The sequence below is a fragment of the Oncorhynchus nerka genome, linkage group LG26, assembly GCF_034236695.1.
Source record: "Oncorhynchus nerka isolate Pitt River linkage group LG26, Oner_Uvic_2.0, whole genome shotgun sequence".
Taxonomy (NCBI): Eukaryota; Metazoa; Chordata; class Actinopteri; order Salmoniformes; family Salmonidae; genus Oncorhynchus; species Oncorhynchus nerka.
Genome location: NC_088421.1, coordinates 15,972,562 through 16,044,161, shown reverse-complemented (window position 1 = coordinate 16,044,161; position 71,600 = coordinate 15,972,562). Strand labels below are relative to the sequence as shown.

Below are 71,600 nucleotides of genomic sequence, written 5' to 3'. Positions count from 1 at the left end.
ATTAGAGCAGTAAAAATTAATGTTTTGTCATACCCGTGGTATACGGTCTCAATCAAAACAGAAAATTCCTTGAGAGTTGGAATATGCCAGACCTATTGGGACAAAATCAATTATGGCCTATTGTATAGATAATAAAACAACAATTAAGGAATATTTTAAGAGGTCAGATTTTTTGTTTAAAAGTACTTTGCTACGGTGACACACTTAATTAGCTATCCACCTCATTCCTTTCTTTTAGCATATGCATGTAGTAAGTAGCCTACACCATCATGCTTTCGGGAAATGTGTATTTTCAGATTCCACAATGATTCTTTAGTTGTGGACACTACATCACCACACTCCCTCTCTTGCTCTTAGTCCTCATCTTTGTAAGTCACCTTGATTTTGCACCTGTGTGTTTCTTTATTAAAATATTTAGGGAACTCCATGACAGTAGCTAAAGCAAGGGGTTATAGCAGCACCCAAGTAGACTACAGTGCCTTGCGAAAGTATTCGGCCCCCTTGAACTTTGCGACCTTTTGCCACATTTCAGGCTTCAAACATAAAGATATAAAACTGTATTTTTTTGTGAAGAATCAACAACAAGTGGGACACAATCATGAAGTGGAACGGCATTTATTGGATATTTCAAACTTTTTTAACAAATCAAAAACTGAAAAATTGGGCGTGCAAAATTATTCAGCCCCATAAAGTTAATACTTTGTAGCGCCACCTTTTGCTGCGATTACAGCTGTAAGTCGCTTGGGGTATGTCTCTATCAGTTTTGCACATCGAGAGACTGAAATTCTTTCCCATTCCTCCTTGCAAAACAGCTCGAGCTCAGTGAGGTTGGATGGAGAGCATTTGTGAACAGCAGTTTTCAGTTCTTTCCACAGATTCTCGATTGGATTCAGGTCTGGACTTTGACTTGGCCATTCTAACACCTGGATATGTTTATTTTTGAACCATTCCATTGTAGATTTTGCTTTATGTTTGGGATCATTGTCTTGTTGGAAGACAAATCTCCGTCCCAGTCTCAGGTCTTTTGCAGACTCCATCAGGTTTTCTTCCAGAATGGTCCTGTATTTGGCTCCATCCATCTTCCCATAAATTTGAACCATCTTCCCTGTCCCTGCTGAAGAAAAGCAGGCCCAAACAATGATGCTGCCACCACCATGTTTGACAGTGGGGATGGTGTGTTCAGGGTGATGAGCTGTGTTGCTTTTACGCCAAACATAACGCTTTGCATTGTTGCCAAAAAGTTCAATTTTGGTTTCATCTGACCAGAGCACCTTCTTCCACATGTTTGGTGTGTCTCCCAGGTGGCTTGTGGCAAATTTTAAACAACACTTTTTATGGATATCTTTAAGAAATGGCTTTCTTCTTGCCACTCTTCCATAAAGGCCAGATTTGTGCAATATACAACTGATTGTTGTCCTATGGACAGAGTCTCCCACCTCAGCTGTAGATCTCTGCAGTTCATCCAGAGTGATCATGGGCCTCTTGGCTGCATCTCTGATCAGTCTTCTCCTTGTATGAGCTGAAAGTTTAGAGGGACGGCCAGGTCTTGGTAGATTTGCAGTGGTCTGATACTCCTTCCATTTCAATATTATCGCTTGCACAGTGCTCCTTGGGATGTTTAAAGCTTGGGAAATCTTTTTGTATCCAAATCCGGCTTTAAACTTCTTCACAATAGTATCTCGGACCTGCCTGGTGTGTTCCTTGTTCTTCATGATGCTCTCTGCGCTTTTAACGGACCTCTGAGACTATCACAGTGCAGGTGCATTTATACGGAGACTTGATTACACACAGGTGGATTGTATTTATCATCATTAGTCATTTAGGTCAACATTGGATCATTCAGAGATCCTCACTGAACTTCTGGAGAGAGTTTGCTGCACTGAAAGTAAAGGGGCTGAATAATTTTGCACGCCCAATTTTTCAGTTTTTGATTTGTTAAAAAAGTTTGAAATATCCAATAAATGTCGTTCCACTTCATGATTGTGTCCCACTTGTTGTTGATTCTTCACAAAAAAATACAGTTTTATATCTTTATGTTTGAAGCCTGAAATGTGGCAAAAGGTCGCAAAGTTCAAGTGGGCCGAATACTTTCGCAAGGCACTGTACAAATGCATGCTGGGCCGGGCATGCCCCGAGCTCGTGAAGTGAGCTCTACTGGAGCGGGAGCGAAGGCCGAAGCTACAGCCTTTGGGAATCTTGCTCCAGTCAAATTGGGCACGCTACACTCGCCGCTCTGTTCCAACCTTTCTGCTCACATACTCCGCTTCAGGGGTCCTTCTGCCTGCATCAGTCCTCTCCTCTCCCAAATGGTGGAGTGAATGACGTCGGTGACATATCTAACCGTTCCTCTTTTCCCCTCCTTCTTTCTCCTCACAGGGAATTAAGCCGGACAGCTTCTTCAAAGTAAAAGTCCCTGAGTTGAAAGAGATCATAGAGGGATGCATCCGCATAAATACAGACCACAGGTAGAGTAATCAGATAGGAATTCTCTTTACTCACCTAACTTCAGACATCCGCTTTCAGTCTGGCACTGCGGGGGGGTATCAAATGTTGGATAGATTCTAGGTTGAAGTGTGTGTGTGTGTGTATTCTTAATGTGTGCAAACATTAGACAGACAGATTTGTTCCTCCTAGACAAAGGATATTATACCTGTCAGGCTAGTTTGTCTAGACCCTTTGTCGCTCTCTCTCCAACATTAATCTAAGGGCACTGACATTGGAACAAAATGAATTGTATCAGTCTCAGCCAACAACTGTGTAAATGCCCTGACGAAAACAGTTTTATGATTAAATGAGCTTTTCTAATTTCTCATTCTCTTTCAAAGCATTGATCAAATGATGTTGAGCTAAAAATAACAGTGAGAAACAACTTCAGACATACATAATTCAAATGTTGCCACATTACTATGGCGAGGGAACTGGGTGACACACATCGACCATCGTTAATGGTGTCAGGTTTCAGGCCTCATGGGCTTCCAATGAGATGACACCTGACCTGCTGTTAAATAGGGGCACATTACATTACACACCTATCCATCTCTCTCCTTTGGCTGTGTGTCAATAGTCTAAAGTGGCACAGAGTCTGACTCACCACATCCACCCACCTATAGTAAAATACTGTTGTTTTTATGTTTAGTTAATGACTATAAAAAGAACAGACTGAGAAAATACAGTAATATTCAATTCAATGGATTATAGAACTAAGAAAACAGTGGCCTCTCCAGGTACACCATCCAAGACCTGCTGGAACACACCTTCTTCAAGGAGAACAATGGCGTCCATGTTGAGCTGGCGGAGGAGGACGACACGGTGAAGTCTGGCCTGAAGCTGTGGCTGCGTATGGATGACACCAAGAAGCTGCATGGGAAGTACAAGGACAACAACGCCATCGAGTTCCTGTTTGAACTCTACAAGGATGTACCCGAGGAGGTGGCCCAGGAGATGGTGGGTTGTTGATGGATTTCCGTACCCCTTTCACATTTTGTGGATCTCAAGTGTCAAGTTCACTGATTGCTCTCACCCTCCCCCCTCCCTCTTCCTAATCTTCTCCCTCACCACCCCCTTTCCTTCCCTCTCCCTCATCCTCTCCCCCCTCCCCCTAGGTGGTGCTGGGCTTCGTCTGTGAGGCAGACTACAAGCTGGTGGCCAAAGCCATCCGGGACCGCGCTACCGCCATCAAGCGGCAGCGGGAGAAGCAGCGCCGGATAGCCGAGGAGGCCTTGCGCCAACAACAGGAAACTGTCATTGAGGAAGAACCAGAGTCGGCCCCCGAGCCAGAACCGCCCACCCCCAAACCTCAAATAGCCCTTCCCATCAAACCGCCCAACCCCGCCCCTGTCTCGTCAGCCCCTGACCAGTCTCCGCCCACTCCCACCGTGTCGAGGCCGGTGATGTCCGTGGCTAACAGCTCGGTGGATTCGGGGATAAACGCCAGCTTCACAGCAGAGACGGAGGAGCAGGAGGCAGACCAGCGTCTGCACTACAACATCAGACACGCCAGCTACTCCTCTGCCACATGTGAGGATACACTCACTATACCAGTGGTACTCAAACCTCTCCTTCGGGGACCCTCGGACATGAACTAGCTCAACTGATTCATCTATTCAAGGGCTTGATGATTCGTTAACAAGTTGAATCAGGTGTGCTAGCTCTGGAGTGGCTGGGGGTATCCAAGGAGAGGTTTGAGATCCGCTGCACTATAGTGCAATCACATGGTTATATATAGCAGAGACATTTATCCCAACCTTGTGTCGCTTCGTAGCTGAGCTCCTGAAGCTACACATTTGCCCACAGACAGCATGTGCAGTCGAGCCTTCTCATGTCTTGGCAACATGCAAAGTGCATTGGCCTGGCCTATAAGCATGACACAGATAGATAAGCATGGTCCACAAGTTTACCGTAAACAAGATATAGAACACAGATACCCTATTCACACAACCTTCAAGATATAGAACACAGATACCCTATTCACACAACCTTCAAGATATAGAACACAGATACCCTATTCACACAACCTTCAATATATAGAACACAGATACCCTATTCACACAACCTTTAAGATTAGTACCTGAGGCACATACTCACTGATATATGTGGAAGGTTTAGCCAAAACATGCTTCAAACATTCATTGCTCACATGCTCATGCCCTGGATTCTGTATTACAGTATCACAGTTGCACTGTGTGTGTATGTGTGTGCATGGGCCCACACGTTTCCTTATATCTGTACAGCTAAAGGGGTATCAGTGGAGTGTGTACTGGAAACTGTTGGCTCAACAGACTTTGCCTAGGGCACGTGCAACATAGCCCTGTGTAGATCCCATGTGTGTGCATGGGCCCACGTGTTTCCTTATATCTGTACAGGGGTATCAGTGGAGTGTGTACTGGAAACTGTTGGCTCAACAGACTTTGCCTAGGGCACGTGCAACATAGCCCTGTGTAGATCCCATGTGTGTGCATGGGCCCACGTGTTTCCTTATATCTGTACAGGGGTATCAGTGGAGTGTGTACTGGAAACTGTTGGCTCAACAGACTTTGCCTAGGGCACGTGCAACATAGCCCTGTGTAGATCCCATGTGTGTGCATGGGCCCACGTGTTTCCTTATATCTGTACAGGGGTATCTGTGGAGTGTGTACTGGAAACTGTTGGCTCAACAGACTTTGCCTAGGGCACATGCAACATAGCCCTGTATTAGATCCCATGTGTGTTTTAAAATATATCTCTTAAGTAGGCTAATCTTTTGCAGTTGTGCCTCTGTCCATTTGTTGTGGTTACCCTCGAGCCCTGCTAATCCATGTAGCCGTCCCTCACGGTGCCTGTTAGTGGAGCCCAAAAAGGACCCCTCCCTCAGGCCATGTTAGGATTTTTCTTTCCTTAACAAATAAAAAGAAACATTGAGTATACATTATTTCCAGACAAGACATATCCTTTACAGTATATGTTGAACACAGTCAGGGGTACATGACATAAAGAAGAGATTGATAACATGTTAACGCCTGTCTGTCTCTTCCCTCCCACTTCCCTTCCTTTAACCATGATGTCTCCATGGCAGCCGACTGCGAGATGGACGGCTACCTGAGCTCTTCTGGCTTCCAGGATCCCGGGGATTCCCCTCTCCAGCCTCCTATTAACTCCGCCCCTTCCTCCATCACTCCTGTTCCGTTGCCCCTGGAGATCCCTCATATCGAGGCCCTGGCCATCAAGGCTCCTACCCCTGACGCTCCACCAATCCCGGCTCTCCGCTTCCCCTCGGTAGGTAGCCTGTATGAAGGTCTTGAGGTTTATATTTCTATGGATGTAGAGCTCAACAGTCCAAATATTAATTATCATGACTTCTTATAACTGTTATATTTAAGCAATAAGGCCTGGGGGGTGTGGTATATGGCCAATATACCACGGCTAAGGGCTGTTTTTATGCACAACGCAACGTGGAGTGCCTGGACACCGCCCTTAGCCATAGTATATTGGCCATATATCACAAACCACCGAGGTGCCTTATTGCTATTATAAACTGGTTACCAATGTAATTAAAGCAGTATAAAATAAATGTTTTGTCATACCCATGGTATACGGTCTGATATACCATGGCTGTCAGCCAATCAGCATTCACGGCTCGTGCCAGCCAGTTTATAAAATGTGTGTTAGGACTCTTACACAACACATTTCAGTTTCTGGGCCCTACTAGTTATCTAGCGGGGATATGTGTTTATGATTAGAGTGATGAGTGGATAAGCCATTAAAACCCAGAATAGCCATGAGTGTGTAATTTTAGCACCCTACCTCAACAGACTATTCTGACCCTCTGTCCCTCCCCCAGAGTATCGCTGTATCCAACACTATCATGCCCCAGTCAGGAAACGCCAGTGGTTTCTCTTCTCCTGTCGACAGGTAACCCAAACACATGTAGAACCCCTCTTCCATGATGAGGGTATAAAGAAAGGCAAAGGCCTGCAACACACACCTTATGGCCAGTATCTAAATATAATGTGATGTGTGTATGGCAGTGTTGCATTCAAGACAACAAAGGCCCAACAAAGGAACAAACATTTCAAATGTTCTATAGAAGTATACAACCACTATACAAGCACTTTGCTGCTTTTATCTAGTTAAATAAAGGTTCAATTAAATAAATAAATAAAACTAAAATGGACTTCTTCTCTGTCTAATGGGTGGATATCCGTGCAGTTAACACACAATTATGGTAGTATCCATTAAAACAGGACAGGTGTGTGTGAACTTGAAGGCGATCTTTTATAGAGCCTGTGTGTGGTTCTCTATCCCCAGCGAGTCTGACGTGGCGAACAACACTTTGATGAATGATGCCATGTGAATGTCTGTTTAAAGAGCTCCATTGGAGTGTGCTTCCCTTTATCCTGTGTGACTCACCTAACACACACACACACACTCTCTCTCTCTCCCCCATCCTCCCCCTGCCCTCGTCCCCCAATCACTCCATTTCCTGTGTGCAATTAGAACGAGAGTTGAGCAAGAGGCATCAGAGCACTTCCTTCCCTTCAGGTGCCTTTCTGACTGTAATGGTCTCGGGGGAGAAGGTCAATGGTCTTAATAGGCTTTTCCTTCGGGGAGCTGGGTGGGATGGAAATAACCTTTTAAATAGGAGTTAGAAGACTCTCAGGGGTTTGTTTGGTCATACACTGCAGCCTCATTAATAATAACCAGTTCATTATTAGTTGTGTAGTATAAATAAGATTAGAAGTAGACATCTCCTGGTCAGTTGTCATAACCCACTTCCTGATTATCCCCACAGCTATGCCTCTGATGTGACGTCAGGCTTGAGTGATGGCAATGAGGGCCTATCAGAAAAGAGTGCCAACAAACGTACCGGTACCAAGCTCTTCAGGAGGAGAGCCCGCTCACGCTTACGAATCACTGGGGTATGGAATGTCTGTCTGTCTATTTCTCTGTCTCTCTGTCTCTCTGTCTGTCTGTCTGTCTGTCTGTCTGTCTGTCTGTCTGTCTGTCTGTCTGTCTGTCTGTCTGTCTGTCTGTCTGTCTGTCTGTCTGTCTGTCTGTTAGCAGTTGTAATGAATTAATCACATACAAAGAGGATTGCAATCCAAGTCATCCTTGGTCTTGTCAAGTGGCTACGTGTTCTGAGTGGATAAACACTTGTTTTTCTCCTGTCCTTCCAGTTGTCTGACAAAGTGGACCGGGTCGTGGAGTGTCAGCTCCAGACTCACAACAGTAAGATGGTGACCTTTAAGTTTGATCTGGACGGAGACAATCCAGAGGACATTGCTGCTGTCATGGTGAGTGCACTGTGTGTGTGTGCATGCATGCGCGTATCTTCAACTCAACCAATTCTTATCCACTGAGCTACTGTAATCTCATCCAGTGTTACAAAACATTGGCCGATTTTCAAGCAGAACCATAACTTCCCAGAGAACACAGAAGAACACTGTGCTTGCTCCTTGAGAATATAACATCTAATTATCCAATCAATGAAATAGTGTTTACTGTGTAAGAAAGTGAAACTGACCATGGATTCCAGCAAGATCTCTCACAGTTTTGGAAAGAATGTTGTTTGGCCTTGGCCCTGGGAACGCATGGTTAACGGTTTTGATTGAATATGCCCCAGTTATGGGGGAACATTTCCCTAGTTCTTAAAACTTCATAGCAGTTGCTCACATCATGGAGTTGATGGGATTAAAACAAGCTGAAAAAGACTGCAGAGAACAATTTTGCATTGGTGCAATGCAAAAAGTGAAATCTAAACAAGCTGAAATATCTTATATTGAGTGATAATTCATACCAAGGGAAATTATCTAACATCATTGGCAGATTGCATATTTTAACCTATAAAAGGCTTAATACAAGTAATTTATCTTATTTGAAGATATTTTCCAAGATATTTTACCTTAATATGAAATAATATAACATCTCTTGAAAAATGTCTTGAAACGAGATAAATTACTTGTATTATACCTTTTTTTGGTTCCATAAGCAAAATTAACTGCCCAAATAATGGAAACACTTCAAATGAGGGATACAAAGTATACTAAAATTAGGTGCTTCCACACAGGTGTGGGTCTTGAGTTAATTAAGCAATTAACATCCCATCATGCTTAAGGTCATGTACAAAAATGCTGGGCAGGCCATTATTTTGGCTAGCATGGCTATGCCCCATAGGATGACAATGCCCCCATCCACAGGGCACGAGTGGTCACTGAATGGTTTGATGAGCATGAAAACACTGTAAACCATATGCCATGGCTGTCTCATTCACCAGATCTCATGTCACGACTTACGCCGAGGTCGGGTCCTTTCCTTGTTCGGGCGGTGCTCGGCGGTCGGCGTCGCCGGTCTTCTAGCCATCATCGATCCACTTTTCATTTTCCATGTGTTTTGTCTTGTTTTTCCTCACACCTGGTTTCAATTACCTCAATTACTTGTTGTATATTTAACCCTCTCTTCCCCCCAAGTCTTTATGTGGGATTGTGTATTGTAAGTGCATGTGCATGTTTTCTCAGGTGCACGTTTTCTCTAGTGCGCGACGGGTCTTGTACCCATTTGTTTGTTTTTCTGGTTTCCGGTGGTTTTATGAATAAAACTTCTCCGTTGATTACCCAGTTTTGCTCTCCTGCGCCTGACTTCCCTGCCACCAGTTACGCACTCCCTTACATCTCAACCCAATTGAACACTTATGGGAGATTCTGGAGCGGTGTCCGAGTGTGTTTTCCACTACCATCAACAAAACACCAAATGATTCAATTTCTTATGGCAGAATGGTGGCGCAACACCCTATTAAGACACTTTATGTTGATGTTCCACTTTATTTTGGCAGTTACCTGTACAATGCACTTGGAATTTTAAGACCTGCGAAACTAGTTTCAAAACTAGTGTGTATGAAAGCTATCGACTCACTGCTCCAATAGCCATCTGCCTAAGTTGTTGCCCTGACACATGGCTATAGACTCCTATAGCGGCTAGGAGTCTACAGCCATGTTTCAGGGCTAGCTAAGTGGGTGTCTGTTATGAAATCCTGTCAACAACAAGCGAAGATGATTGTTGACTCACGTTCAAAATCTTCCTCTCTTTCTTCCCTAACTTTGTCCATCTGTGTCCGTGTTTGTCTCAATCGTCAAATCTGTCACATCTAACTGTTCCCTCACTCATATCTGTTTTATTGATTGAATGACTCATTTACTGATTGATTGACTGATTGATTTAACTCCCACAGGTCCACAATGAGTTCATCCTTCCCTCCGAGCAGGAGGGCTTCATCTACCGCATGCGTGACATCATCAAGCGTGCAGAGGCCCTGATGAGGAGGGGCGAGCCCCTGAGTCTGGGGGACGCTGCCCACCAGCTCTACCCCTACCTCAGCGAAGTGGGCACCCTGTCCGCCTCGCAGGTGAGTGCCATAGAAATATACATCAGTGGTCAGTGCCACGATGCCAGGTTTTTTATTTTTTTATTTCACCTTTATTTAACCAAGATAAAGTAAAGCAGTGCGACACAAACAACAACACAGAGTATACATGGAATAAACAAACGTACAGTCAATAACACAATAGAAAAAGTCTATATACAGTGTGTGCAAATGGCGTGAGGAGGTAAGGCAATAAATAGTCCATAGTAGCGAAGTAATTACAATTTTAGCAAATTAATACTGGAGTGATAGATGTGCATATGATGATGTGCAAGTAGAAATACTGTTAATATGCTGCCCATTGTTGGCATGGTTACAAAACCAATAGTTACAAAATAGTTACATAACCAACCATCTATACTGAACAAAACCATAAATGCAACATGAATGCAACAATTTCTAAGATTTTACTGAGTTTGGGTTCATATAAGGAAATCAGTCACTAGAAATAAATTCATTAGGACTTAATCTATTGATTTCACATGACTGGGCAGGGGTGAGCCTGGGAGGGCATAGGGCCACCCACTTGGGAGCCGGTCCCAGCCAATCAGAATGACTTTTTCCCAACAAAAGGGCTTTGTTACAGACAGGAATAGTCCTCAGCACCACCCCTCCCCCTCCTCAGATGATCCCACAGGTGAAGAAGCCAGATGTGGCAGTCCTGAGCTGGTGTGCTTACTTATGGTCTGGTTGTGAGGCCGGTTGGATGTACAGCCAAATTCACTAAAACAACATTGGAGAGGCGGCTTATGGTAGAGAAATGAACATGAAATTCTCTGGCAACAGCTCTGTTGGACATTCCTGCAGTCAGCATGCCAACTGCATGCTCCCTCAAAACTTGAGACATCTGTGGCATTGTGTTGTGTGACCAAACTGCACATTTTAGAGTGGCCTTTTAATGTCCCCAGCACAAGGTGCACCTGTGTAATGATCATGTTGTTTAATCAGCTTCTTGATACGCCACACCTGTCAGGTGGATGGATTATCTTGGCAAAGGAGAAATGCTCACTAACAGGGAAATTAACAAATTTGTGCACAACATTTTAGAGAAAAAGCTTTTTGTGCATATGAAACATTTCTGGGATCTTTTATTTCAGCTCATGAAACATGGGACCAACACTTTACATGTTGCATTTATATTTTTGTTCAGTGTATATACAGTGTGGAGAACAAGTATTTGATACACTGCTGATTTTGCAGGTTTTCCTACTTACAAAGCATGTAGAGGTCTGTAATTTTTATCATAGGTACACTTCAACTGTGAGAGACGGAATCTAAAACAAAAATCCATAAAATCACATTGTATGATTTTTAAGTAATTAATTAGCATTTTATTGCATGACATAAGTATTTGATCACCTACCAACCAGTAAGAATTCCGGCTCTCACAGACCTGTTAGTTTTTCTTTAAGAATCCCACCTGTTCTCCACTCATTACCTGTATTAACTGCACCTGTTTGAATTCGTTACCTGGCTGGGATGGGCTACAGGACAATAGGCAAGCAGGTTGGTGAAAAGGCAACAACTGTTGGCGCAATTATTAGAAAATGGAAGAAGGTCAAGATGACAGTCAATCACCCTCGTTCTGGGGCTCCATGCAAGATCTCACCTCGTGGGGCATCAATGATCATGAGGAAGATGAGGGATCAGCCCAGAACTACACGGCAGGACCTGGTCAATGACCTGAAGAGAGCTGGGACCACAGTCTCAAAGAAAACCATTAGTAACACACTATGCCGCCATGGATTAAAATCCTGCAGCGCACGCAAGGTCCCCCTGCTCAAGCCAGCGCATGTCCAGGCCCGTCTGAAGTTTGCCAATGACCATCTGGATGATCCAGAGGAGGAATGGGAGAATGTCATGTGGTCTGATGAGACAAAAATAGAGCTTTTTGGTCTAAACTCCACTCGCCATGTTTGGAGGAAGAAAAAGGATGAGTACAACCCCAAGAACACCATCCCAACCGTGAAGCATGTAGGTGGAAACATCATTCTTTTGGGATGCTTTTCTGCAAAGGGGACAGGACGACTGCACCGTATTGAGGAGAGGATGGATGGGGCCATGTATCAAGGGATCTTGGACAACAACCTCCTGCCCTCAGTAAGAGCATTGAAGATGGGTCGTGGCTGGGTCTTCCAGCATGACAATGACCCGAAACACACAGCCAGGGCAACTAAGGAGTGGCTCCGTAAGAAGCGTCTCAACGTCCTGGAGTAGCCTAGCCAGTCTCCAGACCTGAACCCAATCGAAAGTCTTTGGAGGAAGCTGAAAGTCTGCATTGCCCAGCGACAGCCCCGAAACCTAAAGGATCTGGAGACGGTCTGTATGGAGGACTGGACCAAAATCCCTGCTGCAGTGTGTGCAAACCTGGTCAAGAACTACAGGAAACGTATGATCTCTGTAATTGCAAACAACGGTTTCTGTACCAAATATTAAGTTCTGCTTTTCTGATGTATTAAATACTTATGTCATGCAATAAAATGCAAATGAATTACTTAAAAATCATACAATGTGATTTTCTGGATTTTTGTTTTAGATTCCGTCTCTCACAGTTGAAGTGTACCCATGATAAAAATTACAGACCTCTACATGCTTTGTAAGTAGGAAACACTGCCGATTTTGCAGGTTATCAAATACTTGTTCTCCCCACTGTAAGTGGTGCACACCTCCAGTCCTTGAGGGCCACAGTCCTGATTTTCGTCTTGAATTTAACAATGGGATTGATTTCTATCTGGGAAAGGAGGTATTTGCACTCTCCAGCCAGTCAGTAACATCAATCAACTGCCTGGTGAAAAATCTAATCAGCACGACTGGAGAACTCAAAGACCAGAGATATGCACCCCTGAGACAGATGGTTGGTTTTGTCTGTTGTTGTTTTGTAAGTTGTGCACTTGTTGGTCCCACTTACAATGAACAACAACTTTAAGGCCCTGGGTTATTTGCCCCTGATCTTAAGAACAACTTAACAACAAAAGCAAGTGCATGGCAATCCTCTGCAGCAAGACAGCATATGACATGGAGTGATTTTAACAGTTGATTGGTTGACTTGCTTTGTGATTGTATTTCAGCCGAACTTACATGCGCATGGACTCGAACGCACACATTCCTCTTCATCTTTGCCCGGTAAGGAAGATTCCCTGTGTGCATGTGCAATATATATATATATAGATGTATGTTTCTATAGTGCCTATAGAAAGTTCTGCACCCCCTTGAACTTCTTTCACATTTTGTTGCGTTACAAGGTGGGATTGAAATAGATTTAATTGTATGTTTTTGTCATTGATCTACACAAAATACTCTAATGTCAAAAGCAAAAAGAAAATTCTACACATTTTTACAAATTAGTAAAAGTTTAATAACTAAAATGTAGTCGTTGCATAAGTATTTACCCCCTTCCTCTGTCCCCCATACATACAACATCTGTAAGGTCCCTCAGTCAGGTATTGAATTTCAACCACAGATTCAACTACAAAGACCAGGGAGCTTTTCGAACGCCTCATAAAGAAGGGCAGTGATTGGTAGATGGGTAAAAATAACAAATCAGACGTTGATGATTTTACAGCGACGACTACAGTTCAATGGCTGTGTTGGGAGTAAACTGAAGATGGATCAACAACATTGTAGTGACTCTACAATAATGACCTAAATGACAGAGTGAAAAGAAGAATACAAATATACAGAATACAAATATTCCAAAACATGCAGATGTATGCAGCATGCCACTAAAGTAATACTGCAAAGAAACCACAACACAGGGATACAATTTTTGGCCTAAATGCAAAGCCTTATGTTTGGGGCATATCCAACACAACACATCACTGAGTAACTGCCTCCTTATTTTCAAGCATGGTGGTGGCTGCATCATCGTATGGGTATGCTTGACATCGGCAAAGACTGGGGAGTTTTTCAGGATGAATAAAATGGGATGGAGCTAAGCATAGGAAAACCTGCTTTACGGGACAATAACCTACAATACAAAAAAAATCTGCACTGGAGTTGCTTACAAAGAAGACAGTGAATGTTCCTGAGTGGCCAAGTTACAGTTTTGACTTAAATCTGCTTGAAAATCTATGGCAAAACTTGAACATTGCTGTCTAGTCATGATCCCCAACACCCTTGACAGAGCTTGAAGAATTTTGAAAATAATAATTGGAAAATATTTCACAATACATGTGTGCAAAGCTCATATGAGACTTACCTATGAAGACTCACAGCTGTAATCATTGCCAAATGTGTTTCTAACATGTAGCAACATTCAGGGGAGTGAATACTAATCAAGGTACAGTGGGGCAAAAAAGTATTTAGTCAGCCACCAATTGTGCAAGTTCTCCCACTTAAAAATATGAGAGAGGCCTGTAATTTTCATCATAGGTACACTTCAACTATGACAGACAAAATTAGAAAAAAAAAAAATTCAGAACATCACATTGAAGGATTTTTAAATTAATTTATTTGCAAATTATGGTGGAAAATAAGTATTTGGTCAATAACAAAAGTTTATCTCAACACTTTGTTATATACCCTTTGTTGGCAATGACAGAGGTCAAACGTTTTCTGTAAGTCTTCACAAGGTTTTCACACGCTGTTGCTGGTATTTTGGCCCATTCCTCCATGCAGATCTCCTCTAGAGCAGTGATGTTTTGGGGCTGTTGCTGGGCAACACGGACTTTCAACTCCCTCCAAAGATTTTCTATGGGGTTGAGATCTGGAGACTGGCTAGACCACTCCAGGACCTTGAAATGCTCCTTACGAAGCCACTCCTTCGTTGCCTGGTCGGTGTGTTTGGGATCATTGTCATGCTGAAAGACCCAGCCACGTTTCATCTTCAATGCCCTTGCTGATGGAAGGAGGTTTTCACTCAAAATCTCGCGATACATGGCCCCATTCATTCTTTCCTTTACACGGATCAGTCGTCCTGGTCCATTTGCAGAAAAACAGCCCCAAAGCATGATGTTTCCACCCCCATGCTTCACAGTAGGTATGGTGTTTTTTGGATGCAACTCAGCATTCTTTGTCCTCCAAACACGACGAGTTGAGTTTTTACCAAAAAGTTATATTTTGGTTTCATCTGACCATATGACATTCTCCCAATCTTCTTCTGGGTCATCCAAATGCTCTCTAGCAAACTTCAGACGGGCCTGGACATGTACTGGCTTAAGCAGGGGGACACGTCTGGCACTGCAGGATTTGAGTCCCTGGTGGCGTAGTGTGTTACTGACGGTAGGCTTTGTTACTTTGGTCCCAGCTCTCTGCAGGTCATTCACTAGGTCCCCACGTGTGGTTCTGGGATTTTTGCTCACCATTCTTGTGATCATTTTGACCCCACAAGGTGAGATCTTGCGTGGAGCCCCAGATCGAGGGAGATTATCAGTGGTCTTGTATGTCTTCCATTTCCTAATAATTGCTTCCACAGTTGATTTCTTCAAACCAAGCTGCTTACCTATTGCAGATTCAGTCTTCTCAGCCTGGTGCAGGTCTACAATTTTGTTTCTGGTGTCCTTTGACAGCTCTTTGGTCTTGGCCATAGTGGAGTTTGGAGTGTGACTGTTTAAGGTTGTGGACAGGTGTCTTTTATACTGATAACAAGTTCAAACAGGTGCCATTAATACAGGTAACGAGTGGAGAACAAAGGAGCCTCTTAAAAAAGAAGTTACAGGTCTGTGAGAGCCAGAAATCTTGCTTGTTTGTAGGTGACCAAAAACTTATTTTCCACCATAATTTGCAAATAAATTCATTAAAAATCCTACAATGTGATTTTCTGGATTTTTTTTTCTAATTATGTGTGTCATAGTTGAAGTGTACCTATGATGAAAATTGCAGGCCTCTCACATCTTTTTAAGTGGGAGAACTTGCACAATTGGTGGCTGACTAAATACTTTTTTGCCCCACTGTATATGAGTGTTTTATATTTCATTAATCTTGACAAATGTTAGAATTTGTCTTCCACTTTGACATTACAGAGTATTTTGTGTAGATCGTTGACAACAAATGACAATAAAATCCATTTTAATCCCACTTTGTTACACAATAGAATGTGAAGAAATCCAGGGGGATGTAGAATTTCTATAGGCACTGTATGTCTGTAACTATGTTTTTGCACATTGTACCTTAGGGGCCATAATGGAAATAATTATCTGATTTTATTGCACTATCCCTGTCACGTTTGTAAATGTATGTACTGTGTGTATATGTACTTTTTTAACCTGGTAATAAAATCAATCAATCAATCAACTGAGTTGAATTGGTAACCTAAGCAGCACAGTGACGTCCATCACATATAGATTTGTCATCAGTCCCCACAAACACATCGATACGGTATGATCAATGTCACTTTGGTGTATCTGCGCATGTTTAAGGGTTTATTTGTCTCTGTGGGCCAGACTTTGCTGAGGGCAGCGTTGCTCAGCTCCGAGGTTCGTCTCCTGTGGCGCCTGTTGGAGACTTCTACATCGACCCAAAGGCGGTCCCTTCTGTTCGTCCCCTCCGCTCTCAGTCCTTCCAGACCACGTCAAGTACGTACCACACTCCAACCCCAGAAACACTGGCTGGCTGCTCACCATCAACCACAGTAACAAAAACCTTTCATTTATAGCTGGAATCCTTAATTAGGTGAAACTGACACGTCTGTTTGGGATGTTACAATAACAAAAAAGTTACTGCAAACAACAAACACTGTTTTTTTCCCCCTCAGACATCAGACTTTGAGTCTTAGACTTTGAATGCTTATTACAGTAGTAGTTTGAGCAGTGGTTTTGATATACTTTGATATTGCCAAAGTATATATATGTTTACCAATCGGGCATTGAGATATGCAGAATAAGAAGGAAAGAAGATTTCCATTAGAAACAATAGGCCGTCTGGCAATTGGAGTCAAAACATGTGATACTCTATATGGGCATAAGGTTATTCGAAGAACTGGTATCCCCACTCAGACACACCCACTCACCTCTAGTGTTCAGGTTTACTGTAGAGCAGAGTGCTATCAGCCAGCACTGTGTGTCACTTCCTCCTCTCAGGCACCTCACAGTCTGAGTTCGCCCCACAGCAGGGTCCCCTGGGTATTTACCTCAACCACCCAGAGGGGGGACGGTTCAGGCCTGAATGCCCTCTCTTAATCTCTCATTCTCTCTCTCTCTCTCCTACCCCCCTCCAGTTGCTATCTCATAATGTTTACTGACCGATACAGTGGGGATTTTCCCTCTCTGTCTCAGCTCTACCTAGAGTTGCCATTCAGTCTCTTTTAACATGTGTGAGGTTTATATGCAGCTGCAATGTGAAAGACGAGTTAAGTGAGTTACATAATCCATCCATCATTGACACATTTGAGCTTTTGTTTATTTGTGTTTTCTTTAATTACTTTTGACACTCTGGGCGAGTCAAATTTCCTTTTGACTGCCATGATTTCATGGGAACCTGTGCTTAACTGAGCTGAAGTTGTGCTGCAGAATTATATCTCTGTCCATTGGTAAGATTGAAAAAGGAAGGAAGTATCTACATTTGTGAGAGGAAAAGCGAATGTAACCAATACTGTGTCACTGTATCTGTATCTGAGTGAAAATAGGTCTTCCCTCATGTGGTCCAGTTTGATTTATGTTGTAAATAACTGATTGGTTACTTTAGATGTGGTGCTAGGCAGAAGGGAATGCTGTCTACGTAACATAAACTCTTTAGAACAGGTCTTTATTCTGTTTGTGGATGGAACCCATTCAACCAGTCATAAGTCAGATTGTTGCCCTACTTATGAGTCTAACCCCAATATTCCTTATGTGTCTTCCAGGTTCTTCCCAGACCTTCCACCCGCCTGCTTCCCATTACCCCCAGTATTCCCACCCCGAGGCCGTGCCTCCCGTGATGCCCCTCAATCAGCTGCCTCCCCTGCCCCAGCAGTACCCCAAGCACCCCTATGTCCACAACACCCACTTCCCCTTCCCTTACCCTGTCACCCAGAACTCCTCAATGCCCGCCAGCGCCCCCTTCACCCCCGAGACCCTCCACCGGGTCCTAAGCAACTCCAACCTCTCCTCCTCTTCCCCATCCCCTTCCTCCTCCCCGGCCAAGCCGGCCACCCCAGGGCAGCAGCAGAGGGGTGAAATGTTACCTCTGAGCGGTGAGGTAGTGGGCAGTACCCCCCAGCCTACCCCTCCAGCTCAACAGCAGCAGAACCCAGGCATGTGGCCCCCAAACAGCCACAACCAGCCCCTCTTTTCCCTGGCCAACGTGTTGTCCCTGGCAATGAGCGTGGCCCAGTCCTTCATGCCCCCCACCTCCATGCCCAGCGGTCTGAACCCAGCCCAGTCTGGCTCCTACCACCCCTCCATGTTTTGCCCTCCCCAGCTGATGCCAGGGGAGAGCCCCTACCAACCCCAGGGCAAAATAACAGCAGGCCAGTATCTGGACATGTACCAGCAGTATGCAGACACCCAGGCTCTGCACCAACAGAGCCTGTTGAAAACCAACGTAGCCCCAGGGTCACCCCAGCCTGGCGGGCTAGTGGATGGGACTGCATTCAGGCAATCTGGCTCCAGCCTCTCTCCTCCAGGATCCAGGGCGAGTCCCCAGATGTATTGCCAGCTGGGGCCCAGGGTGGGGTTCCAGGAGCAGACAGACAGCTCAGCCTCCACCTCTATCACCAGCTCCCCCTCCTCCTCAGCTCCAGACAGCCCACAGAGCACCGTGAGTCACTTAATAAATATGTGCTCATATACATGAAGAAGTGTATACTGTAGGATATGAATTTGCTTCAACCTGTGTTGCCTTACCTTTAAAACCTCAAACCTGTTCCTCTACAGTGTTGTATAGATTAGACACGCCTGTAACATGTTTTGGCATAGTGTATTATTACAGTACTGAGCTGGTAAAGCTGAAAAAATGTTGTTATTTTACCCTGCAGGTGTCTTCACCCAGGCTAAGAACTTCTTCCACCCTGGTGGTGTCAGAGTCGGGAGCAAACGCTGCCAAAAACAGACTGTCACCTATCTCTGAGGGTAAGCTCTCTCTCCATGCCATACACCTTTTCATTGTGTATGCATTTGGAATGATGAGCTAATAATAGTCAATCACGTCAATTCATTTTTAATTCATGTACATTTTTAAAGCACTGTCTGTTTCCAAGGTAGCCGATATGTCAGGAAAAACCACATTGTATTTTTGCACCTACTGTGTCCATGGCAACTTAATATACGATACTGTGGATCACTAATTTATCAATTCACTTTTTACTGTGTACTTGTATGACCCCAAGGTACTCTCTCAAGCAACATGACTTAAATCATTGTACAGTTAAGTCTGCCCCCCAAGTGCCCAACCTGTAGTATGAACTTTGATGAGAAATACTTTGTTGTGTAGATGAGTAGGCTGGCTTAATGTCAATGACTTTCTAGACACCATTATAATACGTAATGTGAAATAACTCTCACTCTCCCCCGCTCTCTTCTTCTCTCTCTCTCTCTCCCTCCAACAGAGAAAAAGCCTACAGTTACCGTCGGCCGTTTCCAAGTCACACCCAGCAGAGAGATCCCTGCAGCCTCCGCTAGCCCAGCCCAGGATCCTCCCCAAACCCACCCACAACACCAAACCCCGCCCACTGTCACCGTTAGCATCAGCCCTTCCTCCCGGGACAGTGAATCTGATACCAGCACCGAGGAGCAGGGGGGCGAATCAGAAAGCAGCATTAGCACTGTAACCGTGTCCCCTCCCCAGCGATCCCCCGGCGGGCCCCTGTGTAACCTAGACATCGCCCACTCCTTGCCTGGAGGCCCTAAGCAGACAGAGCAGGAGGACCAGCAGGAGAGTGAGGAGGAGCCCGACAAGGAGCCCGACAAGGAGCCAGACAAGGAGCAAAAGGAGGGAGGAGGAGGAGGAGCTGAGGAGAAGGGGGGGCCGGAGGCTGAGCCTGAGCCTGTGGGAGGGTACAGCGGGGAGCCCCCAGTTTAGCGGGAGCAACCTAAACCAGCCCTGGATGAGCTACACACGCAGCGCCTCGTATGTCAGCAGTGACGAGACAGAGAGCGAGAACGAGGATATGTGCGAGGAGCTACAGGAACTCAGGGACAGGTGAGTGGAGGAGAGGAGGCGCACCATTTCTGTTTTTGAAGTTAAGTCTCTGAGGTTGTGAACAAACACACAGTCAAAGTACAAAACGTTAGTCCACCAATCAAGGTCACCGGTTCCTCCACAGTCCTCCAAAACAAAACAAACGAGTTATGGCCACACTGTTGATAGGAAGTAGAGGTGTGTCTTTATCACTCTAGTTGAATTAAAAAGACTTCAAAGAACTGTTGACATCAACATTTGTAATAAGGTCATAAACATTGTCAGGGTAGCCTAGTGGTTAGAGCGTTGGACTAGTAACCGGAAGGTTGCAAGTTCAAACCCCCGAGCTGACAAGGTACAAATCTGTCATTCTGTTCCCAGGCCGTCATTGAAAATAAGAATTTGTTCTTAACTGACTTGCCTGGTTAAATAAAGGTCAAATAAAAAAATTTTAAAATTCAGTGGAGGCTGGTGGAAGGAGCTATAGGGGGATGGGCTCATTGTAATGGTTGAAATGGAATCAATGGAACGGAGTCAAACATGCGGTTTCCATACTGTCCCATTTATTCCATTCCAGTTATTACAATGAGCCTGTCCTCCTATAGCTCCTCCCACCAGCCTCCACTGTCATCATTAGAGCATGACATAAGGTTTTGAACATTCTTAGAACTTGGTTTGCCAACACCAAATGGTCATTAAACCAAAATTATCTTCCAAATTTACAACCTGACTGAAAACACAAACACCAATTCAAGCTAACTTAATAAAACTCTTCTTACCCCTGACCTTGACCATCTTCTCCTTTCTCAACTCTTTCCCTGTCCCATGCACTCTCTCTTGTATTCTCTCCTCCTTGTCCTCTATCCATGTTCTGTGCCCTTTCTCTCTTTCTTCTTCTACTCCCCCCTCTCTCTCTCTCTCTCAGGCACCTGTCAGAGGCGCAGGCCCTCCAGCTCACTCAGAAGAGGGAGATTGAGGCGCTGTATGAGCAGATGGGAAAGGTGCCTCCCCCTGGCATCATGTCCCCCGCCGCGATGCTCAACAACCGCCAGAGGCGCCTCTCCAAGAGCGGCAACTACCCCGGCTCGCGTAGGAACAGCCTGCAGAGACTGGATATACTGCCCCCTGCAGGTCAGTTGGTATTGTAGTAGTTATGTTGCTGTCTGGTTGGGAGTTCGTTATGACTTAGCTATTCCCTCCATGTCTTACAAACATAGGGATCATGCGTAAAAACTCAGTCAGTGGCAGCAGCAGTGGCTCTCAGGAGAGGTCCAGTAAAGGGGTGACCTTTGCCCCCGACTACAACCGGATGGTGAGCAAGCACCCTGTCTGACCCATGATCCCTGAACCCTGACCTTGTTAGTCTGAACAATAACGTAGAACATTTTGACAGGTGTAATCCTTCTAAAAAACCTGTGCAGTGATGAAAATAATATGTTAACGTAGTCACCTTGGTATTTCTTTGTTAACCTGCTTGGTTACTTGGTGAACACACTACGCCCTCTGACCTCTAACCTCTCTCCTACTAGTGAGACTCGTCTCCCTGTGTGATCCGGAGGACAGGGGGTTGGGGCAGGTGATACTGTGGCCAGCCGCCTACCCTCCCAACCACCAACCAGGAAGAGAGGGAGCCCAATGATGACCAATAAGTTGCCAAGCCCAGTGCTGAACAGATAGCTCCCAGCCTGAGCCTTGGGATGGGGAAACCGGATGGCCAGAAGACATGGGCCTTTTCTCAATTGGATTTGCTCAACTCCTGTGTCCTCTTTCCTCTGTCCTCTCTCCTCTCACGCCTCCTTTTGAAAAAGGTAATTGTGGAGAGGTAGCAAGGAGAGACGAAAATGAGCTTGCAGGAAATTAGACTCCTTCTCCACTCAGGCAAATTACGTTTACAGGGGTGGATCCCAAAATAAATGTGTAGAGTGATAAAAACAAATGAAGTTAGTTGTTCAAGACATTTTATAGATACAACTACAAGTAGCATATTGTTTGTAAACATGTGCATGCTTTTCTCCATCAAAAAAACTAAAGCTGATTCAAAGGGGGTGTGGCAGATTTCTATATTATTCGGTGAAGGACTCAGGTAGGACACACATGACTATCATCTATGAAAGATGGCTAACAAGGAGGAAGAAACACTTCTGTTCGCCTCGACCACTTATCAGTTTCTGAGTCACGGAGGAGAGAGGACGGAGGAGAGGTTGGAGGACGGACTTTTTCCCAAATGAGAAAAGGCCATGGTCATCCACACGATGGGCCTCACTAAACACTCCTCCTAACGACGATAGATAAGGATCCCATTGTCAGAGCACCAAAGCACCCTATCTGCCATCTGGTTCATGTGCAATACCATGAGTTAGTATTGTGACACCAAGCCAAGGAAGTCCCCCCGTTCTTAAGGATGCTAAGCTTATATAGCTGTGTGTAGCGTCAGGTCAAATGGAAAGTGAGGATAGGAAGGCTTAAGGTGTGTGTTTCTGCGTGTGCTCTTATGCGGATGCTGCCTGTGCTATTCCTGGAAAACACGTCCCAGAAGCCCTGCTCTCTCCTGCACTTCGTCATCCAACTGCTGCAAGCAGGAACTCCTCTTAATACAATATGACCCTATTCAATCCGAAGTGCTGAAGATCTGCTTAATGTTGCGATTGACAACTAAAGGCAATGTTCCTGCGGTCACGGAGACTGTATTCACGGTAAACGCTGCATATGTCTGCTCAGGAGATAAGATAGCAGGATGAGATGTAATCATTGCCTCAAAACAGTGTATTTGTATGGTTTATAATATTGCATAAGGAATGGGATGAACAAATATGCATCTATCTAATGTATTGACCGGCAAGTCAGGTCAGCAGTTTTCCATTTTGCAGCTCCGCTTACTTGGTGTGCCGGGTGAACTAAATCAAGTACACCTAAATAAGAGTCAATCCAAGCTGCCTGCAAGTATCAGCAAAACATCAGAGCTGTATTTGGTGTAAACAAATGTTCATGAAGCAACACAAATCACACATGGTGCATGAAAAACTAAATGTCACTTTACTGAACTTACACTGAACAAAAATATAAACGCAACATGTAAAGTGTTTGTCCCATGTTTCATGAGGTGAAGTAAAAGATCCCAGAAATGTTCCATATGCACAAAAAGCCTAGTTCTCTAAAATGACATTTGTTTACATCCCGGTGAGTGAGCATTTCTCCTTTGCCAAGATATTCCAGCCTCCTTCATCCTTCAAGAAGCTGATTAAACAGCACAATCATTACACAGGTGCACCTTGTGCTGGGAACAATAACAGGTCACTCTAAAATGTGCAGGTTTTGTCACACAACACAATGCTACAGATGTCTCAAGTTTTGAGGGCATGTGCAATTGGCATGCTGACTGCAGGAATGTCCACCAGGCCTGTTGCCAGAGCATTTAACATTAATTTAACATTAATTTAAACCGACTCCAACTTCGTTTAAGAGAATGTGACATCCAACCAGCCTCACAACCACATACCACGTGTATGGCGTCGTGGGTTGAGTGGTTTGCTGATTACAACGTTTTGAACAGAGTGATCCATGGTGGCGGTGGGGTTATGGTATGGGAAGGCATAAGCTACGGACAACGAACACAATTGCATTTTATCGATGGCAATTTTCAATGCACAGAAATACCGTGACGAGATCGTGAGGCCCATTGCGAGACCCATTTTTTGTTAAGGTATCTGTGACCAACAGATGTATATCTGTATTCCCTGTGATATGAAATCCAAAGATTAGGGCCTAATGAATTCATTTCATTTGACTGATTTCCTTATATGAACTGTAACTCAGTAAAATCTTTGAAATTGTTGCATGTTGCGTTAAATTTTTTGTTCAGTATACATACACTCCAGGTCTTATAATATACTACACATTGTTCATTTGTTACTCACTTTCTATGGCCAAGTAGTAAAGATACTGGGTGTCACTTATCAGCCTTCATTTTTTAAGCAAAGAGTGGACGCTTATGCTTTAAAAACGTATTTTAATCTATGGATTGATACAATGCACTTTCCATAGGGGTCGTTCACTATTGCTATTGAACAATTGCGTACCTATAAATAATAGCGGGGTAAAGATGTATAGTTATATATTTTAAATCGGTATGCGTGCCTATGCATTTAGTGTTGGTCATTATTTGATTCATGACAAAGACCTGAAGCTGTGAAGAATTCTGAGCTATTTGCCTTAAAGTATGCAGATGGGGAACGATTGTAGTAGAACACATGAAATATATTACTCAGATTGTGTTCTTCTATATCAAGACATCAACAGTAAATATACAATATATATTTAGGATGTCAAGAGCTCTATTTTGTTGTCAATCGTGTTTCTAGAAAACATACTGCCATGCAGATTCTGTGCCTTTAATATTTGTTTTTTACCTTTCAAGCGTGATTGTTTCCTAAATCATATTTGTAAATATTGCTAATAAATGACAATTCAACATCATGCAATGTTTTTATTTTTTTATTTTCTCCCCAATTTCGTGGTATCCAATTGTACTTGACAGTACTTTACTATTTATATTTTTGACAACTTGTACTTTTTACTCCATACATTTTCTGTGATACTCAAAAGTACTTGTTACATTTTGAATGCTTATTCCAATTCACACACTTATCAAGAGAACATCCCTGGTCACCTCTACTGCCTCTGATCTAGCGGACTCACTAAACACAAATGCTTCATTTGTAAATGATGTCTAAGTGTAGGAATGTGCCCCTAGCTATCCGTAAATTGAAATTGAAAAAACATAACATAAGGAATCTGGAATCTATTTTAGCAATTAAAATGACTTTTGATACTTAAGTATATTTAAAACCCAATACTTTTAGACTTACTCAAGTAGTATTTTACTGGGTGACTTTCACATTTACTTGAGTCATTTTCTTTACTTTTACTCAAGTATGACAATTTCCACCACTAAATGTACCTCAATAGGTAGTACTTTCACACAATGGAGAAACCTAATATTCCACAAATGACTCATTTCATTGACAGGTTTTTGTATTAACATTTTAGCTTTTTATAACAAACAAATGTCTTTACAGTTTATAGGGCTCAAAAGTAGCTAGAAATTAATATTGGTACAATAGAAAAAAACATGCTGGTGCTTCTAAATGTTATGATCCTAACTTTAAATCGGGTGCACCTGTACTACCAATGAAAAATGTCAAGCCCATTTTTCTACCAACCTACTTTCCGATACTTCCTTAATTCCTGACTTGGAAGACAGCGCATGTCTTCTAAACATCAATGGCTAGTTAGAATTTAATTTTAAAATGTTTTTGCTCCATTAAGTAATCCAGCAATGTGTATGCTGTCATCTTGTCTATTTAAAATCTTCTCTCATTGATTGAGACAGCTGGGTGTCCACCCCAAAAGGCCCTATATCAGGGTCGCAACTTTGGTTTTAGAAGTGGGGGGGACAATTATTTTATTTTTTTATCCAGTGGGATACACATTCCAAACAGCCTAGTTGACTGCACAGAGGTATCCGTATGGTCCTAAAGCACACCATTGCTTTGTTCTGTATCACATTTCAATGATAAAACTGGGGGGGACAAAAATACGATTTCAGTACGTGGCCCCCCCTTCCCCAGTGAAAGTTGCCCCCCTGCAATATATTGACCAGATACTTAGTATCTGCTCTAACAATTCAAATAAATGTCTTAAAAAATGAAAGGCAGTCAGGAGCCGGCAAATCAGGTGGGCCCATTTTAGCCCATGAGAGGGCATATGCAAGTGAACAACAGGTACAACTCCGATATAGTTGCCAGGATGTCATGTCCTCCTTATATCAGTACACCCGTACCAACCTATGCATTACAAAACTTATTTTCAATGAGCCAGATGTAGCAAATAAGCCACTACATTTGTTAACCAAATTTGACACACATTGACCTGCATACAAAAACTCCTCAGGTAGTCAGCAGAAAAAAAGGAAAACACCACCTGCTGGAGAAGACAGATTTGGGCCCAGTTATCTATCTTGCTTCACATCTTCCTCTCTGACACTCACCTGTCTCGATCAATGAGTGTTCGTGCTAACTTGGATCCTTAGGATGTCCCTACCCTTTATATTAACTTCAATGGGGGATGGTGACTTCCAAGGAATCCAGATTGCAAGGACCATCAAATGAGAATATTTGAAATAGACAAGATGGTGTACACATTTTTGCTTTACTTCATGGAGAACAAAAATTGACATTTATTATTTAATAACAGAGCATATTCTAAATGTAATTATAAACTGGGTGGTTCGAGCCCTGAATGCTGATTGGCTGACAGCCGTGGAATATCAGACGGTTATGACAGAACCTTTATTTTTACTGCTCTAATTATGTTGGTAACCAGTTTAATAGCAATAAGGGTTTGTGATGTATGGCCAATATACCACGGCCAATGTGCCTATTGGCCTTATACCACACCTCATTGCTTAAACAAACCACTTGCAACAAGCCAAGGACGTTTAGACGCATGCGTTGTCTTCCAAGTCAGGAATTGAGGAAGTATTGTCAAGTAAATGTTTGTCAAATTCTCCGTGCTACGCTTTACACTAAGTAATAACCGCTATCATCCAGCTGGAACAGTTGTAACGTTAAAGGTCCGACTGAGATATGTATGGCACCCTAGATGGAAGGATACACATGCCGATGACAAACGCCCGGATAGCTAGTCCAGCTATGCGGTTGCGACTACGTATTTTTAGCGCGTTTTTCTTCCAAAAGTCGAGATCTTGTCTTTTCCTGAGAAGCTGTTTCTGTGCCGCTGTAAGTTGCTCCTTAGAAGCCATTTCAGTGTTATTATGTGTCTGATAGAAATGACGTACGTTATTTTATGTTCTTTGGTTTGTGACTGTACTGGACAGCCCAGCAACTGGTGCATTTCCGCCCTCTATCGTTTTGGAGTAGCCTACAAAGCCCACACCTTCTGGCTGCGTTCCAGCACGTTTTTATTGCAGTCGCGCTGCGCAGATCACCAATTAGTGGAAAGTAGACTTTACTCCAGCCATTCACAGTTAATTCAAATGATATTATTATATCTAAACGTTGTCTTCAAAATCAAATCAAATGTAATTGGTCACATACATGTTTAGCAGATTTTATGAGTGTAGTGAAATGCTTTGCAAATACTTTCAAAACTTTGGGGTAATGATTTGCAGGGTGTTATAGGCTAATTATTGTCATCACGTTGTCAATTTCATTCATCCTCAATCATTTTCAAGGTAAAATAAATAATTGTAAGTGAGGACTTGGTGGACTGTATATTCTTTAGGTTAGGTTTTACTTCATGTGTTCGTTCTGGTAAGGGCACAGATGACTGACAGGTAGGATTCCAGTTGAGGTGGTTTACTAATGCCGAAGATGCACCAGCACGGAACAGCACCACACAGTGTGTGTAGTATGAATGAGCTAAGGCACTTAGTGGTCTGGCAACTTGCTTTAACCAAAGTTAAAGTGTGTGTGTGTGGTATATGAACAAGGACACACACTGGTCTTGGCTAACACAATGAAAGCTAACTGGTGGGAAAACACAAGGATGGCTGTAACTTTCTCTCACTTGACTACTGATCTTCTTCTCTGAGCTGTAGATCGCCCAGCATGCTCTGCTCCACTTCACCGGTGGCTATATTTGATGAACTAACATTACTGATATGATTAACTACAAATACTTCACAGCCTTTTGGACAGAAACATTGACAGAAATTGAATTATTTTATTAGAAGAACATTCATTTATAAGGTAAGATGAACTCTTATGTACAGAGAAAAAAAGTTGTTCAAAATATCTTGATATATTGTTCTTATCCTTGTTCTGTAATAATATTAATACTATAAAACAGCCATAATGTACAGTTATGCTCTATCATAATATATTTTCATATATACTGCCCATAACGTACAGCCACGTTATGCACAATGAACCACAATATAGTCGCAAGTGGTATTCCTTGATAAATTCACAGCCTTTTTCTAAATTAGGAAGTAATCAAATAACTTTACAGTCAATGCAGTGGTTTGCTATCTGTATGGCTCGCCAAAAGGAAAGCAACAACAACCATTTTAATTGGTTGTATTGTTGATAAGGTAACATTCGGGAAGGTATACAATATTTAAGCTTTTTCGTAGACTTCAACATATAGTTAAGAGGTCATCCACTAAAAAGACCGATCTGTCTCAGATATGTCACTCCAAACCATGGATACGACAGAATATTCCCCCAAATACATGTACACCTACATGTAATATACATTTAATTTGTAAAACTAAACATGATGCCTATTGCCAGGTATTGTCATAGGATCCATGGTAAACTTTGGTATGTCAACATGTTCATCCATTTTCCCTTTTTCCCTCAACCTACTTTTTTGTCAATGTTCTTGTGAGTGGAAGTACCAAAACAGATGGATGACTGCATGGGTGGACAGCACGAGTTTGAAACTTGGGATGAAGGTTGAAGACTTGGAGCTACCACAGTTAAAGGCTAGTTCACTGACAGAAAATAATCTCCCTTTACCAAATCTAGCAACCCATGTAACCATCAGTCTTTTCCCAGGGCTTGTCAACCCCCATTGTCTCCGTCCCTCTTGACTCATGGGTGCCATAGAAAATGTCTCAGCTGGGGGCAAATACTGTCTCAAACTCTTTGAGGATGAGCTCCACAATCTGGTTCTGGTAGACCATGTAAACGGTGATGTTGGCCGATTCAGTCTGGGGCCTGAGTAACGTAGGGCCAAACACGATGGCCACACTCTGGACTGACATACGGTTCTTTTCCCCAAACTCAATCACTCTGGAAGAGAGGAAGAGGGGATGAGGAGAAGAAGGAGTGGGAGGAAGTATGAGGAGGTTGGAAAGTGTTTAGTATATCAGTTATTTATATCATTTGTATAGTTTTATATGAAACAGATATATGTTATATATATATATATATATATATATATATATATATATAGATATATATATAACTGTATATATACAGTTGAAGACGGAAGTTTACATACACTTAGACGAGTCATTAAAACTCGTTTTTCAACCATTCCACAAATTTCTTGTTAACAAACTATAGTTTTGGCAGGTTGGTTAGGACTTCTACTTTGTGCATGACACAAGTAATTTTTCCAACAATTGTTTACAGACATGTTATTTAACTTATAATTCACTATATCACAATTCCAGTGGGTCAGAAGTTTACATACACTAAGTTAACTGTGCCTTTAAACAGCTTGGAAAATTCCAGAAAATTATGTCATGGCTTTAGAAGCTTCTGATAGGCTAATTGACATTATTTGAGTCAATAAGAGGTGAACCTATGGATGTATTTCAAGGCCTACCTTCAAACTCAGTGCCTCTTTGCTTGACATCATGGGAAAATCAAAAGAAATCAGCCAAGACCTCAGAAAAAAATTGTAGATCTCCACAAGTCTGGTTCATCCTTGGAAGTAATTTCCAAACGCATGAAGGTACCACGTTCATCTGTACAAACAATAGTACGCAAGTATAAACACCATGGGACCACGCAGCCGTCATACCACTCAGGAAGGAGACTCGCTCTGCCTCCTAGAGATTAACGTATTTTGGTGTGAAAAGTGCTAATCAATCCCAGAACAACAGCAAAGGACCTTGTGAAGATGCTGGAGGAAACAGGCACAAAAGTATCTATATCCACAATAAAACGAGTCCTATATCGACAACCTGAAAGGCCGCTCAGCAAGGAAGAAGCCACTGCTCCAAAACCGCCATAAAAAAAGCCAGACTACGGTTTGCAACTTGACATGGGTGACAAAGATCGTACTTTTTGGAGAAATGTCCTCTGGTCTGATGAAACAAAAATAGAACTGTTTGGCCATAATGACCATCGTTATGTTTGGAGGAAAAGGGGGAGTTTTGCAAGCCAAAGAACACCATCCCATGAAGCACGAGGGTGGCCGCATCATGTTGTGGGGGTGCTTTACTGCAGGAGGGACTGGTGCACTTCACAAAATGGATGGCATCATGAGAAAGTAAAATGATGTGGATATATTAAAGCAAAATCTCAAGACATCAGTCAGGAAGTTAAAGCTTGGTCGCAGATGGGTCTTCCAAATGAACAGTGACCCCAAGCATACTTCCAAAGTTGTGGTAAAATGGCTTAAGGACAAGAAAGTCAATGTTTGGAGTGGCCATCACAAAGCCCTGACCTCAACCCTATAGAATATTTGTGGCAGGAACTGAAAAAGCATGTGTGAGCAAGGAGGCCTACAAACCTGACTCAGCCGTGTGTGAGCAAGGAGGCCTACAAACCTGACTCAGCTCTGTCAGGAGGAATGGGCCAAAATTCACAATTCGTTTTATTGTGGGAAGCTTGTGGAAGGCTACCGAAAACGTTTGACCCAAGTTAAACAATTTAAAGGCAATGCTACTAGTTGTGTGTATGTAAACTTCTGAATGTGATGTTTTTTTTTATTTTACCCCTTTTTTCCTCCCCAATTGTTAGTAGTTACTGTCTTGTCTCATTGCTGCAACTCCTGTACGGACTCGGGAGAGGCAAAGGTCGAGAGACAGGTCCGAAACACAACCCAACCAAGCCGCACTGCTTCTTAACACAATGCACATCCAACCCAGAAGCCAGCCGCACCACTGTGCTGGAGGAAACACCATACACCTGGCGACCTTGTCAGTGCACACTGCGCCCGGCCTACCACAGGAGTCGCTGGTGTGCGATGAGACAAGGATATCCCTGCCGGCCAAACCCTCCCTAACCCGGACGACGCTGGGACAATTGTGCGTCACCCCATGGACCTCCTGGTCGTGGCCGGCTGCGACAGAGCCTGGGCTCAAACCCAGAATCTCTGGTGGCACAGCTAGCACTGCGAGGCAGTGCCTTAAACCACTGCGCCACCCGAGAGGCCCATGAGACAGGGAATTTTTAACTGATTTTTTAAATGCATTTGGCTAAGGTGTATGTAAAACTTCAGACTTCAACTGTATATAAAACAAATGCCAGTTTCTACCACAACACCAACTCACTTGAGGAGGTGTTTGAAAAGGAGGTGCATGGTGTCGTGGTTGGGCAGGGGAAGGGACCTCACCAGGTCACGGAAGTACAACACCTTCTGAGGATAGTCCTGGATTTCTACCAGAGAAAGAGTCATCCCAAATGTCAATTTACTCACATCCTTTCATGCTATTTAGGTCAGACTATGTCAGTTCATTACTATCATGTCATTTGAGTCTGACTATTGAGATGCATGCAGAATGTTTTATTAGGGCCTGGCCTAGACTTACTGATGGCAGCGATAAACTTGTCGAAGAAGCTGTAAGGGAAGAGAGGTTCAGGCAGCTCCCTCAGGAAGAGCTTTAGCGCCCCCGTGATCACATGAATCTCCTCCCACTGACCATCCTCTAGGTCCAGATTTTCCTCTGCAGGGAGGGAGGGAGGGAGAGAGCATGAGGACAGATCATATGGTTGATAATACTGCAAGATGCTCCATCTACAAATGCATTACTAGTCCTTGAAACTTGCTTTACCATGATCTGCTTTGTGGCGTAGTCTCTGAATGACAGCTAGATTCCCATTAACTCTGTAGATCCCATCAATGTCCAGACCTAAGGGGAATGTACAATTGTGTTACCTCTTTAGAGGTGGTAAAGGTTGATATTACGGTATCAGGATAAAGAAGGAATACCTACCTCTAATCTCCACTGCCCTGATGCACTTCTCTGCAAACCTGGGCACAGTGCTGTTCTCTCGATGGCACAGCGTGTCCAGATGACAACCAAACACATTATCTAGAGAACCACGATGAAAAATATTCTGAGTGCCATAAAGGTAACATAAGGTACAATAAGGTTACTCTGCTATGTCATTTAACCATGTTAGAAAGCCCAGTCTCACCTCTTATGTAGCCCTTCTCCTTCACTGACTGCAGTGTGGGCCTCTTCTGGAGTAACTTGCGTAGTTTGGTGCGGACACGCCCCTGATCTGATGACTCGGCACTGATGCCAGGCGTAATTTTAGTGGCTGCTGGAGGGGGCAATTAATGATGGGTGCAGCTTTCGTTAACTACCTGATGCCCACTTACCAAATATTGACATTTTACACCTATTTACACCTCAAAAGCATTGAAAGACCTGGTGGTTCATAATAGTAGGTTGTAGGATACTCATACTTACAGCTGGTCCTCTTGTCTCTGTCTGAAGCAAGTGGAGATTTCTCCATAGGCTCCTCCTCTTCCTCTTCCGACAAGTGATCTTCGTCCTGAGAGAGGAGAGGTTATAATGAAGACCGACGCCCCCTTGGCCTACTCTAATTAGAACTTGTTACATAGACACCTCCTGGATGCTCACCAGCTGTCTGACGGTGTCCAGTATGATCCTGTGCCAGTCACAAATGATGCTCTCTGTGTCGTACTGGACCAGGTACTCACACCCATGACGCGTTTTCAACTGGAGCGTGAGAGGGAAAAAGCCATACCAAGAGTTAAATTCAATTCATTTTGATTCAGTTCCTGAATTGAATGAAATAGAACTGACTTCAACCCTGATAGACCTTAAACAGAGCCCATACCTCCAGAACGTTCTTCTTGCTGGACTTGTCCTTGGGGGCCCAGCCCACAGTGGCTCCACGCAGCTCCACTGTGTACTCTGGGGTGATCTGATTGGTCTTGTTCTGAGGAATCACGGACCAATGACATTCATTCAACAGACCTGGTGGTTCGTAATAGTAGTTTGTAGGACACCCAATCCTGACAAGCAAGCAAATCATTCTTTATGAATACAATGAGCTTATTTTCTAAAGTGGTGGCTGTGAGTGGTTATTGTAGCAAAATGTTCTTACAGAGTTTCCCGAGGGTGCAGATTTTGGGTCTTTGTGAAACGTGAGAATGCCTCCATGCAGCACTGTCCATGACGGACTCCAATTCTTCCTATTAGAAAACCAGAAAATAAGGAATCATTGGTCCATTGCGCAAATCACAATGTGTTGTAAATTTGTGCAGTTGACTTGACATTACCTAATTCTTTTCCCATTGTCGGCCACCTTGGTTTTGTTCAGGATACCTGCCTTCTCCAGTAGATGTGTCTAAAACAAGCAAAATAGAGACAAATATTTACAAAATATCACAAACGACAGAGGGAGAGTGTATGAACATTTCTACTAATGGTGATTACCAGGAACCCACAGACCTCAGATCAGGTTTAAAGATTTTGTTAGTTGTATTGTACTGTACGTACATCAGTGGAGGCTGCTGAGGGGAGGACGGCTCATTATAATGTCCGCAATAGAGTGAATGGAATGGTATCAAACACATGGTTCTCATGGTTTTCACTGACATGCATAGGTAAATGAGTTGAGCAGTTAGTGTCCACATTGAGCCATATGCTACTGGACATTGCCCATCGGCCTACTGGCTGATATGAACATTGGACTGTTCATGTTAGCAGATTATTGTAATTGTGGGCTATAATTTTAGGCCAAGATAAAGTATTGTTGTGACTTTGGAATGCATATGCTAGGCCACTAGGTGGCAGCAACAAATGTTTGTGTTGGCAGTGTTCCAGGTTATGCTGAATTCTTGGGCTATGAGTCCACAGGTAAAGATCAAAGAGTATAAGTAGCAGATTCTTTACAGCTTTGAAATGTGAGTCAGGTATCAACATAGGAGTGGTCAATCTTTGTGTGTGTGTGTGCGTGTGCGTGTGTGCATCTTTGTGCATGAATGCACAGTTATACATGCTTGGGCGTGAGTGTGTTTGCATGGATTCATAAAATGGGAAATAATCCTTTGGGGTTATGGCACTGACATTCAGCACTTTGACATTACTGTGCCTACTTCATAAGACAGCGCCATATGTACATTCAGCACAATGCTTTGAAAGGCAATACAATAAAATATGGTGTCAATCAGATCTGAAAGTACTACCCAACAAGCCACCACTTGGACCACAACGTCCAACAAAAACAACTACAAATGCTCCCTCTCCCCACTAGGGGGTAGTGTCAATGGTGGTCTATCATGACACAATCATTTAGTACAGGGTTGATTCAAGTAATCAAAGCTTGATGATGATTGGTTATTTGAATCAGCTGTGTAGTGCTAGGGCAAAAACCAAAATGTGCACCCGGGGGGCCCTAGGACGAATTTGGAAAACCCTGATTTAGCAGATGCTTGTATTCCAGATCGCTTTCTCATCCACACACGATGCAAAGAGAGAGAACAACCCATTCAAAGTTAGTAGTTTCACTTAAACACGACATAAGAAACTCTTAATCAGCCCTTTTAAGAACATACATGTATATAGTATGTACTGTAACCAATATCTAATTCATTAGCTCCCCTTCCCAAGCGCCGTTAGTTCTCCTATCCAATTCTATATCATAGTATGTTAGTTAGATCCGAACACCCACACACCACCAGAATGCAATACCTATCTGGCAAACTACACTATGCATCTATCTATCAGGCCTGACGTGGCCGTAAGAACCTACATGCTCATGATGTGAGTCTGTGCTCAGATGTGACAGTCTACTCCGTACTCCCAACCTATCAGTCTTTATGGAGAAAACAATACAATTATTCAATGAATGGGATAATGGGTCTTCAGGCTCTTTGTCATTTAGAAGTCTGTGTGTGCTGTCTGTACAGTAGAGTACATTTTATTGAGTTAGTAGAAGGCTTGGGAAATGAATGAATTCAATTCATAAAATGAACAATAAAATCATTGTTGAAAAATAATGCAATTTCCAATTCAATTATTGTGTGTACTAGTCCAACACGTATAATATATTATTGAGGGCCAGTAGAAAATGACCTGACAAAGATCCCTATGGATTCAAAACCTTATCGTGTCGTACGTTCTTACTGTACTTACATGGCGTGGCGTCTCAGGGGAGTTGCCTGAGCTGGATGCTTCACTGGTGACGTCCGAAACGTTTCTCCTATGTGTTGGAAAGAACCTCTGCCAAACGGAAAGGAGGGAATTGGGTTCAGGTTGGTTAGTCAACAGTTGTCGATAGGGCCTTATTGTTCGAACAGAGCAGAAATCCTGTCAAATTTGATGAGTCATAATTCTATCCTCTTTCTCCCCTGCCCCCTCCATTATTGTTGTAGTTTCTCCCATTTCGGTTTGTAAGTGACTTCCTGAGGGGAAATCAACTAGGGCAGGTGTTTCCATCTCCTGTTGAGGGGGTCAACAATGACACATACACAACGACATCATTCCACAAGGGCATTGTGCATAAAGCTGTGAGGGCAAGGTGTCTCATGTCAGGGACTAGTCCTAATGGCTTGTTTGCTTGGGACTACCAGAACAGCAAATGCTGCAGTTTCTATGTTCCTATACCGTAGTGCCAAATACAGTCTAGATTCCAAAAAGAGATTCTAATGGCCCATAAACATCTGTTGCTATACCAACGGTGTGAAACCTCCTTCAACGTCCCTGTCCATGCTCTGGGCTCCCCAGCTACTCACGTTGTCTTCTTGGGAGGGGCCAAACTGAGCTGGGCCCATTGTGTGTCTCCAGTTCTTCAGAACCAGCGGGCTGTCCTGGTCCACTCCATTCCCCACCTTGGACAGACTGGCTGCACCTGGGAGCTGAGAGGGTTAACAGAAACAAACAGTGTAAAGGCCCTGGCCTATTTAATCAAACCCAGTAACTGGTTATCTGAGGTAAGGGCATCTTTTTTCACCTACAGAAGTTTACATACACTTAGGTCGGAGTCATTAAAACTTGTTTTTCAACCACTCCACAAATTTCTTACATTTACATTTAAGTCATTTAGCAGACGCTCTTGTTAACAAACTATAGTTTTGGCAAGTCGGTTAGGACATTTACTTCGTGCATGACACAAGTTATTTTCCAACAATTGTTTACAGACAGATTATTTCACTGTATCACAATTCCAGTCAGAAGTTTACATACACTAATCTGACTGTGCCTTTAAACAGCTTGGACAATTCCAGAAAATTATGTCAGGGCTTTAGAAGCTTCTGAAGGTACCACATTAATCTATACAAACAAAGGTATGCAAGCATAAACACCATGGGACCATGCAGCCGTCATACTGCTCAGGAAGGAGAAGCGTTCTTTCTCCTACAGATGAACGTACTTTGATGCGAAAAGTGCAAATCAATCCCAGAACAACAGCAAAGAACCCTGTGAAGATGCTGGAGGAAACGGGTACAAAAGTATCTCTATCAACAGTAAAACGACCAGTAAAATAACCTGAAAGGTCGCTCAGCAAGGAGGAAGGGGGACAAAAGATTGTACTTTTGGAGAAATGTCCTCTGGTCTGATGAAACAAAAATAGAACTGTTTAATGGCCATTGTTATGTTTGGAGGTAAAAGGGGGAGGCTTGCAAGCCGAAGAACACCATCCCAACCGTGAAGCACAGGGGTGGCATCATCTTGTGGGGGTGCTTTGCTGCAGGGGGGACTGGTGCACTTCCCAAAATAGATGGCATCACGAGGGAGGATAATTATTTGTATATATTGAAGCAACATCTCAAGACATCATTGAGGAAGTTAAAGCTTGGTCGCAAATGGGTCTTCCAAATGAACAATGACCCCAAGCATACTTCCAAAGTCATGGCAAAATGGCTTAAGGACAAGAAAGTCAAGGTATTGGGGTGGCCATCACAAAGCCCTGACGTCAATGCTATAGCGTTTGCGAACAAGGAGGCATACAAACCTGACTCTGTTACACCAGCTCTGTCAGGAGGAATGGTCCAGAATTCACCCAACTTATTGTGGGAAGCTTGTGGATGTCTCCCCGAAACGTTTGACCCACGTTCAACAATTTAAAGGCAATGCTACCAAATACTAATTGAGTGTATGTAAACTTCTGACCCACTGGGAATATGATGAAAGAAATAAAAGCTGAAATAAATCATTCTCTCTACTATTATTCTGACATTTCACATTCTCAAAATAAAGTGGTGATCCTAACTGACCTAAGACAGGGAATTTTTACTATGATTAAGTGTCAGGAATTGTGAAAAACTGAGTTTAAATATATTTAGCTAAGGTGTATGTAAACTTCCGACTTCAGCTATATGTGCAGTACAGAGTTGCCCCATACATTGTCAAGCTCTTTGAGACCTGGTAAAAAGCCACTCAATCATTCCTTGAAATTACAATATTGCTTCTCTTCACCTCTGCTGGAAGGTTCCACTGGGATCTGGAGCCGTCTCTCAGGTAGTAGTACGTCTTTCCTTCTTGATCCACAGACTTGAGCCACTGCCAGGATACACACACACAGGACAAAACAGTGTATGACACACACTGCATGGTTTCTCAAACCGCTCCCCTTTCAAAGCACTAGACCTCCATTCAATACACTTACCTGCTCCTGTGTGCGTTCGCTGGTGAATACGGTCTTCCCATCTGCCTCCAAGGAGCGCTTCCAGCCCGCCGGGACACTGTCTAGAATGGCCCGGGGTATGACAGCCAGTTTAGCCTGCGGCATGGGCAGGATGTCTTTGGGGAACACCGAGGAGGAGGTGTCTGGAGCTTCGTGGTCTTCTGTCAGGTAGTCTTCCTTTGGGAGAGGGGGCTGAGGAACAGAAGATTTGTCAATGTTTTTAAGATGGAACTCAAACTGAGTGGCCAATTTCTAAAAGGTTTATGACATGGTTCATAACATGCTAGCGATTCTGCTCAAATGGCAAACGTTCTTAGTATCTTCGCTAGTAACACTTTGTGAATAAACAGCAAAAAGCATGTGTATGCCATAGCAGGCTTTAGACATAACTAGCTAATGAACTAACACAACAAGACACCCTCAAGACCATGAAACAGATGTTAATGCGCTGGTGTCTGACAGAGACTCTGCTTTAGCAGTCAACAATATTTTAGAAGCCTTATCTGTTGATGAGCTTGAAACAATGGCCATATTAGTCAAATAAAGTATAAGCTAACCCCTACCGGTCCTCTGTTTGGGAGCTTCAGCACGGGAGGCTCAGTAACAGGAGAGGAGGGGGCGATGGGCTCCGGAGCTCCCCAGGAGGTGGCCCCAGAGGTGAGGTTATAGAAGTAGTTTCGACCGGTGGTCTCATCAAACCCCTGTTCCCAGTTGGAACCCTGGGATGAGGCTGGTGAGAGGGCCAGGGCTGGGGACAGGGCCGGGGACAGGGCCAGGGCTGGGGACAGGGCCGGGGACAGGCCCGGGGAAAGGGCCGGGGACAGGGCCGGGGACAGGGCCGGGGACAGGGCTGGGAGGGCCGGGGACAGGGCCGGGGACAGGGCCGGGGACAGGGCCATGGACAGGGCTGGGATAGCCAACGCCTCCTTGGGCAGCTCCATGTCTGTGGAGGGGAGGGTGCTGCGGGGGTCGGCCCAAGTGGTTTGGCCCGTGGCTGGGAGGTAATAGAACTCTTTCCCGCTGTCCTTGTCAGTGTGCACCTGCCATCCCTCCTGGGTAAGGGGCAAGTCAGGACTCAGAGCTTCTAACGGAGGGGATTGTGGGATGTTTTTCTTCAGCTCTGTGACGTTGGCGTAAACAGCAGTGTTGGGGCTGGCATTCTCCGCCTGGAGACAGAGATGAAAGAGAGGTCACAGGTCAGTCATCAGGAATAACATGAGGAGGAAGAAACATTTCACCCCCCGTCCTAAAGGCCAGCGAGCCACCAGTCCATAATATCTTGTGCTCTATATGAACAGAGTACTGACTGCCTGCGTAGTACTACCTAAACTCACCTTATTTGTGGTGAAGCCAATGGCCCCATCAGCCCCTATGAGAACAATCCGTGAGATCCTCCACAACACAAAAGACAGAGGGGGAAAAGTTCTCTCTACCTGCACCTCCCTTTACTCCCATCAAGTAACAAAGCACTGACTTGGGATCAAATATCGTTCTCCCAACCCCTTTGTTCGAATAGGCTGTGTTACCAAACTCATCACAATATGCCCATCCCACAAAGTGCATGCATTTAAAGAGCTACATGTGGATCTCACTTTTGAGTGTTATTTTCTTTCTTAAAAGAGTACAGACAACATCGACATTCAATTGTAAGCCTTTTTTCATGTTTAGTGGAAATGGCCATACGTCAGTAATATCTGCATCCAAAAAAGTGATCTGTCCTGTTAATGTCTTTCCCGAACCCTACATACAGTACATCTCAGGGGTGTGGAAGTGAAGAGCAAAACATCACATCTCAAACAGAGGAGATTTCCACCACGTGGAGTGGAGTAGACCACAGGGAGCTGTGTGGCAGACCGTTACTTCATTGACAAACACAAGCACATTTCAACATGAGCCAGACATGATAAAAAATCTATAAAGACTGGGGAAGTTTGAACGACAACGCAGATGATGTCACAGCTAAATACAGTACTATAGGCCACATTTACGTTTGAGTAATTTAGCAGACACTCTTATCCAGAGCGATTTACAGGAGCAATTAAGGTTAAGTGCAGACAGATCTTTCACCTAGTCGACCTTTCGGTTACTGGCCCAACGCTCTTAACCTCTAGGGCACTGTACCTGTCGCCCTCACATGTAGGCTAAGTACTGCAGGCATAGAATTGAACATGTAATTCAATTGGCACAGACACAAATATTAGGACAGGCTGAGTGAAATGACCATGAAGTCTTAGATTAGTGAAGGAAAATACCATAATTGGGATGCACACCCTTAGGTACTTACCTTGGAGACACCCAGAAAAGTCACAAGCCTGTGTCTGAAGCTACGGCAAGCCTTGAAGATCATGTCGGTCATATTCCCTGAAAAAGGCACCTCTTCGAACAACGTGATGATCAAATATGTTGCATCCCATCAGGGGATATAACATTTTAACTAGTAGATCCAAAAGCAGAAGTATTGGCAAGGACATACCACAGGTTTTTCAGACCATGTACCAGTTCCTTCTTTCTTCCTTCTTACTACCTGGCTTGAAGAGGGGCTTTTTTTTGTTGTTGCTTTGAATAAGTTTTTAAGAAACACTGAAAAAGCCAGAGACCAGGGAATAACTGTTTTCGGGTTGCCCAACTCGCACCTTGTAAAACAGACATTCTTCATGAAATAATAGCTTTAAAGGAAAAGCCTGGCTCAGAGGTAAGGTTTCTTTGGTATCGGCAAGACTCTTCTGTGTACCACACATGGGCGTATAGGTGTCTGTCAGAAGCTGTGGTTCCGTGGTACCTAAAGGTCAACCTGTGATACGCGAGTCTGCCCACTGTTCATGTCCTATGAACAGCTGGCATTGATTGTACAAAACATTAGGAAGTCCTACGATTTCCATGACACAGACTGACCAGGTGAATCCAGGTGAAAGCTATGATCTCTTATTGATGTCACCTGTTAAATCCACTTCAATCAGTGTAGATGAAGGGGAGGAGACCGGTTAAATAATGATTTTTAAGCCCTGAGACGATTGAGAAATGGATTGTATATGTGTGCCATTCAGAGGGTGGAGTCAACATGGGCCAGCATCCCTGTGAAACGCTTTCGACACCTTGTCATCCATTTCCCAATGAATTGAGTCTGTTCTGGGTAAAGGGGGATGCAAATCAATATTAGGAAGGTGGGTATCTGTATGCATAACGCAACAGATGACAACATCATAAAAAGAACTCCATACTCTTGTACCAACATAATTGTTTTGTTATTCAAATGGTACCTCCGACAGACACACCCTAGAAACCATCTGGGTTACAAAGCTGCAGGCAAGAGGTTGATCCTAGAATCATTATTTAATAATCACTATACAGTTCTGTTTCATTAGACAGAGTAATAAACACCTTGGGCAACGCAGAGCATGGCCAGCAGTAAATATGCAAGCAAAACTATAAACAAACACCCACTCTCAGGTTTCAGTTAACACCACCTGATAAGTTCTTCTTTGTGGTTGGAGAGTTGTTTTGGAATGTGGCAGTGACTACTGGCTACACATTCAGGTTAAAACATCAAAACCTGCCTGTGGAAAGCCCCAGTTTTTCTAAAGAAGATATGAATGAAGCTTAGCCTTCCCCTCTTCCTTTACAGTAGCAACACAACAATAAGCTACAAGTGCAGGTGCGTGTAGCAGAAGAATCTAAAATGATATTTAATAACAGATGCGTAATAGTAATAAAAGTGATTGTGGTGATGATTCTTTCAATCAACCCGAAGCACATTGTTTCTTATGCGCTAAAGCCTCCAAGCTAAATAGCATACCAGCCTCCTCAAACCAAACGAAATGGAAAGGATACCAGAATGACTGGTTCACACACAGCAACGTGAACATTGTCTGTCAGTCAGCAATACCTGTCATGCCAACCATTTGTTTGGAGCCTAGGTGGATAGTGGCAATATAGTGACTTTTTGTAATCTCTCTAGGATATGACTGCTGTCACAGAAGGAGAAGAGATATCACACCTTTACATCACATTATGTTCCTGGCTGCGTGTATCCAAGCAGGTTATGGTCAAGTATTAACTTTCTGCTTGTGACTCATTGTCAATGATTGATATTTACAAGCAATGGAAACCAAGATGGCCTTCCTCCCTTGTAGTTTGACCCCTTCTCCCTGGCAGGGTCAACCTTGTCATGCCCGTCATCATAATATTATCACACTTACAATTACATCAAGCCTTTTGACACTGCATAAACAGGACCAAGGAAGTCAAAGACAATTACGGATGTACATACTGTACCCAATGTGTCATTTATGACAACGTAATTGCATATAATATGCCAGAATATTCGAGAAATTACAACTGATTGACACTTTACAGTTTAAAATGAACTACAACTGATTGACACTTGAAGGTTTAAAATGTACTATTGTAAAACCACTGTAGTGGAATAGAGATACACTGAGTGTACAAAATATTAGGAACACCTGCTTTTTCCATGACAGACTGACCAGGTGAATCCAGGTGAAAGCTATGATTGACGTCACTTGTTAAATCCACTTCAATCAATGTTGATGAAGGGGAGGAGACAGGTTAAAGAATTTTTAAGCCTTGAGACAATTGAGACATGGATTGTGTATGTGTCCCATTCAGAGGGTGAATGGGCAAGACAAAATATGGGGTATGGTAGTAGGTGCCAGGAGAACCGGTTTGAGTGTGTCAAGAACTGCAACGCTGCTGGGTTTTTCACTCACATCAGTTTCTTATGTGTATCAAGACTGGTCCACCCAAAGGACATCCAGCCAACTTGACACAACTGTGGGAAGTATTGGAGTCAACATTTTGGGCGGCAGGTAGCCTATTGGTTAGAGTGTTGGGCCAGTAACTGAAAGGTTTCTGGATCGAATCCCCGAGCTGACAAGGTCAAAATCTGTCGCCCCTGAACAAGGCACTGTTCCCAGGTAGGCCGTCCTTGTAAATAAGAATTTGTTCTTAACTGACTTGCCTAGTTAAATAAAGGTAAACAAATAAATAAAACATGGGCCAGCATCCCTGTGGAATGGTCTCGACACCTTGTAGTCCATGCCCTGATGAATTGAGGCTGTTCTGAGGGCAAAAGGGGATGCAACTCAATATTAGGAAGGTGATCCTAATATTTTGTACACTCAGTGTATATGGACAGATTGGAACTATATAAGAGCATAATCTCAGTCTCGCTTTATACTGTCTTCATCTTAAATCTTCGAACGCTCACTCAGTATTGACCTTAGAAATCAGATGAGGTGACTGAATGCTGCATGGCAGTGAGTGCCACATGGTTTACTGGTTGATGTGCTTTTCCATTCAATCACCAGTGGACTGACTCATCAATTCCTCATATTGATAAACTGAAGAAAAAACAGCTGACACTATCAAGATCTAAATAGACAAGAGTTATGGACCCATATTCAGCCTGTAGATATTTAGAGTAATAGTGAGTAGCCTATAGAGCATTACATAAATACCCCCCTACAGAACAAGAACATCATGGTCTGGGCTAATGCATAATCACAGTCTATACCTGAGCTATTTTGCATCTGAGGGTCAAACACTGTGTATGTCAGAGGTCATTGACCGACACTGTGGTCTATGTCATTTTCATGTACAAATATACAGTATATTGACAAGATAAGTCAACTGGAGGAAGGTCATGTTTTCAAAAATGTAATGTGTGCTCAAATAATACCAGGCTATTGCCAGTGACCAAAATGAAATTTGATAGAAATGAATGCTTACTCTGAATCACTGTAATTTACACCACATGTATAATACATTTATTAAAACTGTTACAGTTAGTAGTTATTAATGCGCATAAAATCCTATTTAAACAGAGGAAAGCCTCAATCCAAATCTAAACAACAAACGGAGCAATAAACACGACCATAAAAAGGGCAAATTACCTGTTTAAAGTGTGTTTGGTTAATCCCAGGCTCAATGTAGAGTAGACTATCCTTCAAAGATATCATTTAGAAGTTATAGACTTCAGCTTTCCCTTAATCCAGTTTTAAAGTACAGTATTCACCTCACTATTCCACACTGTACACTCACACACTCCATGCCTTGTCAGGTACGCTACGGTACAGGTAAAGCCACTGCCTAGCAGCAGCAAGTCTTGGGAGTGGTTGCGATGTTCCTCAGTTTAACCCTCTCTTGCCTGCATAGATCGCGAGCACACATAATGCACAGATTGCAGCCAACACAACACTGATACCTTGCATAACTAAATAATAACGTTTTAGAAAAGCATGTGTGCGTGTAATTGAGAAGCACTGAAGGGAGTATCTTTACTCAATCGCCTGTTTACATTTAGCTAATTAAATAATTATGTCATGAGAACATTTCAGGATTCAGGAGCTCTGCAAACAGTTCTGCTCAAAAACTTGAGTGTGTATGTGTGTCAGTGTTTGTGTGCGGCCTGGCGTGGCATGGGGGCTAGCCTATTGGAGCGGATTATGGAAACATGTGTTTGTGTGTGTTTGTTTCCAGTTGTTTGGGGCAAGGCTTGCAGCCCTACAGTACAGGAAAGGGCTCCTCCTTTGTTTTGTAAACACAGTGGCCCAGCGGTGCTGCTAACTGGGTACTATGGCTGGGTGGGTGTACCTAATTTCTACCAGCATGTCACGTGTGCAATTTTACTCCACACACAGAGATGTGTACAAAGCTCTCCCTCGCCCTCCATTTTGCCAATCTGACCATAATTATATCCTCCTGATTCCTGCTTACAAGCAAAAACTCAAGCAGGAAGTACCAGTGACTCGCTCAATATGTGGCAGGGCTTGCAAACTATTACGGATTACAAAGGGAAACCCAACCGCTAGATGCCTAGCATTGAAAGCCTACCAGACAAGCTTTATGCCTTCTATGCTTGCTCTGAGGCAAGCAACCCTGACCCATACATTAGAGCACCAGCTGTTCCGGTGACTGTGTGATCACGCTCTCCTTAGCCGATGTGAGTAAGACCTTTTAAACAGGTCAATATTCACAAGGCCACAGGGCCAGATGGATTACCAGGATGTGTACTCAACGCATGTGCTGATCAACTGGCAAGTGTCTTCACTGACATTTTCAACCTCTCCCTGACCGAGTCTGTAATACCTACACGTTTCAAGCAGACCACCATAGTCCCTGTGCCCAAGAATGCCAAGGTAACCTGCATAAATGACTACCACCCCGTAGCACTCACGTCTGTAGCCATGAAGTGCTTTGAAAGGCTGGTCATGGCTCATATGAACTCCATCATCCCAGAAACCCTAGACCCACTCCAATTAGCATACCACACCAACAGATCCACAGATGACGCAATCTCTATTGTACTCCACATTGCCCTTTCCCACCTGGACAAAATAAACACCTACATGAGAATGCTGTTCGGCATTCATCACCATAGTGGCCTCAAAGCTCATCACTAAGGTAAGGACCCTGAGACTAAACACCTCCCTCTGCAACTGGATCCGGGACTTCCTGATGGACTGCCCCCAGATGGTAAGGGTAGGAAACAACACATCCGCCACGCTGATCCTCAACACAGGGGCCCCTCAGGGATGCGTGCTTAGTCCACTCCTTTACTCCCTGTTCACCCACGGCTTCGTGGCCACGCACATCTCCAACACCACCATTAAGTTTTCCAATGACACAATGGTGGTAGGCCTGATCATCGACAACAATGAGACAGCCTATAGGGAGGGGATCACAGACCTGGCAGTGTGGTGCTAGGACAACAACCTCTCCCTCAACATGAGAAAGACAAAGGAGCTGTGGACTACAGGAAAAGAAGGGCCCATTCACATCAACAGGGTTGTAGTGGAGATGGTCGAATGCTTCAAGTTCCTTGATGTCCACATCACTAACAAACTATCATGGTCCAAACACACCAAGACAGTCATGAAGGGCGCACAACAATGCCTATTCCCCCTCAGGAGACTGAAAAGATTTGACTTGGGTCCTCAAAACGTTCTACAGGTGCACCGTTGAGAGCAAAACGACAGATTTTTTAACTTGTCACTTCAACGATTCAATCTTGCAACTTTTGGCCCTAAAAATGATCAAAGACTCCAGCCACCCAAGTCATAGACTTGAATTCAGCGCATGTGACAAATACAATTTGATTTGATTTGTATCACTTACTGAGTGACAGAAACAGAGAAGAGTGCATGTATTGCTTAAGAGCTATATAAAATGTCATAGTACTGTGAGTGAAACATGATCAGATGATCGAAAGCTCATTGAGTCATACTGCATGTTACATCCTGTCCAATATGTATGTTGCTAATTATACCTCTACCACAAAGCATCTAGCAGTTATTTATTTTCACGATGTTGCAGTCAGACACAGGCTACATTTAGAATTACTTAGCTATTAAGGCAAGAAGAAAAGTTCACCCACTCATGAAGAGTTTATTTCCAAAATGCTATATCCACCAATTGTTCACATTTGGTTGCTTATGGGTACCTTCATGTGTGTGTAAAATATTACTGTTCTCAGATTTTTTTATTAATAGATTTTAGATGTGTATGAAAATGTTTTTTAATTTTTTATTATACAGTATATCCAGTCTTTAGCCGGAATGGAATGTTCGTATCCTGTATATTTGACTGTGATATCTGGTTGTCTCACCCAGCAATTTTAAGATGAAGGCACTTACTGCAAGTCGCTCTGGATAAGCAATGACGAAACAATGTTTGTATATATTGATGTCACAAATGTATAATTTGTACATTTCTTTATACAACATGTAGTTATTTGTCATATTTAACTGTGTTAAACCTAGCAGTACTACTTATTTATCTAAGAGTGAGGTGGATATATAATATTTTGCAAAAAATAAGATTTTTTGTCTCTGAAATTAAACCATCAAGTGATAGATTTGAAACAAATACATGTCTGTCATTGAACAACCCCATGCCTTGATTAGAAAGTGAAAAAAACAGACCAATCTCTTTCAGAATTTCTTCAAACAATAAAAGCTAATTTATCGACATTTCTGAAATTGGATATAGAGCGTGAAGTTTTTAACTCATACAGCTTGGGTGGTTATCAGGTTAAGGGGTGCATACCTTAAATGATGTGGAAGGGATACAGGCTTTATAAATGATCATGGATTCTTCCTTATGGAGCTGCTTACAGAAGTTGACCAGCTCATTGGCTGTCAAGTTCTAAATATAATGTCCACTACTCCAAATGTAATTGAATGATTCCATGTTTCTCAGCCATGATAAATGATTGTTTAATGTCACCTACAGTTCGGCTTCCATATAACAAACATGATTGTTTATTGTCACCTACAGTTCGGCTTCCATATAACAAACATGATTGTTTATTGTCACCTACAGTTCGGCTTCCATATAACAAACATGATTGTTTATTGTCACCTACAGTTCGGCTTCCATATAACAAACATGATTGTTTATTGTCACCTACAGTTCGGCTTCCATATAACAAACATGATTGTTTATTGTCACCTACAGTTCGGCTTCCATATAACAAACATGATTGTTTATTGTCACCTACAGTTCGGCTTCCATATAACAAACATGATTGTTTATTGTCACCTACAGTTCGGCTTCCATATAACAAACATGATTGTTTATTGTCACCTACAGTTCGGCTTCCATATAACAAACATGATTGTTTATTGTTTATTGCTGTATGTAGAACCTATATCAAGTCACTTGACCAAAGGCCACAGAATCAAAAGCCGAAACCTAGGAATCACACAATGTTTATTTTGTGTCAAACGCAAAGAGGTGAACAGACACTGAATGTGGCTGAAATCCAACCGATTGTTATTGTGCAGACATCCATAGAGTCCTTTTTAGTGAGTGGCCATGTTTTAAAGACACTTCAGTTTGTTTCATACTGGAACTCAGGCTTCTGTGTACCTGCTTAAACATAACAGACATCAAACTGTGCAGGTGAGAATGAAGCAAATACCTCTAAAATAGTGAAGGCTGCTAATAATGGCCAGAATGGAGTGAACAGAATGGTATCAAACACATGGTTTTCATGTGTTTAATGCCATTCCATGAACTCCATTCCAGACATTATTAGGAGCCGTCCTCCCCTCAGCAGCCTCCACTGCAGTCTAAAAGTAGTACTATGTTGACTAAAATGTAACCCAAGGTTACTAATCTTTGTGCAGGTTCAGATATTCCCCAGCAGTCTATAGGCATGTGGTGACTTCAGTTCTGCTCAAAATGTATTCAATGTCAACCAGTTTTGTAACAAGAAGTGTCAAAAGTTGAGTAATCAATAAAAAGATAAGATATTGATTACATAGAATGGTTATATGTGAATTACTTTACACAGATAGTAGGCAGGACAAAGAGCGTTACACACATTCAATTGTTAACTTAACACTGGTGCAGCAGCTCAAACATAAAATGCAGATTCTATTTTTTTTAAATTATCATCAGGGAATTTAAAACAGGCAATAATGACTCGAAAGTCAAACATGAAACTACTTTTTTATTATATTTAAACTACATTAGAACAGCATGAACTTTGAACTTACCCTGGCTCTATCTATTGCATTCTCAGTGTCACCAGATCACGAACTTCTGACATAAATGCCTGTCAATTGTAATCCAAACCTGACAAAACCATGGGACTCCACTTTTGACACCTGAATAAGTTTGTCTCTTTGCGCCTATGAGAGATCTGAAGCCTTTGACCCTCCTCTCTGCACAACATACTTGTGTCTGAGCGTTGTAATTGCATGGTTCCTGCATCATAACATATCTCCCTTCCCAGTCAGATCCAAGCCTGATAAAGTTCCTTTGGGAGAAGAAGTTCAGGCTTTATGAGGGAAATGTGTATTTCAAAGTATCTTGCCCCATAAGTGAATATGTTGTTTGACGTGTCTTTTGTCGTGTTGTTTCAAGTCACAACATTAGACTGCGGTGTAATGCATATCATCTCTGCAGTTCAATGTAAAGCAGTGATTCAGGATAGCTTATAAATTATTTTAATGAACAAATGAATGTGAACATTTTTATTTCAGAATCTAGACATACTCCATATGTTAGAGCACACTATAAAGGAGGATAATGACACCAAGATGTTGTCTGTATCATGTACAGTTCACAGGTTATAGGTGTCACGTTCTGACCTTAGTTCCTTTGTTTTGTCTTTGTTTTAGTATGGTCAGGGCGTGAGTTGGGGTGGGCAGTCTATGTTCTTTTTTCTATAATTTTGGTTTTCTGTGTTTGGCCTGGTATGGTTCTAATTCAGAGGCAGCTGTCAATCGTTGTCCCTAAATGAGAACCATACTTAGGTAGCCTGGTTTCACCTTTGAGTTGTGGGTGATTATTTTCTGTTCTGTGTTTTTCTTCACCGTACAGGACTGTTCATTTGTTTTGTTTTCCAGTGTTCAGTTGTTTCATTAAAGAATATGAAAACTACCACGCTGTGCATTGGTCCTCCTCTTCTTCCACCCATGATGAGCGTTACAATAGGGTCTTACAGGAGGCATGTAAAATGGCCACTTTCATCGTGATTTTCAAAAAAATTGTTTGTGATACAAATGTAAAAAGCATGTTAACCATCCTTTCGCTGAAGTTTGTATGCGAGATCTGCCAAAACAATCTCTTTGCAAGATCACCCCCGCTGGCTTGGAATCGCCCACTGAACAACCCTGACCTAGATCCTCCCGTCTCTCCTATAATTTTCCTATTACTCTATCTGACCTAAAAACATGTTCATGCACTTTTTTTTACAGCTCTTTAAATCACTGTGAGTGTGATTGGTATAACCAGAGAACTTTTACATTTTCATATGTTTGAAAACTTGAAAAGCGTCCTGGATTAATTCCCCTCTTCCCCTGGAGTCAAACTCACCACTTCCTGCCACCACGGCTCAAAAAAACATATTCTCCGTTGACGTTACCTCAGCAGTGCCGGCCTGTAACTGACCCTCTTTTCTTTTGTCTTCCATGGTTTCCTCTGTCCTCCCTATTTCATTATCTCTGTGGCCAAAGCATTAAACGGACTGGCCACAACCTCATGACTAACGCTAGCAGACAGAACCTCATGTGTTTCTCCTGACTATTGTGTGTGATGTCACTGACAGCAGGGGGTCATGCTGATCACCATTGTATTCCCGCTCTTTTCTTTTGAACACACTTCCTTCACCACTATTGGCAATTGAGGAGTCACAGATTCAAGACTGGACTATAGCTGAGAAGTTGAACTTGTTCAACGAATCAGTTGACTGAAACTTTCAGTGAAAAAGTCAAGTTACCAAACAGAAATACGGTAAACAAATCTCTTCCTGATGTTTTAACTTGAATATTTAATAGCATTCGTCACATGCTTCGTAAACAACAGGTTTAGACTAACAGTGAAATGCTTACTTACGGCCCTTCCCAACAATGCAGAGAGAAAGAAAATAGAGAAATAATAGAAAAGTAAAATACTTAATAATAAATACATAATGAGTAACAATAACTTGCCTATATACACAGGGGGCCAGTACCGAGCTGTCGGGAGCTTCATGGAATGGGTTTCCATGGCCGAGAAGCCTAAGATCACCATGCTCAATGCCAACCATCGGCTGGAGTGGTGTAAAGGTCGCCGCCATTGGACTGTGGAGGAGTGGAAACGCGTTCTCTGGAGTGATGAATCACGTTTCACCATCTGGCAGTCTAACGGACAAATCTGGGTTTGGCGGATGCCAGGAGAACGCTACCTGCCCCAATGCATAGTGCCAACTGTAAAGTTTGGTGGAAAAGGAATAATGGTCTGGAGCTATGCGCCTTATCTCCATGGTTTGGGCTAGGCCCCTTAGCTCCAGTGAAGCGAAATCTTAACGATACAGCATTCAATGACCTTCTAGATGATTCTGTGCTTCCAACTTTGTGGCAACAGTTCAGGGGAGGCCCTTTCCTGTTTCAGCATGAAAATGCCCCTGTGCACAAAACGAGGTCCATACAGAAATGGTTTGTCGAGATCGGTGTGGAAGAACTTGACTGGCCTACACAGAGCCCGGACCTCAACCCCATCAAACACCTTTGGGATGTATTGGAACACTGACTGCGAGCCAGGCCTAATCAGTGCCCGACCTCACTAATGCTCTTGCGGCTGCATGGAAGCAAGTCCCCGCAGCAATATTCCATCATCTAGTGGAAAGCCTTCCCAGCAGAGTGGTGGCTGTTATAGCAGCAATGGGGGACCAACCACATATTATTGCCCATAATTTTGCAATGATATACTTTTGGTCATGTACTGTGTAAACATATAACTAGCAATATTATGCCAGATAAAAACTGTAGTAGCAGCGCATATGATGAGCCAAAAAGTTTGTGCAAAAAGGGTCAATGCGGATAGTCCGGGTAGCAATTTGGTTAACTATTTAGCAAACAATTTAGCAGTCTTATGGCTTGGGGGCAGAAGCTGAATATGTGGATGTTGCCAGGAACTACCTTGATTTCCTCAACAACATTTAGTTGAAGACAGTGCCTCCCTGTGGTATCTTAAGTTATGGAGGAAAGAAAATGTCCACCATCTGTGAACAGGTTCTTCTGCACCCTGCCCACAGTGTTACCTGTCTGACTTGATATGCTATTCCAACTATTTGCTGTTAGCCAGCCTGCCAGCTTAGTGGAGTCTGCCACTAGCACTGTCAGTGTAGTCAACTCAGCTATCCCCATTGTCTGTGCCTCGACCTGGGTTGGGCAAAACTAAACATGGCGGTGTTCACCTTAGCAATCTCACTAGGATAAGGACCTCCTCCATTCCTGTCATTATTGAAAGAGATCGTGATACCTCACATCTCAAAATAGGGCTACTTAATGTTAGATCCCTTACTTCAAAGGCAATTATAGTCAATGAACTAATCACTGATCATAATCTTGATGTGATTGGCTTGACTGAAACATGGCTTAAGCCTGATGAATTTACTGTGTTAAATGAGGCCTCACCTCCTGGTTACACTAGTGACCATATCCCCCGTGCATTCCGCAAAGGCGGAGGTGTTGCTAACATTTACAATACAAAAAAAAAAACTCATTTTTGGTGACTTTAATATTCACATGGAAAGGTCCACAGACCCACTCCAAAAGGCTTTCGGAGCCACCATCGACTCAGTGGGTTTTGTTCAACATGTCTCTGGACCTACTCACTGTCACAGTCATACTCTGGACCTAGTTTTGTCCCATGGAATAAATGTTGTGGATCTTAATGTTTTTCCTCATAATCCTGGACTATCGGACCACCATTTTATTACGTTTGCAATTGCAACAAATAATCTGCTCAGATCCAAACCAAGGAGCATCAAAAGTCGTGCTATAAATTCACAGACGACACAAAGATTCCTTGATGCCCTTCCAGACTCCCTCTGCCTACCCAAGGAAGTCAGAGGACAAAAATCTGTTAACCACCTAACTGAGGAACTCAATTTAACCTTGCGCAATACCCTAGATGCAGTTGCACCCCTAAAAACTAAAAACATTTCTCAGAAGAAATTAGCTCCCTGGTACACAGAAAATCCCCGAGCTCTGAAGCAAGCTTCCAGAAAATTGGAGCGGAAATGGCGCCACACCAAACTGGAAGTCTTCCGACTAGCTTGGAAAGACAGTACCGTGCAGTATCGAAGAGCCCTCACTGCTGCTCGATCATCCTATTTTTCCAACTTAATTGAGGAAAATAAGAACAATCCAAAATGTATTTTTGATACTGTTGCAAAGCTAACTAAAAAGCAGCATTCCCCAAGTGAGGATGGCTTTCACTTCAGCAGTAATAAATTCATGAACTTTGAGGAAAAGATCATGATTATTAGAAAGCAAATTACGGACTCCTCTTTAAATCTGCGTATTCCTTCAAAGCTCAGTTGTCCTGAGTCTGCACAACTCTGCCAGGACCTAGGATCAAGAGAGACACTCAAGTGTTTTAGTACTATATCTCTTGACACAATGATGAAAATAATCATGGCCTCTAAACCTTCAAGCTGCATACTGGACCCTATTCCAACAAAACTACTGAAAGAGCTGCTTCCTGTGCTTGGTCCTCCTATGTTGAACATAATAAACGGCTCTCTATCCACCGGATATGTACCAAACTCACTAAAAGTGTCAGTAATAAAGCCTCTCTTGAAAAAGCCAAACCTTGACCCAGAAAATATTAAAAACTATCGGCCTATATCGAATTTTCCATTCCTCTCAAAAAATGTAGAAAAGGCTGTTGTGCAGCAACTCACTGCCTTCCTGAAGACAAACAATGTATACGAAATGCTTCAGTCTGGTTTTAGACCCCATCATTGCACTGAGACTGCACTTGTGAAGGTGGTAAATTACCTTTTAATGGCATCAGACCGAGGCTCTGCATCTGTCCTCGTGCTCCTAGACCTTAGTGCTGCTTTTGATACCATCGATCACCACATTCTTTTGGAGAGATTGGAAACCCAAATTGGTCTAGATCTAAACCTGGCCTGGTTTAGATCTTATCTGTCAGAAAGATATCAGTTTGTCTCTGTGAATGGTTTGTCCTCTGACAAATCACCTGTACATTTTGGTGTTCCTCACGGTTCCGTTTTAGGACCACTGTTGTTTTCACTGTATATTTTACCTCTTGGGGATGTCATTCGAAAACATAATGTTAACTTTCACTGCTATGCTGATGACACACAGCTGTACATTTCAATGAAACCTGGTGAAGCCCCAACATTGCCCTCGCTAGAAGCCTGTGTTTCAGACATAAGGAAGTGGATGGCTGCAAACGTTCTACTTTTAAACTCGGACAAAACAGAGATGCTTGTTCTAGGTCCCAAGAAACAAAGAGATTTTCTGTTGAATCTGACAATTAATCTTAATGGTTGTACAGTCGTCTCAAATAAAACTGTAAAGGACCTCGGCGTTACTCTGGACCCTGATCTCTCTTTTGACGATCATATCAAGACTGTTTCAAGGACAGCTTTTTTCCATCTACGTAACATTGCAAAAATCAGAAACTTTCTGTCAAAGAATGATGCAGAAAAATTAATCCATGCTTTTGTTACTTCTAGGATAGACTACTGCAATGCTCTACTTTCCGGCTACCCGGATAAAGCACTAAATAAACTTCGGTTAGTGTTAAATACGGCTGCTAGAATCCTGACTAGAACCCCAAAATTTGATCATATTACTCCAGTGCTAGCCTCCCTACACTGGCTTCCTGTCAAGGCAAGGGCTGATTTCAAGGTTTTACTGCTAACCTACAAAGCATTACATGGGCTTGCTGCTACCTATCTCTCTGATTTGGTCCTGCCGTACATACCTACACGTACGCTACGGTCACAAGACGCAGGCCTCCTAATTGTCCCTAGAATTTCTAAGCAAACTGCTGGAGGCAGGGCTTTCTCCTATAGAGCTCCATTTTTTATGGAATGGTCTGCCTACCCATGTCAGAGACGCGAACTCGGTCTCAACCTTTAAGTCTTTACTGAAGACTCATCTCTTCAGTGGGTCATATGATTGAGTGTAGTCTGGCCCACGAGTGTGAAGGTGAACGGAAAGGCTCTGGAGCAACGAACCACCCTTGCTGTCTCTGCCTGGCCGGTTTCCCTCTTTCCACTGGGATTCTCTGCCTCTAACCTTATTACAGGGGCTGAGTCACTGGCTTACTGGTGTGCTTTCATGCCGTCCCTAGGAGGGGTGCGTCACTTGAGTGGGTTGAGTCACTGATGTGATCTTCCTGTCTGGGTTGTGCCGTGGCGGAGATCTTTGTGGGCTATACTCTGCCTTGTCTCAGGATGGTAAGTTGGTGGTTGAAGATACCCCTCTAGTGGTGTGGGGGCTGTGCTTTGGCATAGTGGGTGGGGTTATATCCTTCCTGTTTGGACCTGTCCGGGGGTATCATCGGATGGGGCCACAGTGTCTCCTGACCCCTCCTGTCTCAGCCTCTGGTATTTATGCTGCTGTAGTTGATGTGTCGGGGGGCTAGGATCAATTTGTTATATCTGGAGTACTTCTCCTGTCTTATCAGGTGTCCTGTGTGAATTTAAGTATGCTCTCTAATTCTCTCTTTCTCTCTGTCTTTCTCTCTCTCGGAGGACCTGAGCCCTAGGACCATGCCTCAGGACTACCTGGCATGATGACTCCTTGCTGTCCCCAGTCCACCTGGCCATGCCGCTGCTCCAGTTCCAACTGTTCTGCCTGCGGCTATGGAATCCTGACCTGTTCACCGGACGTGCTACCTGTCCCAGACCTATTATTTGACCATGCTGGTCATTTATGAACATTTGAACATCTTGGCCATGTTCTGTTATAATCTCCACCCGGCACAGCCAGAAGAGGACTGGCCACCCCTCATAGCCTGGTTCCTCTCTAGGTTTCTTCCTAGGTTTTGGCCTTTCTAGGGAGTTTTTCCTAGCCAACGTGCTTCAACACCTGCAATGCTTGCTGTTTGGGGTTTTAGGCTGGGTTTCCGTACAGCACTTTGAGATATCAGCTGATGTACGAAGGGCTATATAAATAAATGTGATTTGATTTGATTTGATACTATTACTCTATGAACTGTAAAAGGCCCAGTAAAGGCCCCATGTAATGAAGGGCCTCACCTTTAATCAACAGTCATCCCTTCATAGGCACATACATAGTGTGAGGGAAAGACTGTGGCCCCAATGCGATCAAATAGGCAAGTCGCACTGCAGGTTCACTACTTACAACCACTTTACAGATAATACTTTTACCTGTGTCTGTGTTGGAGAAGTGGGAGTGATAACAGGTGTAGGTTCAGCCACAGCAGCAGGACTCACTGTCGGGGCCTTCTCCACTATTATAGGGGACTCATCCAGCTTCAGGTCCAATATGGATTCATAAATATTCTCAGTGTCCTCCTTCGATTCGTCCTCAGGCTCCACACTAGATTTCTCATTTTCTCCCTCCTCCAGCTCCAGAGGACATTCCGGCTCGTTCAGAGGTTCCTGATGGGGAATCCCGCCACCGGTGACCTCGGCATCAGGGATGAGGGACCTCTCCACTGGGATGGCCTGGGAGGGCCGTTGGAGGGGGTCAGCTGGGCTGAAGCTGGGGGCTCGGGGGTTCAGGGAGAGAGGCTCCTCCACCGACAGGGAAGAGCCAAAGAGCACACCGGAACTCAGGTTTAATTGCTTCTTGTGTTTGGCACTATTGTTGGCTTGAGGCGAGGGCACTGTTAAGGGGACCTCAAGGGCAACGGTGGAGTGAAGGCCCGGCAGAGAGTCGGTCAGCTCGCCGCTCTTCAACGCCCTGGGAGACGGGTCGTGGAATTCTAAGGGTACGCCAAATGTGGACATCCGGTGCTCAGTCTTCTGATGTCTCTTCGGGGAGCGGAGACGGATAGTCACCTCATCTCCTGCCCTCGTTTCTGCCCGGTCTGGTACGGAGTGCTTTGGGACTGGCACTGGCACCGGCCCAGGAACCGGGACCAAATCGGGACTGGGTGGGTCAGCAAAGTCCAGCGGGGATGGGATCTCTGCGGGGAGCTCCTTGACGTATTTAGCAGGTATATAGAAGGGCCTTGCTTGCTCGTTCTTCCTCACGTGCCACCAGTGGTCGTTGGTCTTGGCCAGCAGGATGTATCGTTCGTTGGGCTTGATGGACACCAGGCCCCCATCGCGGCCCGTGTACTCGTACTCAAACTCTACCAGCACCAGCCCCATGTTGCACACCAAGGAGGACATTGTGGCAGCGTGGTGGCCGTGGCAGTGTCTGTTGTGGCCACACCCCCTCTCTTTCCCCAAGGACGGTCAAGGCTCCACTGCAGCCCTCCTAAAGGGAACAAAAAAATATAAAAATTGGTTCACTACATTACTCATATTTTACAAAGGTATTGCATTACCTTACTGTTCTTGTAGATATACAGTATGTTCTGTACATATACAGTTGAAGTCGAAAGTTTACATACACCTTAGCCAAAAACATTGAAACTTCGTTTTTCAAAATTTCTGACATTTAATCAGAGTAAATCACCACTTTATTTTAAGAATGTGAAATGTCAGAATAATAGTTGAAAGAATGATTTATTTCAGCTTTTATTGCTTTCATCACATTCCCAGTGGGTCAGAAGTTTAAATACACTCAATTAGTATTTGGTAGCATTGCCTGTAAATTGTTTAACTTGGGTCAAACGTTTCGGGTAGCCTTTCACAGGCTTCCCACAATAAGTTGGTTGAATTTTGGTCCATTCCTCCTGACAGAGCTGGTGTAAATGAGTCAGGTTTGCAGGCCTCCTTGCTCGCACACGCTTTATCAGTTCTGCCCACAAATATTCTATCGGATTGAGGTCAGGGCTTTGTGATGGCCACTCCAATACCTTGACTTTCTTGTCCTGAAGCCATTTTGCCACGACTTTGGAAGTATGCTTGGGGTCATTGTCCATTTGGAAGACTCATTTGCGACCAAGCTTTAACTTCCTGACTGATGTCTTGAGATTTTGCTTCAATATGTCCACATCATTTTCCTCCCTCATGATGCCATCTATTTGGTGAAGTGCACCAGTCCCTCCTGCAAAAAAGCACCCCCACCTCATGATGCTGCCACCCCCGTGCTTCACTGTTGGGATGTTCTTCGGCTTGCAAGCCTCCCCCTTTTTCCTCCAAACATAATGATGGTAATTATGGCCAAACAGTTCCATTTTTGTTTCACCAGACCAGAGGACATTTCTCCAAAAGTACGATATTTGTCCCCATGTGCAGTTGCAAACCGTAGTCTGGCTTTTTTTATGGCGGTTTTGGAGCAGTGGCCTCTTCCTTGCTGAGCGGCCTTTCAGGTTATGTTGATATAGGACTCGTTTTACTGTGGATATAGACACTTTTGTACCTGTTTTCGCCAGCATCGTCACAAGGTCCTTTGCTGTTGTTCTGGGATTGATTTGCACTTTTCGCAAATCAATCATCTCTAGTTCATCTCTAGGAGACAGAACCCGTCTCCTTCCTGAGCGGTATGACAGCTGCGTGGTCCCGTGGTGTTTATACTTGCGTACTATTGTTTGTACAGATGAACGTGGTACCTTCAGGCGTTTGGAAATTGCTCCCAAGGATGAACCAGACTTGTGAAGGTCTACAATTGTTTTCTGGGGTCTTGGCTGATTCATTTTGATTTCCCATGATGTCAGGCAAAGAGGCACTGAGTTTGGAGGTAGGCCATGAAATACATCCACAGGTACAACTTCAATTGACTCAAATGATGTCATTTAGCCTATCAGAAGCTTCTAAAGCCATGACATAATTTTCTGGAATTTTCCAAGCTGTTTAAAGGCACAGTCACTGGAATTGTGATACAGTGAATTATATGTTAAATAATCTGTCTGTAAACAATTGTTGGAAAAATGACTTGTGTCATGCACAAAGTAGATGTCCTAACCGACTTGCCAAAACTATAGTTTGTTAACAAGAAATTTGTGGAGTGGTTGAAAAGCTAGTTTTAATGACTCCAACCTAAGTGTATGTAAACGTCCGACTTCAACTGTACATCTTCACATTTTTAAATATACATATACATATTGCAGTACACATGATTTTGTCACTATCAAATGGTATATCTGTATATGTGAATGTGTACATTAGGTCATTCCAGTTGAAGCACCAACACTACAGAATATGTTCAGCAAACACGGCAGATCTCTCGATGGCCACGACCCACACGCCCATTGTCAACAGATAATGTTTAACTTCAAAGATTACCCCGCTGCCAAGTGGTCACACACACACTACCAGTAGATATAATATTCAACCCCCTATAGCTCTATATCATGACAGCACTGCTTGTGACATATCTGGACATCTGTCAATCCAGCAAATGTGGAAATGACATGTCATGATAATGCTGTTCTCCATTTAGAAGTTTCATATAAGTCCTTTAAGGAAGTTGGGTGGAATGCATTTGATTTGGTTGATATGCATGTCCATTTTAGGGCTTAAAATGTACTGTTTCAAGCCCTAAAATGGACAACTGTTATGTCAGGAAAAAAGCAGAACATGTCATATGTTCCCTTTTAGCTTTCCTAAATGATTTTTCTGACTATGCATGTCACCACATTGTGTTAGCCTGTTAAGCTAAACCCTAGGTATTATCTTGGGGAGTATTCAGGTCTCTGGCAAGCGTCGTCACCTCTTGTTGCACTAACTAGCTAGTTTGGTAGAGTATAATGGTTGAGTATAATGTCATTTGGTAGAGGATGATATTTTCATGGTGTTTTTCATGGTCATTGTAAATATTACAGATTTTCCCTGACTGGTGAAAAATCACAGCACCGGAAGCCTTTCCTAAGCTTTAAACATCCTATAAATACCTTGTCTCTCCTCTCCTCTGCGTGTTTGTCTGTCCCAGTCAATCATTTGGCTAACCCTTATTTTCAGGATTTTAATGAATATCTGCATTGCTTGATTTGCGAGTGTGACAGTTTAGTGGTTGTTCCTTCCTCTCTTTGGGCTGGCTGGGCTGGGTCGTACACAAAGAGAGAAGCAGGAAAAAGTAGCGTTGTTCTCAGCAACATGCCAAAATATATCATAACACCGACCAGTCCGTGGCAGGCCAGACATCATGAAACAGGATGTGCTCGCGATGGAAATTGTTCCTCATCACAGATCTGGGAGCAGCATACCCTACACTAATACCCTTGTACTAACTGTAATCCTTAGGGGTCAAAACTGACCTTAGATCAGCTGAAAGGACACATACATGCACATACAATGCACGCCCACACATGTGCATAAACAGACCTCACCTTACACACAATAGGAAAATTCCATATCCATTTTGACATCATAGCCTGTTTTGGTCTTGTTTAAAAAGTGAGAACGAGTTGACCTCTCTCCTCAATGCCAATTTAGAGGAGTCAAAAGATGTTGACATAGAAACCAAGTGAACCCTCTTTGTCTCACATCTTGAGAATATCACACAGACACACACCCACACACATATATGTCTCTCTTATCTTAGACCACAACGCTAAACCACACACTGTCTACCACTCAAGGAAACACAACTCTCTTTAACCTAAGGGAAATGGTGGTATTTGCCTATTTCAACACTGAAAATGAAAATACATTGCATTTGTATGCTATGTTTTTATATCAGTATTCTGCAGGTAGATTGAACGGCTTTATTTATTATTACTAATGACTGACACTCTGCATAATGCTTGCCATTGTGTGCAGGCCCAAATACCAGTAGTCAAACACAATGACAGTGCATTTTAACACTACACTGCATACAGCATGTTCTTGTACAGGTTTATCCTCTCAATAGATTTGTCTTATGCACCAACTTCTCTTAGAACAACACAGTGCAGCTTGAGCAATTCCCATAGACCAGTAGTAGAACAGCCCACAGAGCACGTCTGCTAATGCTACAACGTGTCTGGCTTGTATTTCTGGCCTAACCTGATTCTACTACGTGATCAGATGTGCTCACTGCTCAGGTAATTAACCAGTGACGAAGGACTGACAATCAAAAATAACTCTGGGGAGGGAGAGGGGACAAGGCAGGACTAGTCATGTGATATATCCTTTCTGTGTCTGTTGCTGCAGTGGGCAGAAAGAGAGATGAGAGATTGAGAGAATTTAGAGAAAGAGAAAATGAGAGAAAGAGGGTTTAGAGATAAAGAGAGAGAGGGGAGAAAGATAGAGAAGTGGAAAAGAGAAAAAAATCACTGGCCAGCTATTCCCTTTATCCCTCTCTACTTTGTTTACACTGTAAACACTGGCCCCTTCCAGCTCCACCTCTGCATGGAACCTGTAAGCCACTCCCATCATTCACTCCAACCTAACAACAAAACTGGTTAACAGACTGGATGACATATTAGGTGGGACTCCAGTGCAAGGAAGTGCATTTCAATTGAATAACCTACACCATTCCATAGTCATTTTTAGGCCTTAGGGATGTTTTGTGGATTATCTGTTCAGAATCAGACCTACATCTGTAGCAGCCGAGCCATCCTCCCTATATCGCTGACAACCTGCTCCAGCATGCCAGAATAGCAGAGTGGGTCCTCTGCAGAGGGCAGAACCACCACAGCCTGAGAGAGTAGAGGGTGGAGATGGAGAGAGCGGAACAGCCCAGCCACCGCTTCTACACTGAATAGAGGGAGGGAGTTGGCCCACCGGAATGGCAATCCTGTGGTTTACCAAAGGAACAGAAATCCAAGAAGGGAGCGCCTAACCCGGCTCCAGAGATAAAGCCACACAAACTCTCAGTGCCAAGCTCACTGCTCATGTATCCATATCTCCTAACATGACATAACAAATAGGGCTTTGTGAAAATGCAGAGTTTCATAGGATTGAACTAGGGCGCTTCTTGTAGAGAAAAGTAACCTGTTTGACGACTTGATAACATTTCAGAGACTCCCTCCCTCTGGGAACGGACAGAAAGGGAGAAGAATGATTGATATGCTCAATGCAGTGATTCATCATGTCAGTGCAAGTCAGAAAAGAGTGCCCGTCCCAGCAAACTTTTTCTGGGTCTCAAAACGTTCCCAAAATGCTTATAAAATGTTTTCAGAACAGATTCTGTACATTGTTCTTGCCTTTCACTGTACCATTTCAATCAGACACATGCATTTATTTCTTACAATGCACAATGTTTTCATAACTTCATCACGTGTGATTGTAGACTTTTTGTGTTCAGAAAGAGTCTGTTGTAGCATGAATGTCTTAACATTGGCTCAAAATAACAAATACAGAATCTAACACTCAACGAACATCCTTGCTGGGTTGGTATCTATGCTGTTGAGGAACACCCTCCAACTCAAAAAGGCTGATGAAAAGGGAGAACAATTGGAGGAGGCAGATCCCATTCAGCCTGTGTTTAAATACGGAAACCTCTCTTTTTCCTCTGGTTGGGCTTCCTTTGACCTCGCTCAGTGTCTCTGGTTCCTGGCCGGATGTCTAGGATGGAAAAGAGTAAGGCTGCAGCTGCTTAGCTTACCCCTGCAAATATGGGACACCTCTGAACTGTGGCGCTCCACACTCCCAGGCCTCGACATTAAACCTTGTTACAAATTTAGCACTGCTCTCTATTCTCTAATTTTGTTAACCTTCCAAATAAGGCTATGCTGAGCTCAAGGCAGAACAATGGCGCATAATCTTAGAGCTTTAAAGATTCAAGAGAAAAGCAGTGATGGTGGTTAATGCAACCACATTAAATGGGTAGCTGAGTGGGTAGAGCGTTGGGCCAGTAACGGAAAGGTTGCTAGAATCCCTGAGCTGACAAGGTAAAAATCTGTTGTTCTTCCCCTGAACAAGGCAGTTAACCCACTGTTCCTAGGCTGTCATTGTAAATAAGAATTTGTTCTTAACTGACTTGCCTAGTTAAATAAATAAAAGTAGTCACATAACCACTATGAACCAATGGTTCATTTCTGCTATTCAAAAATGAACCAAAACACCTGAACAAGGTGATGTTGGTTTGTGAGACCACAGAAGTGTCTCAATAGGAGGGAGGGTGGACTTGCTGGAATGTGTCCTGCACGGATGTAGGATCTATATTGTCGCAGCAAATTAATCCTACAGCAACAGGACTTGAAGGTTTAGTCCATAATGTTGCTTTTGATCGGTGGTTATGGTTTTAGCAGGCCAAAAGTAGGTTACATGAAAAGTCTGATACTGTTAAAACAACCCTATGTGAGAGTGTGTGTTTTCAGTGAATGTATGTAAAGCTCATCTGCATTTCCTGCGGTGCAGGAACACTCTCATCAACAAAAAAGGGATCTAATTAAGATCCTACACCTGTATGTGTATAACCGAGCCCGCGGCACTACCCTCTTTCCCTCCACACCCACCCCAACCAGGCAGGGGCAGGAATGTAGTGTGAGTGCTCCAGGGACACATGCACTCAATATGTTCCTGTCCTGTAAACACACCCAACAACACACTCATCAACACACTCAACAACACACTCAAAACAGAGACAGAGAGGAATATAAAGGGACACCCATACTATCTCTGAATGTCATAAAATCAAATGCTGAGATTAGCCACAGAAAGCGATGAAAAACTAAACCCGAAGGTGAAGGTTTAGATATGTATATGAACCACTGGGGTGTTGACCAAACACCACAAGATCATTCTCAGAGATCAACACGTGACACAATCGTAATTTTCCTGAGTGATTCGTATGTGACAGAATCACAACAACATCCATGGTGAACATTCACCCTTTCACTAAGTATGTGATTGGTCAAACACAGACAACAACAGCCAAACAGCAGTCACACACTGGGCATCTAGTGTTAAACTTGTGTTGTTTTCATACATTCGAATAAGAGCCCTCGCTCCTGGCTTGTTAAATAAAGGTCCTACTTCCCTACAGAACCCTCAAACAACATTTCTGCCATGGCAAAAAAATAAAAAATAAAACATACACTTCTCAGTAACAAGGTGTGATAAGGTACAACAATCACAATATAAATAAGTCTATTAAAAGGTTTTTGCAGAAAATGTACCTGGAGCAAGAGGACAGCAAAACCATCCTATAGCCTGTGTTCCCAGCTCCCACGGTTTCTTCAGCAGAGTCCCAGATCTCACGAACAGGTTGCTCTGTTCTGTCTTTCACTCTTTTCTTCTCACTGATCCCCCCTGCCCTCTCCTTCTTCTTCCTCTGGCCGGCCTCCACTCCCCTCCTCCGCTTTCTGTCTTTTCACCTGGGGCTGAAAGGTTCCAGCTCTGGTTGGAGGAGCTCTGGGCAGTGTGTGTGTGTGAGAGAGAGAATGTGTGTGTGTGTGAGTGTGTGTGTGTGTGTGTGTGTGTGTGTGTGTGTGTGTGTGTGTGTGTGTGTGTGTGTGTGTGTGTGTGTGTGTGTGTGTGTGTGTGTGTGTGTGTGTGTGTGTGTGTGTGTGTGTGTGTGTGTGTGTGTGTGTGTGTGTGTGTGTGTGTGCGTGCGTGTGTGTGAGGGAGAGTGCTCTTTGTGTGTGTGCCGGTCGCAGCTTGCCTGCCTCTTCTGTCTGCATTCATTTCCTGTTCTAGAGTGCACATCCCCGCTTCAGAGAAGTGAGAGGCAGAGCGACAGGAAGAAAGAGTGAGAAAGAGAGAGAGAGAGAGAGAGAGAGAGAGAGAGAGAGAGAGAGAGAGAGAGAGAACAAACACCATTGTAAATACAACCCATATGTATTTTTATTTATTTTCCCTTTGGTACTTTAACTATTTGTACATCGTTACACACTGTATATAGACATAATATAACATTTGACATTTCTTTATTCTTTTGGAACTTCTGTGAGTGTAAGATTGACTGTTCATTTGTATTGTTTATTTCACTTTTGTTTATTATCTACTTCACTTGCTTTGGCAAAGTTAACATATGTGTCCCATACCAATAAAGCCCTTAAATTGAATTGAAATTGAGAGAGAGAGAGACAGAGACAGAGAGACAGACAGAAAGAGAGAGATTGAACACTAGGTGGGGGTCTATGTGTGGGCATTACGAGGGCAGCTAGTCTCTCATTCACAGGTCTTTGAAAGATTCTGATGAATAGATAGAGGAAGCCATATGACTGGCTGCAATGAGCTGTTATCGACAACAGCATTTAAATGATTGAAAAATGACAAAGTTGATTTGGTAAAAATGATTTTAGGATGTAGACAAAAGGGAGGTAGTTGTCTTAATAAAGTTGTAGAGTGAGGGCTAAAAAGCATTAAACAACAGATTTTGTCTATCCAATAAGTTTTATAATGATAAGTTATTAATAATTAAATTCTGTGTGAGTTGGCAAAACAGAAACGCCCTTTTATCCTAGGGGAAACATGAATTTAGTGTGTGAGCCAAATAAAGTGATTTGGGTTCGAAGTGAACATATAATGTAGCCAACTTCGTTTTTTTTCCCTGTGGGAGGCAGCAAAAATCATGTAAAAAAGTATTCTGCATCATCTGACTGAGTTTGCATTGTGTGCATAGCTGCGGGAAGTAGGGGAAATGGAGAAAAAAAGTATGTGTATATATATAAAACATGTTTTTATTTCAGAAAAAGATATTATTTCACAAAAGTAGTGCACTCACTCGGGCCTTTAATAGTCACAAACGAATTCCAGCAGCTATGGTTGTGTGACATCAGACTAGGCAGTGTAGTAAGACACATGACTAATGGACAAGAGACTATACACACACAGTCAGCGACTCTGGCTTGATGACTGGGATGACCATCAAAAATAGAAACCTTGCAGATAGACCATAGAGCAAAAAAATTATAAATGTAGTTTCCAGGGGTGAAATTAATTCATACCAACCAACGACTCACACCCATAAGGGCTCTGTTGGAACCGCAATAGAACCGCTATCATTCCGTTTTTATTTACTATTGAAGGGCGCATTGGCGCCATCTATTGGCCGTTTTTGTCATCGCATGAAAGTGGTCCATGATGACGTCGATGAACGAAACAGTAACAAATGTATCAAGCAAACAAGCTTCCTCTAAAAACGGCAACAATATCACCCCTGTAAGCTCCTTTATGCCTTGCTAAGCATTAGTATTGTAGCTAGTTAAGTAAAAGCAGAATATTGTTGTATGTTAGCAACTATGTATTTATTATTTCTGTAATTAACTGAGCCGATGTTTATATAAACAATAACTTTCTGCAAGATGCTAGCTAGCTAGTCTGTCTAGCAAGTAACTGTCTGTTTTGATTAATGTTAGCGTAGCTCCATCATGGAGATTGTACAGTAATTATGTTTAAGCAAAGCATTGTTTTTCCAAAGTAATGTTTTCACAGTTCACAAATTTGACATTTCACAAACTTTTGTGGATTTTATTGGGTTTAGCTGACTCTAACTATTAAGAAACACAGTGAGGACAGAGCAGGTATATTTTTCCACAGTTTCACAACTGCTAGATTTAACACATACATATGCCAACTTTGATTCATTATTTCTCAATTATGCTTTTAGATACCAGTGTCATATGTCAACAATCCTTCCTCTGAAGGACTAATCTATGGATCACATTTTGTGAAAATCACCAAAATATTGGTTTCTCTGGGTGTCGTGAGGAATTACTATTTCACCCTAGCCAAAACCTCCCTCCTTAGGTAACATCATCCATGTCTCCCTCCTACATGATATCTTCCCCATCCTCACTCCTTTCCTACTGTTATACTATTCCTCCAACTCCATGATCCTTTTCCCCCTCTCACCCAGACCACATCCTTATTCATCCTATCAACACTTGCTATAATTATCATCCCTCTCACAAAGATAAAATCCTTGCATGAAATGGCTTCAAAGATAAGCAGATAGGCAACATCGCTTTTTCTCATAATATACTTTTTGATGGCAAGTGTCTAATGAATTGTGCGCCTTATGTCTAGTTCTGTTCTCTTGAATTTTGTTCTCAACAAAGATAAGCTTCACCTCTTCCCATCTGTCTTCACCAATGATGTACACTACATGACTAAAAGTATGTGTACACCTGCTCGTCAACACATCTCTTTCCAAAATCTTGGGCATTAATATGGATTTGGTACCTTTGCTGCTATTACAGCCTCTATTACAGCTATTACAGCTTTCCCTTATATGTTGGAACATTCCTGCAGGGACTTGCTTCCATTCAGGCACAAGAGCATTAGTGAGGTCGGGCACTGATGTTGGGCGATTAGGCCTGGCTCGCAGTTAGCGATCCAATTCATCCCAAATGTGTTTAATGGGGTTGAGGTCAGGGCTCTGTGCAGGCCAGTCAAGTTCTTCCACACTGATCTCGACAAACCATTTCTGTATTTTACACCTGCATTGTTTGCTGTTTGGGGTTTTAGGCTGGGTTTCTGTACAGCACTTTGAGATATCAGCTGATGTACGAAGGGCTATATAAATAAATTTGATTTGATTTGATTTGTATGGACCTCGCTTTGTGCACGGGGGCATTGTCATGGTGAAACAGGAAAGGGCCTTCCCCAAACTGTTGCCACAAAGTTGGAAGCACATAATCATCTAAATGTCAATTGTATGCTGTAGTGTTTAGATTTCCATTGACTGGAACAGCCCCAGACCATTATTCCTCCTCCACCAAACTTTACAGTTGGCACTATGCATTCGGGCAGTTAGCATTCTCCTGGCATCCGCTAAACCCATATTCGTCCGTTGGACTGCCAGATGGTGAAGCATGATTCATCACTCCAGAGAACGCGTTTCGACTGCTCCAGAGTCCAATCAAATTGTATTTGTCACATGCGCTGAATAAACATGCATTATTCAAGGTCTGACAACACGCATCTTTTTTGTTTTTTTGATCAGTTTTCAGTTTCTGCAAATAAATGCTCTAAATTATATTATTTTTATTTGGAATTTGGGAGAAATATTGTCAGTAGTTTATAGAATAAAACAAAAATGTTAATTTTACCCAAACACATACCTATCAATAATAAAACCAGAGAAACTGATAATTTTGCAGTGGTCTCTTAATTTTTTCCAGAGCAGTATATAGTGTATATAAACCCTGGATTGCTAATTCTATGTAATGGCCATTGAGAGGCTTTGAAGCCATATTGGCACTAGTAGGCGCAGTCCTCCAGGAATGAATGGAATTCTACAGTATTTCACTTAAATGTTTCAAGCACAAAATTGCATTTTATTTAAGTATTTACATGTTTTCAAGTCAAATGTTTTTATATTTGTTTTAATGTTTAGCTCACTTAATGTAATTTAAACGTATGCTTTAAGGTGTGTGTAATATGTGTCTGTAAAATGTCAAAAACTAATGTAGACATCAAAAAATGCTTTTATTTTGCTCCCCAAAAGATTATTTTTTACAGTTGAGAAGTATCAAGGGGGCTTCAATACATCGTCCCCTGTCAGCCACCAAGCGTTTATACACACAATTGGGCTTCACTCACCTCATTTTGTCTTTACTGTTTTCAGTGTTCCACGTGTGACCCCTGCCATTCATGACTGGACAATTAGTAAATAATTGCACATGAAGTTGCACAATGTTTACTTTGTTTTAATTTTGAAAGCAGAGGCGCTCTGGTAGTTGTTTATGACCGCCACCTGTAGGATGTTGTAGCCAACACCAGAGGGCGATATAGGCTTAATCGACCGGACGTGAAATATCTGGTATGTCTGCGGAACTTTATATCCCATGATTCCTTTTTCCGTCTTCCTCTTTCCCTTTAGCAGCAATGTCTAAGAGAGGTAAGAGACTTGCTAAGAAAAATCCACATTCATCTACCCGTTTGCAGAATGTCTAACATAGGAACATAATATTATTTGGATAATGGACGATTTATGAATAATTGTCATTCATATTGGCTTGAAAATGTGAAGTACTGATCATTGTTAAGAGGAATGATTTTAGGCGCTTGTTATCGAAGCCATGTTTGCTGTTATTTAGCTGATTAGCTTTTGGCGTGTTCGCTAAAATACATGAATTGGTGAGCTTATTTTCTAATCCGTTTCACGTATAAGCACAGTTGCCATTCCAGTACAATGTCCAACAAATGAGTGGCAGGTGAACTACTTATTTGAGAGTGTTATAGGCAGTGCGTGGTAGCATAGCGTCTGACTAAAAGCAAGGCATGACTCCAAATCATGGACACCGCTGAAGCCCTAGGCTGACAAGCTACTGTAGCTACGTGTGCAGTGTAAGCAATGATTTCCCCGGCTACCCAAGTTGAGCCATGGTGTATTGTTTTTAACTTCCCCCAAAACATCAACCAAAGGCACTGATTCCATCTGTGATAGAACGTTTTTTTAATTGCTAACTAGCTAGTTTCCTCCAACTCTTCTCCCAGGCCATGCAAGTAATTGCTAACTAGCTAGCTTACCTTACAGCAGTCTACTCACAACTAGCTGGACAATTACTTTGCAAGCTACCCTAGTGGTGTGTATTAGACAAGGGGTAGAACTGTCAACATGGGCTGCCTTTTTGTAGTGCAAGCAGTAATGTTAGCCAGTGTTAAATCACTTCTAATCTTGAGGCCTTTTGGTTTGGAAATGTGAAGTTGAACCCCTTTCAAAAAGCACTTGCTTTGTCAGGTCAGTAGCTGGGTGAGTTGTCGAAGAAGGGTATAGTAATCATCACTGGTGGGTGAGATGGCAGTCACCTATACTGAACAATCTCAATCCGTGATGGAACAACTTGGATAATATTTGCTTGATTTAAGCAGTGTGCTCTGTCTCTGCACCATGCAAAGTTTACTTCAATGGAATCTCTTCTCTTAAGGACGTGGTGGGTCATCTGGGGCGAAGTTTCGCATCTCGCTGGGTCTCCCAGTGGGCGCCGTCATAAACTGCGCTGACAACACAGGTATGTTACATTCAGATCTGTTAGAATATATATAACCTTCAAAAAGCACTTGCTTTGTCTGGTCAATAGCTCGGCGAGTTGTCGAAAGGGTATAGAAAGCTCATCACTGTGGGTGAGATGGCAGTCTCATTTTGGCTGAGCAGTCTCAATCAGTGATGGAATGTGTAATGTATTTCAACCTTGTCTTAAAATGGCCTACAAGGATCTGTACCTTGAATCAAGCCTGGGCAGTGGAACCATCTCCAACCTGTCATATATTCACCATCTTCCCCCTTTCTCACCAGGTGCTAAGAACCTGTACATCATCTCTGTCAAGGGCATCAAGGGACGTTTGAACCGTCTGCCCGCTGCTGGTGTGGGTGACATGGTCATGGCCACTGTCAAGAAAGGCAAACCAGAACTCAGAAAAAAGGGTGAGTGTTCTGCATTCTGTATTCAATTACTAGAATAGGGTGAACTGGGACTAGCTAATCAAGAGATTATGGTGGTTGGCATAGTAATTTGATTGGTCTTTAAAATAAATGACTTGTAGTTTTCAGTACAGTAGTAGTCCCAGACCAATCGTTTAACTGAATGGTGAAAATCAACAGTGTAGCGATGTGAGTTATGTCAGGTTGTTGGATTCTGATAGTCTTCCTCTTTCCCACAGTGCATCCTGCGGTTGTGATACGGCAGCGGAAGTCGTATCGGCGAAAGGATGGTGTGTTTCTCTACTTTGAAGACAATGCGGGGGTCATAGTGAATGTCAAAGGAGAAATGAAAGGTGAGTTTTGATTTTGAGTCTTTGGTCCCCTATCCTAGGTCATGAAGGTTCTTCATAAGGATGTTTTTGGTTGGGTTTCTTTGGGTTCTTTTCAAATTCTGGATGTGGATTTTGAGTACTCAAAATTTTAATTTTCTAATATTTTGTTGCGAAATATAAATGACACCCCTTCAAAAAGCACTTGCTTTGTCTGGTCAGTAGCTCGGTGAGTTGTCGAAGAAGGGGATAGTAAGATCATCACTGTGGGTGAGATGGCAGTCTCATTTTGGCTGACCAATCTCAATCAGTGATGAAACACTTGTTCACTGGATAGTGGTCATCCTTTTGAATACATTTAGATACAGTGAAATAATGGCGGCAGTGTGATTCTCTACCTTTCTCCTGGAAGTGTGTACGTCCTCACTCAGTCGTTGATTTAAAAACATTGGATTGGTATGCACACCTGTCCATTCCTTTCAAGTTCACTTAGGGAGATGGGTAGAGAATCTCACTGCTATGTATCATATTTTGATTTTACAATGCCAAGTGGGGTTATTTTCTAGGTAGCATTATAGGAATTGATCTTGAAAAGGTAGTGAGTTGTTAGTCAACAATCAAAGTAAAGTGTGGATGTTCAAATCAAGACGATACAGTTCAATTGAGTCTGTAGTGTTCTTGTGGATGCATGAGCTCCATAACTGTTTTTGTTCACATTGTAAGTGGTAGGTCTGCAAAGAGTGAAATGTTACTGCTCTGATGCAAGGCCAAAGGCATCTTGTCCACTATTTTATCTCATTTCTGTTGTGGGTTAAATTTGTCTTCTGTGTCACAGGTTCGGCCATCACAGGTCCGGTGGCCAAGGAATGTGCAGACCTGTGGCCCAGGATTGCTTCAAATGCTGGCAGCATAGCGTGATCCTTGACCCTGGCTTGTTGTTTTCAATAAAAACCGTTGTAAAGTCAGTGTCCTGTTTGCAAAATCCCAACGCAGTGTCAAACTACACAGTATCTACTGTATACATCTGTTAGTCTCACTGGGTGTACGAACAGGAGCACATTCAACAATATTAACACAGCTATTCTTTTTTTTTCTTTTTACCTTTTATTTATCTAGGCAAGTCAGTTAAGAACAAATTGATATTTTACAATGACTGCCTACCCCGGCCAAACCCTCCCCTAACGACGCTGGGTAAATTGTGCGCCGCCCTATGGGACTCTTGATCACGGCTGGTTGTGATACAGCCCGTGATTTACCCAGGGTCTGTAGTGGCATGTCTAGCACTGAGATGCAGTCTCTTAGACTGCTGTACAATTCAGGAGCCCAAAAATGGTCTGAAGGGTCCATTGAATTGTGGTTCACGTCAGGATATATTTGATAACTTGTCAATGTTAATGGATGACTAAATTATGGATAGCAGAGGTAAATTATTTATGGAGAATTTATCTTCATGGCTGAAAATACAAATCCATTTTGCAGGAGGTTGCTCATCTAAGAGCCTAAATTAAGTTTCCATTGAGGGATATGATGAATGGGCCACCTTGTTAGAGTATAGAACAAGGCCCGCACAAAAACAAATTGTATTTAATAACGAGATGGGTACATGTACCAGAAAATAATATATCTTTACAAAATGACCAAGTGGGTAACCTAGAAGGCAAGACAAATAAAAGTAACAATCATGTAAGAAACTTTGCCAAGAGCCCTGAGATCCGATAGAATCCTTGTCCAGGGAAAAGTGTAGGGTGGGGTAGGCAATCCTGGTCTTGTAGTGCCACAGCCACTTCATGTTTTTGATTTAACTAACCTGGAAGACCAGGTGTGTTGAATTTGGGCAATCACTGAATTGGTCATGTGGTGCCTAGTTGGAACAAAACCCTGCAGTACTTGTGGCACTCCAGGAACAGGGTTACCTACCCCTGGTGTAGGAGCTTGCCTGCATGTAAACAAGTATAAGGATGGGACATTGTCATTCATTCAACTGGGTCTGTATCAAGCGTCTCCGTAGGAGGGTTGATCTGGGGTCAGGGCCCCTTGTCCATGTAATCTATTAAAGGCAAAACTGATCCTAAATTGCCACTTGAATCAGACACTTGATACATACGTTTCCTGATGTTTATTTGATAATATGCCAATCAAAGCTACACTTCATAGAACCACAAGTCAATATACATACAGAAAAAGGAACATTTCCATTTCAGCATTAGAACCATTCTGAGATGGATATCTTTAAGTTAGTAAAGAAACAACAGTAGTCAAAGAGAAATATACAGTGCAACGTTAATGTGCACTAGTGTAAACCTGAGATTAATGAAAGGGTGAATGTTGCCACCATCTCTAAGTGTCCACTACACCAGCCCTTTGATGACAAAACCAGACT

At 43.0% G+C, this 71,600-nt stretch overlaps 4 protein-coding genes across 7 annotated transcripts in view; 2 read left to right on the top strand and 2 right to left on the bottom strand.

The window, feature by feature from the left end:
- Positions 1-24,397, top strand: part of LOC115110526 (serine/threonine-protein kinase WNK4-like) — an 89,568-nt gene extending 65,171 nt beyond the window's left edge. The window contains 17 exon segments of the mRNA XM_029636263.2: positions 2,377-2,465; positions 3,225-3,444; positions 3,603-4,017; positions 5,552-5,751; positions 6,317-6,387; positions 7,268-7,394; positions 7,653-7,769; positions 9,701-9,874; positions 12,961-13,015; positions 16,273-16,404; positions 17,670-18,565; positions 18,783-18,876; positions 19,353-19,740; positions 19,742-19,945; positions 20,850-21,055; positions 21,142-21,236; positions 21,454-24,397. Coding sequence (XP_029492123.2) covers positions 2,377-2,465; positions 3,225-3,444; positions 3,603-4,017; positions 5,552-5,751; positions 6,317-6,387; positions 7,268-7,394; positions 7,653-7,769; positions 9,701-9,874; positions 12,961-13,015; positions 16,273-16,404; positions 17,670-18,565; positions 18,783-18,876; positions 19,353-19,740; positions 19,742-19,945; positions 20,850-21,055; positions 21,142-21,236; positions 21,454-21,456 — 3,486 coding nt within the window. The 3' untranslated portion in view covers positions 21,457-24,397.
- Positions 24,398-27,647: 3,250 nt separating this feature from the next.
- LOC115110527 (rho GTPase-activating protein 27-like) lies at positions 27,648-63,199 on the bottom strand. Of its 4 annotated transcripts, none has more exons than XM_029636264.2 (19): positions 62,698-63,195; positions 54,965-56,024; positions 37,857-38,459; positions 37,276-37,485; positions 37,086-37,169; positions 35,402-35,524; positions 34,803-34,889; positions 34,420-34,482; positions 32,945-33,012; positions 32,770-32,857; positions 32,500-32,601; positions 32,280-32,378; positions 32,106-32,190; positions 31,828-31,956; positions 31,623-31,721; positions 31,461-31,538; positions 31,218-31,352; positions 30,960-31,065; positions 27,648-28,743 (listed from the first exon to the last, which is right to left on the bottom strand). In XM_029636264.2, the coding sequence occupies exons 2-19, from the start codon at positions 55,934-55,936 to the stop codon at positions 28,566-28,568; spliced, it is 3,309 nt and encodes a 1,102-aa protein (XP_029492124.2). In that variant the 5' UTR covers positions 55,937-56,024; positions 62,698-63,195; the 3' UTR covers positions 27,648-28,565. The 4 variants fall into 4 exon arrangements, with proteins under 4 accessions (XP_029492124.2, XP_064866211.1, XP_064866212.1 ...); XM_065010139.1 differs by having other exon boundaries at positions 31,828-31,953; XM_065010140.1 differs by lacking the exon at positions 34,420-34,482 and having other exon boundaries at positions 31,828-31,953; positions 62,698-63,194.
- Positions 63,200-67,261: 4,062 nt separating this feature from the next.
- On the top strand, positions 67,262-70,185 carry LOC115110529 (large ribosomal subunit protein uL14). Its single transcript, XM_029636268.2, has 5 exons — positions 67,262-67,367; positions 68,398-68,481; positions 68,766-68,894; positions 69,131-69,244; positions 70,056-70,185. Exons 1-5 carry the CDS (start codon positions 67,355-67,357, stop codon positions 70,136-70,138), a joined length of 423 nt encoding a protein of 140 aa, XP_029492128.1. The 5' UTR covers positions 67,262-67,354; the 3' UTR covers positions 70,139-70,185.
- Positions 70,186-71,242: 1,057 nt separating this feature from the next.
- The window catches only part of LOC115110528 (von Willebrand factor C domain-containing protein 2-like), an 8,503-nt gene continuing 8,145 nt past the window's right edge, over positions 71,243-71,600 (bottom strand). Inside the window, exon 3 of the mRNA XM_029636267.2 lies at positions 71,243-71,600. This exon is cut by the window's right edge and continues 526 nt beyond it. The gene's annotated coding sequence lies outside the window, so the exon portion shown is untranslated.

Bases quoted from the DNA above. Each gene is read 5' to 3' on its own strand.
- LOC115110529 (XM_029636268.2), top strand. The intron at 68,895-69,130 runs GTGAGTGTTCTG...TCTTTCCCACAG, and splicing joins ACCAGAACTCAGAAAAAAGG to TGCATCCTGCGGTTGTGATA. The intron at 69,245-70,055 runs GTGAGTTTTGAT...TCTGTGTCACAG, and splicing joins TGTCAAAGGAGAAATGAAAG to GTTCGGCCATCACAGGTCCG.
- LOC115110527 (XM_029636264.2), bottom strand. From the start codon at position 55,936: ATGTCCTCCTTGGTGTGCAACATGGGGCTGGTGCTGGTAGAGTTTGAG. The intron at 38,460-54,964 runs GTAAAAGTATTA...CTCTGTCTCCAG, and splicing joins CTTCTCCAACACAGACACAG to GCGGAGAATGCCAGCCCCAA. The intron at 28,744-30,959 runs GTGAGTTGGTGT...CCTCTCTTCCAG, and splicing joins CTTTTCAAACACCTCCTCAA to AGTGATTGAGTTTGGGGAAA.